Raw genomic sequence first — 72,089 nt, 5'->3', positions numbered from 1 at the left:
GTTCAGTACCAAGGATAAAGCATTAAGGCTTTTTAATGATTTCTAAATTTGATACAGGGTATATCAAATAGTGTATCTACGGGATGACACGTTTAGGAATCACCTATGTAAGTGTGAAGTGTTAGCCGCTTCAAGGAGAATTTTGCAAGGCCAATTCTCTACGCACTTATGAAACCAGGCAGTATTCATGGCTGAAACGAACACAACAATGAGAACCAAAGACGGTTAAGGGATTGATTGTGTAACTTATGGTTGTCTAGGTATACACTAAAGTTCGACGGTTCAAAGATATCAAATCTACCGATTGACTGAGTATATCCGACATAAGTTCACTACAGAAAGTTCAAAGGGAAACCTACTTATCCAGATGCAATTAATTCTTGCTTGCAAATCACACAAGTTTTTCATGCATACTTCCGTGATATAGCCATTCCCCATTCATGTGGGGGATTCTTGAGTTTCTTTTTAATATAGAAAGGTATTAAAAAGAGGGTGAATGGGAAATGGAGGGAAATGAAAATTTTGAGTGAGTAAAATTTTAAGTTTCCCTCTCCTTTTAATGAGACATTGTCCCTCATTGGTAGAGGAAAAGGAGTTTGGTGGGTTTATATGCAAATGCACTTCATATAGCTCTTAAAGAGTTAAGAAGAAGGCAAGCCTCGCGCCGTCGTCGTCGCTCGCTCGCTATGGCTCGGCTTCGGCTACGGTTTCGGCTTCGGCTTTAGATTTGGATTTGGATTTGGATTTGGTCAAATGATCGATTGATTGATTAATTTTTTGGACCAAATTTATTTTGAATATTAACGTAATATTATCCGTGTTTGTAGCAGATGTTTTCCAATCCGTGAATATTAATGAGCAAATGCCAAGTGCTCATTCCACCATGAGTAGTGCTACAGCCACCATTGCCATATTGATTGCTCCATTAGTTAGCAGCCTGGTGCTCCGTCCACCATGGCCAAGTGCTCCACTAAATGAGTGGCAGCGGGTCCGTGTTTAGCAGCTAACTGCACTATAGATAGATGGTGCAAGCAGCTTGTTGAAGACACATCGAAAAAGAATTGAGAGCTATTGATCTTCTCTTCACCGAAAACTCAACGTTGGCTATAATTTGCATTCCTTCCTCTCAGAATTTCCATTCGACTTCTGAGTTTTCCTCCCTTGTTCTGCATTGTTTTAAACTACAAACAAAGCATCCGTAAGTGTGATTTGCTGCCGAACTTTGTATTCGCTGAAACACTGGGGTTTGAAGTACCGCTATACCAGTGTGTAATTCGTTCTATCTTGGGAGGAAATAATCCATAACCTTGGGTACTAGGAGGGGATTAGATTCCTTAAGGAAACACTGTGAATTTAGTGGGCTCAAATTAATTTCTGTTTTATTTATATTTACGTGTATAAGCTAACGTTCTAATTTCTAGAATCATTATTTACAAGTACAAAAGGAACAACAATCAATGCATTTGCATAAAATAACATAATTTACTTCAGAAAAAGGACAACTTAACATGAACCAGTAAATTGCCTAAGCCTGGTGATAGAGTTAGTCGGTACCTATGTTGGTGAGAGGTAGCAGCCTAGCAGGTACTCGGTGAAATAGTTGAGGTGCGCGCAAGCTTCCCCACACAACTTTTAAAAAAACCCGATAAATTCAAATTGGCAAGTTCAAGAATTGAATAAGCTCAAAAGACATAAACCAATTGTTGCAGTCACAACTGTTGCTTTTCTAAGTAAACTCACAGTGACAACTCCAGAGGGTCAATTCCCTTAAGCGCAAAATGATGGAGAAAACAGGAACCATCATACCAGTTTACAAACTAAGAAAACTTGATAAGTATAAGAAAAGATCCCATTTTTTTCTCAAAGATCTAAACTTTACTAAACAAATAGATATTCTTGAGCCTGCTAAGTGAAGTAGTTAAATAAATACTTAAGTTTTTTCAGAAGGGAAAGATGGAGTAGAAAAGAAAAAAAAAAGAGCAGTAACACAAAAGTATGTGATGACAAGAAAAAGGGGTTGAATTTGCTTACCTAGTTTACAAGATTGGAATATGATTATAAAGATGTTTGCTTTTTGGTTTAAACGTAAAATCTTGCAGAAATATACTTTTGTTATAAATATATTATATTATGGATGTTCATTTAGTATTCCGTTATAAATAACCTTCTTGAAGAAGCTTATCTATATGAGACTCCTGTAAATATGTTTATCTATTTAGTACTCTATTGGAAATAAGTTTCCTGAAGAAGCTTATCATTTCGGTACCCGGTTATGGATAAATATTACCCCTAGTAGAAGATTATTCATACAGGGTATAATAAGCTTATCCTTTCAGTACCCAGTTATGGATAAACATTACCCCCGGTAGAAGATTATCCATACGGGGTATAATAAGCTTATCCTTTCAGTACCCAGTTATGGATAAACATTACCCCCGGTAGAAGATTATCCATATCGGGTATAATAAGCTTATCTTTTCAGTACTCCGTTATGGATAAACATTGCTCTCAGTAGAAGATTATCCATATCTGGTATAGTATCAGCTTACACAGCAACTTCCTTTTTTCTATAAATAGAAGAGATTTCAGTTCATTATGTACATCAGTTTGAATTCGAATAATATAACAGTTTCTCTCTATACTTGTCTTTACTTTACAGTCTTTATTTTATAACACGTTATCAGCACGAGACTCTGACATCTCGAGCAAATACTTTGAAAGTATTAGAGGTAAGAACTTTCTTTTCCTAAATAATGTCAAATCTTTCTAAACTTGAATTTGTAGCCCTGGATATATCGGGCAAAAACTACATATCTTGGGTGCTTGATGCTGAAATTCATCTTGATGCGATGGGTCTGGCAGACACCATCAAGGATAAAAATCAGGCATCAAACCAAGACCGTGCCAAAGCAATGATATTCCTACGCCATCACCTTGATGAGGGCCTGAAAATGGAATATCTCACTATTAAAGATCCAGTCATACTGTGGAATAATTTGAAAGATAGATATGACCACCTGAAGATGGTCGTTCTTCCACAGGCACGTTATGATTGGACTCATCTAAGGCTACAAGATTTTAAATCTATCAGTGAGTATAATTCTGCTATGTTCAGAATTATTTCCCAATTGAAATTATGTGGTGATAATATTACTGATCATGATATGTTGGAGAAAACTTTCACCACTTTTCATGCCTCGAATATGCTCCTGCAGCAGCAATATCGAGAGATGGAAGTTAAAAAGTATTCTGAACTTATCTCACATCTTCTTATAGCAGAGCAACATAATGGGCTATTAATGAAAAATCATGAAAGCCGACCTATTGGTTCTTGTCCATTCCCTGATGTGAATGAGACGAACTTCCACCAAGCTAAATGTGGAAGAGGTCGTGGCCATGGTCGTGGTCGGGGAAGAAACTCCAATCATGGTAATAATAATGCACCAAAGAAGCCTCCTCACCACCATCAGTGGAAAAGGAAGGAACAAAAGCATGAAGCGGTGCAAGCGCCAAATGTAGAAAATGCATGTTATAGATGTGGATGAAAAGGGCATTGGTCACGTACATGTCATACGCCAAAGCACCTGGTTGAGATTTATCAAGCTTCCCTGAAGAAGACAGAGAAAAATGCTGAAGCAAATTTTATTTTTGAAGATAATTTAGACTTCATGCATTTGGATGTAGCTGATTACTTTGCACTTCCAGAAGGAGAAACAAGTCATGTAATCGGTAGTGAACCTGTAGAAATATAAATATTTTAATTTTTGTTGTTTGTAATAGATAGTATAGTTATGTAATTGTTGTACATAAATAAAAGTTATGCTTTGATAATGATGTTTACTATAATATATTTTATTTATGTTATTTTGAAGAATATGGATAACCCTCAAATTATGTTTGGATCAAAGAAAAATCATGAAGATATTTGTGTTATTGATAGTGGAACAACTCATGCTATATTCAAGAATCATAAATACTTTTCTAATTTGCATAAGGAAAAAGCAAATGTTTCAACAATTTCTGGTAATATAAGTTTGATTGAAGGCTCCGGAAGAGCCATTATAATTCTCGCTAAGGGAACAAAAATTATTATAGACAATGCATTGTTCTCCTCCAAGTCCCGAAGAAACTTGTTGAGTTTTATATATATCCGCCGAAATGGGTATCATGTTGAGACAATAGATGAAATGAACAGGAAATATCTTTGTATTACAAAGAATATTTCTGGCCAGAAATGCATTGTAGAAAAGTTACCAACTTTATCTTCTGGCTTATACTATTCAAAAATTAGTACAATTGAAGCACACTCTATCATAAACCAGAAGTTTACGGATTCAAATACCTTTGTGCTTTGGCATGGCCGTTTGGGCCATCCCGGATCAATAATGATGAGACGAATTACTGAAAATTCGAGTGGGCATCCATTAAAGAACTTGAATATTCTTACAAATGAAGAATTTTTTTGTGATCCTTGTTATCAAGGAAAAATGATCACTAGACCATCACCAATGAAGGTTGGTATTGAATCCCCTGCCTTTTTAGAGCGTATACATGGGGATATATGTGGACCTATTCACCCACCAAGTGGGTTGTTTAGATATTTTATGGTCCTAATAGATGCATCTTCAAGATGGTCTCATGTGTGCCTACTATCATCTCGCAACCTGGCGTTTGCAAAGCTATTAGCCCAAATAATTCGATTAAGGGCACAATTCCCAGATTATCCTATAAAGGCTATTCGCCTTGATAATGCTGGAGAATTCTCATCTCAAGCTTTTGATGATTATTATCTATCCGTTGGGATAAAAGTTGAACATCCTGTAGCTTATGTTCATACTCAAAATGGCCTTGCAGAGTCATTTATTAAACGCTTGCAATTGATAGCAAGACCACTACTTATGAAAACAAAATTGCCCACTACTGCTTGGCGCCATGCTATCTTGCATGCAACATCACTTATCCGTCTCAGACCGACACATTATAATAAATATTTTCCGTCACAATTAATTTTTGGTCATGAACCAAATATTGCCCATCTACGAATTTTCGGATGTGTTGTATATGTGCCAGTAGCACCACCACAACGTAGTAAGATGGGACCACAAAGAAGGATAGGAATATATGTTGGGTTTGAATCACCCTCTATTATTCGCTATCTTGAACCATTGACATGAGATTTATTTACTGCTCGATTTGCAGATTGTCGGTTTGATGAAATAAATTTTCCACAATTAGGGGGAGAGAAAAAGGAAATCAAAAGAGAAATTGTGTGGAAAATTTCATCATTATCTCACTTTGATCCTCGTACGCCTATATGTAATCAGGAGGTCCAGAAGATCATCCATTTACAGAATATAACAAATCAAATGCCAGACGCATTTACTGATTTGAAAAGGATAACTAAGTCACATATCCCAGCAGAGAATGTGCCTATCCAAATTGATGTCCTAGTAGGACCATATACTAGGATAAGAGATAGTGAACCTAAAGCACGCCTGAAGCGTGGTAGGCCTTTGGGTTCTAAGGATCGAAATCCTCGAAAAAGAAAATCGACAAATGATCAAAACGATACTATGAAGGGATCTCCTGAAGAGACCTAAAATCCTATTAGTTCTGAGATTCCTGAAGAAATCAATGAACCCGAAACTCATGTGAGTGAGGAACTTTTAATAAGTTCGATCGGTGATGGGATCAATTTAAATCGATCTGAAATAGTGGTGGATAATATTTTTGCATATAATGTTGCACTTAATATTATGCAAGATAGTGAGGATCTTGAACCTCGATCTGTCGAAGAATATCGACAAAGATCTGATTGGCCAAAATGGAAAGAGGCAATTCAATCGGAGTTGAAGTTACTTGCTAAAAGAGAGGTCTTTGGACCAGTAGTCCAAACATCTGCTGGTATAAAACCAGTTGGTCATAAATGGGTTTTTATGTGAAAAAGGAATGATAAAAATGATGTTGAAAGATACAAAGCTCGCCTTGTTGCACAAGGATTCTCACAACGACCTGGAGTCAATTTTGATGAAACATATTCACCTGTTATGGATGCCATAACATTTCAATATCTCATCAGTTTAGCACTACATGAAAAGCTTGAAATACATCTAATGGATGTAGTTACAGCTTATCTGTACGGTTCACTTGATAATGAAATTTATATGAAAATCCCTAAAGGATTTAAAATGCCTGAAGCAAAATCTCAGGAAATGTATTCAATCAGATTACAAAGATCTTTGTACGGTTTAAAGTAATCTGGGCGCATGTGGTATAATCGCCTTAGTGAATATTTGCTAAAAGAAGGTTGCATAAATGATGTTATTTGTCCATGTATTTTTATAAAGAAAATGGCATCAGAATTTGTTATACTTGCTGTTTATGTTGATGACATAAATCTTATTGGAACTCCAGAAGAGCTCCAAAAGGGAATTGAATATCTTAAGAAAGAATTTGAGATGAAAGATCTTGGAAAGACAAAACTTTGTCTTGGTCTGCAAATTGAACATTTAGCAGACGGGATCTTTATCCATCAATCTGCCTATACAGAAAGGGTCTTAAAACGCTTTTACATGGACAAAGCGCACCCATTGAGTACACCAATGGTTGTTCGATCACTTGAAGTGAATAAGGATTTGTTCCGACCTCCAGAAAAGAACGAGGAACTCCTTGGTCCCGAAGTACCCTATCTCAGTACAATTGGTGCACTAATGTATCTTGCTAATGCTACAAGGCCTGGCATAGCATTTTCTGTTAATTTACTAGCAAGATATAGTTTTTCTCCTACACGGAGACATTGGAATGGGATTAAACATATATTGTGATATTTAAAGGGAACTCTTGATATGGTTTGTTTTATGCTAACAAAAATAATGCAGACCTTGTTGGTTATGCAGATGCAGGTTATTTATCTGATCCCCATAAAGCTCGATCTCAAACCGGCTACGTATTTACATATGGAGGTACTAGCATATCATGGCGCTCCACAAAACAATCTATTGTTGCTACTTCTTCAAATCACGCTGAGATAATAGCTATTCATGAAGCAAGTAGGGAATGCGTATGGTTAAGATCAATAATTCATTTTATTCGAGAAAAATATGGTTTGGAATGTGAAAAAAGACCCACAATTTTATACGAAGACAATGCTGCATGCATAGCCCAATTGAAGGGAGGATTTACAAAAGGATATAGAACGAAGCACATTTCACCAAAATTATTCTACACACACGATCTTCAGAAAAGTGGTGACATTGATGTGCAACAAATCCGTTCAAGTGATAATCCAACAGATTTATTCACTAAATCTTTGCCAACTTCAACTTTTGAGAACATTGTATACAAGATTGGAATGCGGAGACTCAACTATTTGAAACAAGGTTTTCATCAGGGGGAGTAAAATATGCGATGCACTCTTTTTCCCTTACTAATGTTTTTTCCCATGGGGTTTTCCTTATAAGGGTTTTAATGAGGCACCTAGCAATGCGTCTTACTAAATATGTGTACTCTTTTTCCTTCACTGGGATTTTTTCCCACGTGATTTTTCCTAGTAAGGTTTTAATGAGGCACATTATCTTTTAATGAACATCCAAGGGGGAGTGTTATAAATATATTATATTATGGATGTTCATTTAGTACTCCATTATAAATAAGCTTCTTAAAGAAGCTTATCCATATGGGACTCCCCGTAAATATGTTTATCTATTTAGTACTCTATTGGAAATAAGCTTCCTGAAGAAGCTTATCACTTCAGTACCCGGTTATGGATAAATATTACCCCTGGTAGAAGATTATCCATACTGGGTATAATAAGTTTATCCTTTCAGTACCCAGTTATGGATAAACATTACCCCGGTAGAAGATTATCCATACCGGGTATAATAAGCTTATCCTTTCAGTACCCAGTTATGGATAAACATTACCCCCGGTAGAAGATTATCCATATCGGGTATAATAAGCTTATCCTTTCAGTACTCCGTTATGGATAAACATTGCTCTCAGTAGAAGATTATCCATATCTGGTATAGTAGCAGCTTACACAGCAACTTCCTTTCTTCTATAAATAGAAGAGATTTCAGTTCATTATGTACATCAGTTTGAATTCGAATAATATAACAGTTTCTCTCTATACTTGTCTTTACTTTACAGTCTTTATTTTGTAACAACCTTTGGGTTTCTGAAATTTCTGGGGAAATCTTGAGACTTTGTTCTGCTTTTCAGTGACTCTAGTAGCTGGGGAGTTTATTGTTTACTACTATTAGTACTCGCGCGGATGCGCGGACACTAATCATATCAAATATTTAAGTTATTTGGATTGTATGTAAATAATTTTAAAATTTACACTTTCTCAGTAAATACAGATAATCATTGGATATTAACTACATAAAAAAATTAACCATTTCTTCTATTTTTCTTTTTTGATACCATTCTTGCCGGTGTCATTGGATCCTATAAATAGTCAGGAAGCAAAATAATAACTCATATTTATGGCAAAACAATCAAATGTTGAGACAATGACTCTTTGGATAAGACTTAACTCTTTTACTACTACGTGAACTCTTATTTGGTGTGTTGATATCTCTTAAAAAAATATTTCTTTCTTAAAATTTCAGTTTCTAAAACATTATTTTTTTAATAATGTAATTGAAAATATTATTCTTAGTTCAAAACTCATTTTAGTTGGCTATCTTAAAATATAAAAATTTCTTTAGCTAGTGAATTTTTTTACTCCATTTTGATATTTGACATTAACCATGTTAAATATCTGAGTTATTTGAATTATATGTAAATAACCTTAACATTTAAACCTTCTAAATAATTATAGATAGTCGTCAGATATTAATTAAGAAACGCTACATGAAAAAAGACTAACATTTTCTCAATTCTCGTAGTGATAATTTTATTTTTGTACTATTTACAGGTGTAATTGGAACCTAAAAATAGACGCAAAGTGAAATAATAACTCATATTTATGGCAAAACACAAAGGTTGATACGATATAAACGATTCTTTGATTACGACGTGACTCTTATACAACGATTTGAACTCTTATTTGGTACGATTTTATCTTTCAAAAAATATTTCTATTCTGAAATTTCAATTTCTAAAACTTTATATATATTATAATAATGATTATCTTTATAATGATGCAAATGAAGATATTATCGTTAATTTAAAATTCACTTTAATCGGCTATCTAAAAATTTAAATGTTTCTTTGGCCGGATTTATTTCAGTATGACTCCGCTTTAAATTTATCGATATCTCTAGCCCCAGAATTTGAATTTTTAATGCCCTATATATACAAAAATTTTGTTCTTTGAATCATCAAATATTAAATTAGTTGATTATTATTATAAAATAATGCATATATTGTCTTAAAATTGTCAAGTAATTTATTTTTTGACACCATACTTGGCTTAAGCTCAATGCAAACTACTCAAATTGTATTCCAAATCAAATTCAAATATCATATTAGTTTGTTAGTAATAGTAATTTTTTTAAAAACGACACATAATGTAAATTAAAAAAATATTCTAAGATATCCTTATCTTACAATCTATGTATTTTAGTTGAAAAAAAGAATTTGAAATCAATGAGATTAACTTTCAAAATTTTCATTCCCAACAAAGATGAAACATAAGAAGAAATTTGTTGTCATCTTTTATTTCTCGTTTTTAGATCTTTCTAACATTTTTTTCAATATTTATTTACTTTTATCTTATTTTTTATGTCATTATTTCTTTTGTTACAAAAAATTAATTTATTTCACTATAAAAGGATGAGTTTTAATAAAAATTGTCTACATATGAACTTTAATTATATTTTTAGTCTTTGGTTGAAATTATTTCATATTTTTCTTTTGGCTTTATCTAATCAGCCTAAATAGGTGTTCACCCGACCACTTAAATTTAAAAATTGAATGATGTGTAATTTATATATAATCCATATATAATATGTGTATAATCGTGTGTTATCGGTATATCATATATTTATATTAGCTATAAAAAGTAAACAATAAATATGGCCGGATATTATTGTGAGCACGTGATTTTTGCCCTATGAGAACTACTCCCAAAAGTTCAAAATAAAATGGTTTGGTGGTGTTTGTGATTTATTTGTATTTTTTGTCTGTGCATGCTTTTTTCTACTTTAATTAAGAAAAATACAAAAAATATGTGTTGCATGTGCATTTAGGATTTAATTTTACAATTTAGGAATTAATTAAACAAACAAGTTTGTTTTACAAAATGAAAAATCACAAAAAAAATAATTTACTTTGCATTTTAGCATTTAATGTCAAATTGTGTGATTTTATTTTTAATTGATATTCAATTGTGTGTGATAATTATTATTAAGGGTTGATTATTACTTTGTAGGATAATTTTGGCTTTACAATTTATTTTAGAATTTTGGTTTTGGGAATTAAAAAAGAAAATAGAAGAAAAAGAAGAAAACAAGAGAAAAATCGGGCTGGGCCGATTTTAAAAGAGAGTTCAGGCCCAGTCCAAATACCCTCTTACCCGGTCCAACCCAGCCAGCCTTGAGGGCGGATGGAACGACACCGTTTGGGCATGAAAAATCTGGGCCGTTGATCTCACTCGATCGAACGGTCCAGTCAATCCCCAAATATATCCAAACGACGTCGTATATAGCCGATAGATCCAGGCCACCCATTTCATTTGATCCAACGCCTCAGAACAATCCCCACCACCCGACCCGTTACCCGGATCGACCCCGCCCCAGTACTACTCCAAAACGACACCGTGTCTGTTAAATGAATTAATCCAGGCCGTTGGTCGTGCTTGATCCAACGGCAAGGATTAAACCCCCCCATATATAGCCTTGATTCCTTACCCCCACGCCCCCTAAACCAAACCCCTCCTTCACCTCTTCGTCTCTGAGCTTCAGAGACCAAACATATCCGCCGCCTTCAACCACCGTCCTCCGCCCACCGGAAATCGCCTCACGGCGGTTCCGGTGGTCCAAACGACCGCATCTTCACACCCCTGAACCACAACGCCCTCCTCTTTCCAAATATACCCGCCATTGTCCTCGAATCCCAGCCATGTGCTTCAAATTTTAGATCGAAAATTAGGCCGGAACCCTATCTCGTCCAATAGCCCACACTTTCACACCACCGCTTCCCCAAGACTTCCTCGTTCCAATCCCACACTCAGTTTGCTTCAAATCACCCTCGAGCTCCTCGATTCTTAAATCAAAGGAATCGACCCAAACCCTAATCCGTTCAAATGCCACCAAATTCACCCCCTGTGACTTCCTGTACCCCTCACCATAAATCCCTGATCGACTCTGTTCAAATCATCGTAGGGTAGCTCAGATTCTAGATCGAAGTTAGGCAGGCCAGGTTCCATAAATTTTGAGCCCGGGACTGACTTTAGCCATGCTATTTTCCTTTGAAAACACATGGTTAAAGTCCGTCTCGGCTTGAAAATGGGAAGAGCCTCGAGTTTTTATTGAATTGTGATTCGGGTAAGTCTTTTACACCCAGTTTTGGTTGTTCACTCTTGTAGTTCCATTTGTTTACTTTGTCCTCTCCCCTTCTGTAAATTGGAATGAATTTCCCGTTTGAATTATGATTAGTAGTCTAAGGTCCAAACCTGGGCCAGTTTGCGAGTTTGTGTCTGTTTAGTTTCATTAGTCTAAAGTCCAAACTGGTTGAATTCGTGTCTGTTTAGTTTGTTCGAGTTCAGGCTACCAATTATGTTGTCATTATGATCCCTTAATCAGTAATGTTAGCCTATACAATAGACCTAATGCTTAGGAAATGGTTCATGATTATCTGAGCCTAGACTCGTGTTATTAATCAGGTTTTATTTCATGACACTTGCTTTGCCTCATCTCTAATTGCAGTCACATGTTGATAGTAGTTGGGCTTAGCCAATTGTTGTGAATTAAAACTTATTCTATAGTGTGTGATTCCCTTTGTTTGCAATTCATGTTGTTGATTACTTGTTTAGTTGGTTATCAGGGAGTCTATTGGTTTTTCAATATCTGAAGTTTTGAAATCTGTCTAGTTGAGTTAGTAGTCAGTTGTTAGGAATTTGATAGTTTGAATTGGTTATAGCTGTTTGGGGTTTGTTACCAATTAAAGGGATTAGGCAGGACAGTAGGGCATGACAATAATACATATGGGTTAAAGGGGTATTTTGGGGATTGAAAAGTTCAGAAATTGGCTAGTTTAAGTTGGCTGACAGTAGGGTACTAAAATACCATTAAACTAATACAATTGTTTAGTGCTAATAGGGAACAAGACATAATGGTGGGGGAAGGTTTAAAGAAAATGGATTAAGAAATTGGTGCCCATACCTATTTGAATTTAAATAAAGAAAAGACAAGTGTAGTGGGGAACAAAACATATACTAGTGGAATTAAAAGGAGATGATGGGCAGAATTAGTGGGAAAATTCTGGCCAAAGTGCTTTTAAAAGTTGAGGGGCAGGGTCAGTTGGTTATAAATAGAGTCACTTAAGACAGATTTAGGGGGGATTTTAATTTCTGAAAATTTGAGGAGGGACCTGGAGAGAGGAAAGAGTGAATCTGAGAGGAATATTTTTGAGTCTTGAATCAGTTCTAAGAGAGAGTATAAAGAAAGGGTATTGTTCCATTGAGTTCTAGGCAGAATTTAGATTCCAAGCACTGGTTCTTGCCCCTTTTGATTGTTGAATCTATTTGGTAGTCTATTGATTCTATTTCTGAATTTATCCGAGCTCAGTTTGTTCTGTATTGCTGTTGGTTGACAAACTCATTCCGGGTTGTGGTTGAGTGTTATCCTGGTCTTAAAACTGGTTTTTTTTGAGCTGTTCTAAATCCCATTGCTGCTACATTGTCTGCTGCTTACCTACTACAGACTTCTCCTTCTTCTTGTCCTGTTTTCCAATCTAGGTACACTTTTCAAATCGCCTTGATGTAGCTCATTGAAGTTGAAAAAATGGAAATGTTCACAGATTTGTGTTCATTTATAGGCTTCTTGTTGTTTACAATTGGATGAATTGTTAGTTAATTATATCTAGTCTATATTGATTATGTGTTTAGTATTATGTGAATAGTGGATACACACGGATTGTAATTAAGAGCTACTGAACTGCTATGCTCCTATTGACATGCTGTTAGTTTACAAATTTGAGCTGCTAGGTTGTCAGTTGCTTTACCATAACAATTAGTACTAGATGAATTTATTTGAACTCTTGATTTGTTCTGCTATAAAGGATTCATGTCAAAATGGGCAATTAGTTAGGGACAATAATTTAATTAGAAATAGAAGCATCAGAATATTCGAATGTGCGCTGGTTTGTTTTGGGACTACTTGAATTCATGGTTATCTAGCAACCACTTTAGTATAGATAGTGCTCACTTTAATATAGCACTATTCTGTTAAAAAATCAAATTCAGAAACATGATTGGGTATTATCAGTAACTTATTTAAAATAAGCGGGCACCGTTAGCACTAACTAAACAAATTGGTCATGATAATTGGATATGAATAAGTAGTCAATTTGAACGAGCGTACGTCGTAGTATTTTATTACTATTTGGTAAACACACTCTGGGGAGTTGGAATAATTATGGTGTGCAAATGCTTATCCCGCGATCTTCTCGATCTGATGCTGTTCATTTGAACTAGGCTAGTCCTAGGCCCACTTTGGGGCACTGAAAATTCACGGTTGGCCTGCACGAAGCTCTTTGGGCCCAAGACTGATATGACATGTTATCATTTAAGGATGGACTGGGCTTTTAAGTTAGGTAGTGGATTCAAATTAAAAGGTTCGTCCTTTCGTTTGGATCCGGACTTGAACTCTGAGGCCCGATTTTGTAACGTTAATTAATTAGGACTTTTCCTTTTTTTTAGAGACAAATAAAGTAGAAAATTATAGATTGTTTTAGGTTTGCCCTTTTAAAATAAAAATGAGATGAGCCCCGCCAAATAGAACACATGAGTTGAGGGGCCCTCAATAAATGGATATCATGAATACATAGAATTCGGGATGGGCCGTTTAGCAAATTTCACGGCCTTTCCCAAAGTAATAACGCGTTAGTCACTGTTAGGAGCGTACTTTAATAACCTTACCTTCTTAAACCCGGGTGCACATTTATGTGACCTAAATTCAAATCTCAACGAAGTCGAAATATGTTGACAATCACGGGTACATTAATTGTGACGTGGTTTGAGATGCATTTCCATGACGTTGTAATTCTTTTTTAAATAATGAATTAGACAAGCCTCGATAAACGAAATATATAAGCTGCGGAGCCCTCTATAAGTATTTGTAAAAATTCTTTAGACTTCGGGATGGACCGTTTAGCAAAAGTTCCCGGCCTTTCCTAAAATGATGATACGCTAGTCGCTTTTAGGTGCGCCTTTAATAATTACTCTCTTAAACTCGGGTGCACATTTATGTGACCCAAATCCAAATCTCAACGGAGTCGAAATGTGTCGATAACCACGGATACATTGATGTGACGTGGTTCGAGATACGTTTTCACAACGTCGCAATTCTCTGTTAAAATAATAATGATAATAATAAAAGCGGTTAAAAGTTAAAATTTGCACATAGGTTCATAATTGTATAAAAATCAGATAATTAAGCCAAATATGACAGTTGAGCGACCGTGCTAGAACCACGGGACTCGGGAATGCCTAACACCTTCTCCCGGGTTAACAGAATTCCTTATCTGAATTTCTGGTGCGCAGACTGTTAAACAGATTTAATCTTTTCCTCGATTCGGGATTCAATCGGTGACTTGGGACACCATAAATCTCCCAAGTGGCGACTCTGAATCAAATAATAAATCCCGTTTCGATTGTCATTTTATTGGAAAAACTCCCTTTACGTCCCTTCGCATGGGTGTAGGTAAAAAAGGAGGTGTGACAGCTCTGGCGACTCTACTGGGGAACGAACCCAGAATCTCTGGTTCAGGGTTCAAAATTCGAGCTTAGATAAATTGTTATATTTGGCTTTATCTGATTTTGTTACATGTTTGGGCCTAATGTGCTAAATGATGCTTTTACCGCTTTGATATTATCCGAACTGTATATAAACTGTGTCGAACCCTTCTCTTCTTGCCTCCGGGGATGTGCTTACTGGTTGAGACTCCCTATTCTGTTAGTGTCATACCCTGAAATAAGAAAGAGTCCGGACAAGTTACTAAGCCGGATGGCCTTTTGGTTCCCGGTACGTAGCCCCCTCCTCGACTCGAGTTGTCCGCTCGGCTACACAGTCTAGAACAAATACCCAGGTTATAAACCTAGAATAACTCAGCTTCATGGCGGATCCCTAGTAGGAACGTTTGTTTGCATCACATGCATTTGACTTTGGAGGCTCAACACAGGGGTTGGGTCTGTATAGGACAGATGTACCAAAAAATGACAAAAGACCATCCTGATGCATCTTATTTGCTACTTGTGCATTTGTTTGCTTTGGACTTGCATGTTGACCAGTTTTTGAATATTTTGAGGAAAGAGAGATAGAGGTACGATGGTTAAAGAGAGTTAATCGCCTGTTTTGAAAAGACAAAAAGAGAAAAATAGTCTTATTTGCCAATAAAAAGGAGTTTCGTTTTCAAAAGAAGTTTGTTTTATCGGTCCGAACTACGCCAGTTTGATTCTCACAGGGTGTGAGATACGTAGGCAAACCCCATCGGGTCCAACTCCACTTTTTGCGAAAATAGCCAAAAGAACAAAGTTTTAAAAAATAATTAGGATGGTGCCATTCTTGTTAGGAATAGCCGAATGTCCCTAAAGGGGCGCCGGAAGGCTATTTTTGCAAGAACAGCCGTCTGTGGTCATGTTTTAGGCTTTCACCGGTTAGCCGACACAGCCTCAAAATCTTCGACCCTGAGGTGTTGAAAGGCCGTATTGGCAAGACCAGGTCTTAGTTTAAATGAAAAAAAGGAGAAAAGTGTACATGTTATCTTTGAGTCAATTTTGCTTAACCACCCTAATAAATGTGCAGAATGAGCACAAGTCAGAATTTGCACGTAACAATTATGAACAAGATCCCTTTGGAGTTGCACATGTGGTGGGATGACTTGGGCGAATCAGGGCACGACACAGTCAATCTATACCTGGGAGGCCTCACTGGGTTGCTGAAGATTAATCCTAGAGGGGATATCATAAAGGCCTTGGTCGCATTCTGGGACCCGGCTCGCAACGTATTTCACTTCTCGGATTTTGAACTTACCCCAACATTGGAAGAAATAGCCGGATACATCGAGGGTCCCAAAATTCCTTTGAGACACCAGTACCTGATTTCTCCAAGGGCCGTAGCCGTACACAGGTTCCTAGACTCTTTGAAAATAAGCAGGGGGGTCCACAATCCAGACTTGGCAGCTGGTTTTTGTACTATGCGGTTTATATACAACAGGTATGGCCACATAAGGGGGTTCAACAAGCCGGAAAACAAAATCTGTAGCAAAGGAAACCGCCTTAAGTGGGAAGAACATAGGTGTTTTGCATTCATGGTAGCATTTCTGGGACTCCTAGTGTTTCCTAGAAAAGACGGGAACATTGACATACGAGTATCCGGGGTTGTCAGCACTTTACTCACTCAGGCCAACATCACCCTCGCACCCATGATAGTAGCTGAAATCTTCCGCGCTCTCACAGCCTGCAAAGCCGGGGAAACTTTTTTGAGGGATGCAATGTGTTACTGCAGATGTGGATGATTGAACACCTATGTCGTCGTCCTCAATTTATGAGTTATGGGTCGACAGAGAAAACATGCATAGAGGAATTTTCCACAAGGATTGACGGAATCAGCTTACCACAAGGGGTCACAGAATGGATAGCACGCCTCCGTTCTGTCACTGCGGGCCAAATAGAATGGACATTTGGATGGTTGCCTGCGGATGAAATCATATATATGCCGGCCACTGGACCCCATTTCCTTTTGATGGGACTCCGGAGTATTCAGCCCTATGCCCCGTATCGAGTTTTGAGACAGTTGGGGAGATGCCAAATAGTTCCGAAAGATGAAGATCTTAGTGTCCAGGTAGTCGAGATCAGGCCCAACGGACAGTTTCCTGAAGCGGCCGTCCGACAAATTTGGAGCGAGTGTCAATACTTAACAGCCAATACATGTGTACGTGATCGGTCCAAGGGTGAAGTTTCGCCAGGATACCTTGCTTGGTTTAGGAAAGAAATCGAGTTTGGGAGACCGGCCAAAAGGCCCCATCTCCAGGAGTTCGTCAAGGCATCACAAGAACAGTGGGATTGGTTGGCTAAAGAAGAGAGTTACAGGGCCGAAGTAGGCAAGTTGAGGCAACAGATTAGAGACCTAGAATTTGAAAATAGGCTGCAAGTTGATGCCGATCGGGGAGAAAAGAGCAAATTGGCCCAAGAAAATGAGGCGCTGAAAGCCCAAATCCGACAAATGAGGAGAGATGCTGAGAAACAACAAAGGAGTCGGTCAGATGAGCGGTTAATAAAAGGGTTGAAAAAGGAAATCGGTGAGTGCCGGGAGGATTTGAAGCAATCTGAGGACACCATAGCACAACTCCGGGCACAATGGGAAAAGAGAACGAAAGAGTGTACACAGTGCTTACAGCAAGCAAGGAAAGATCATGAAAAGACCGTGGTCAGTCTAAAAAGTTAGGTGACCACCCTAGAGAGCAAGGTGGCTAAACAAGCCAAGGCTTTTGAAACCGAGAGTAAACACTGTTGTAATCTGATGGCCTCGATAGAAGATGAAATACAACAGTTACGGAAACAACATCTGCATGATTCTCGGGTTTTGAAGGCTAGAGGGGATCAGATAGAATGCCTACTCCTAGAGAAAGACCGAACCAGGAACAAGATTCTGACTATTGCTCGTGCTATCACCAGAAAATGTCGGGAGTGCGAAAACATGACCCGTACTACTTTCTTCTCGGCGGTGATGATATTTGTGAAGCAAATTATGTACGAATTGGAACAGCTGGAAAGGAACCTTACACCTAAACCCGCGGCGAAGCCGAATGACGCCCCACGGGCACCCAAATTTAAAACTTTAATGTGTTCATAGTTTGAATCTGCATTTTCTTTTTCTTAGAGTCTGTTGTCTGTTAGTGTCTATCTTTATTTTGCATCAAAGTATATCAGTAGTAATTGAGTTCGTACTTGGTTTGGTTTCGAGTCTGTTATTTTCCTTTCCAAAAAGCGTCTGGTTTGTAATAGAGTGTTTATTAATGAAAAATCAAAAATTTCCAAAAAAATTATCTTTTTCTTTTCGCACTTATGTGGAAGAACTACGCGCGGTCTGATTCATGCAAGGACATGATACGTAGGCAATCCACATAAGATTCGACCACCACTAAAAAGAAAAAAGAAAAGGCAAAGTGAATAAAAGAAAGGAAAAGAAAGAAATAAAAAGAGAGATAAAGAAAGTTTTAGAGGCACAAACAAAGTAAGCCGGAATGACGCATGCAGTCGAAGCAAAGACATGTTAGAAATGGTTAAACTGCCTAGGAACATTGCATCCCCCAACGTGAAATTGCAATATGTGTTAAACTCTAACGCTAACAAGTTTGTTGTTTATCTAGAGAGAGATTTTGAACCAGTTAGTTTGTTAGAACGTTCTGGCAGATTACCATTACCAAACAAGATCCAAAGGGCCCGTACTAAAAAGCATGACTAGTTCAGACCAAAGTGTCAAGGATGAAAGGACGGAGAATCAAATGCTGAAGGAGGAAATGGATAAGATGAGACAGGAGATGAAAGAAATGCAGCTGGCCTTAGCTAGGGTAAAAAAAGTGCCTAACCATCCTGTTATTCCCACTCTCCCACCAGGAAACACGCCGGAATACCCTCCCCCCGGCCCTTCGACAAGCTTCCCCAGTCACCAATACTATCAGGGAAGAAATGCCTATGATCCCTAAGCTTCACAACCCAATCAGAACCCTTCCCCACCAAATGTCCCTGTTTTCGTGGCACCCCCACCAGCCACACTGCAAAGATCATCCAGCGAGTCGTTGTTTCAGGCTCACGATAACCAGTATTACCCCCTGAACCAACCTTCAAAGCACCCGAGCCTCATACTTATAATACTCACTTCGAGCTCCCGGTAGAGACTAAAAAGCTGGCTAAGAGCCCAGAGCAAGACGAAGTGCTTCGAAAGTTTAAAAGCCTGGAGCAGTCCTTCAGGAATATCCATGGGTTAGGCAACCAAGTCAGTGTGGCCTACAAAGATTTGTGCCCATTCCCCAATGTTCAATTGCCGGCAGGTTTTAAGATGCCAAAGTTCGATCTATATGAGGGACATGGTGATCCCATGGCACATCTACGAGGTTTCTGTAGTAAGATGAGAGGGGCAGGTGGAAAGGATGAGCTACTGATAGCTTATTTTGGTCAAAGTTTAAGCGGGTCCACACTGGAATGGTACACGAGGTAGGATCCTAGCAGGTGGTATACCTGGGACGATCTAGCACAAGCATTTGCAGGTCACTTTCAGTATAACCTTGAGATCGTCCCTAACCGTCTCACATTGCTGAAACTTGAGAAGAAACCTGGGGAAAGCTTTCGAAAATTTGGGTTCCGCTGGAGAGAGCAGGCAGCAAGAGTTGACCCTCCGATGAGAGAGGGGGAGATGGTGGACTACTTTCTGCAGACTCTAGAGCCGACTTACTTTGGTCACTTGGTGACATCAGTTGGAAAATCTTTCAACGAGGTGGTGAAAATGGGCGGTATGATTGAAGAGGGACTTAAGTCCAATAAAATCCTGAGTTATTCGGCGATTAAAGCAACCACTCAGGCCATCCAGATCAGCACGGGAGGTGCGCTCGGAAAGAAGAAAAGGGAAGATGTCGCAACAGTCGAGGCAGGTACTTGGTCCAGATCCAGAGGCCCCCCCCTCACTACCAACCTAGACCCCATCACTCAAATTACCCGCACATTCCATACGGCCCTCCACAGCCCTACTACCCACCACAACAACCATATTTCTCTGTCCATCACACCCAAACCTACACCCAGCCTTCGGCTTGCCCGCAACGGCGTATGCTGGCTCCCTAGAATACATACCCGCCTCCACAAAACACATATCCACCTCCACAAAACACATATCCACCACCAAGGGCCTACAGGAATCCTTCGAGACTAGGTTTCCGTGGGGATCAGACTTTTAGGAATGAAAGGGTGCAGAGGCTGAGAACATTCACTCCATTTGGAGAAACCTATACTACTCTGTTCCACAAATTGAGGCAGTTAGGCCTATTGAGTCCTGTGGAGCCCAAATTGCCAATTCCCTTTCCCAAAAATTTGGATCACTCGATAAGCTGTGAATATTGTTCGGGGGCTCCCGGGCATGATACTGAGAAGTGTTGGAAGTTGAAGACTGTCATACAAGATCTTATTGACACAAATAGGATCGAGGTCCAGGAGCCAGAGGCACCCAACATCAATCAGAACCCTTTGCCAGCACACCATGAAACCCATATGATCAAACTCATGCACGAAGGAGGGGAGCTAAAGAAACCCTCACAGACAGTGATGATGATCCGTGCAAGTCCAAAAGAAAAATCGACAGGTGGAGAAGAGGTGGTACAGTTGGAAAAGGTAGATGCCAAGCCAGTAGTGGTGATGGGGAAGAGTTCGCCTGTTGTTGCAAAGAATCCAGAGCCGGTCAAAATAACGGTGCGAGGGGTACCAAGCAAGCCAGCATGCATAGGGCCAGTTGGCATCAGGCCGATAATGCAGATGCCGATAACCAGTGAGAAAGCCGTACTATGGAGCTACAGTAAAGCGATGGTGATGTACAAAGGGAAGGAGGTTGTGGAAGAAGTATGTGAGGCCCAGGGCTTAACTCATTCGGGAAGGTGTTTTGCTCTCGTAGAGTTAAGAAGGTCCAACCCAGCGGTGGTAAAGAAGCCAGTGACGGAAGAAGAGGTTGAGGAGTTTTTGAAGAAAATGAAGGCACAAGACTACTCCATTGTGGAGCAGTTAAGAAAGACCCCGACACAGATTTCGTTGCTATCCTTGTTAATCCATTCCAGCGATCATTGCCAGGCACTGATGAAAATCCTGAACGAGGCCCATGTTCCGGATAAAATCTCCGTAAACCACTTGGAGAGGATAGTGCACAAAATCTTCGAGGTAAACCGAGTGACATTTTCTAATGATGAATTGCTGACAGAAGGTACAGAACACAACAAAGCCCTCTACTTGACCGTGAAATGCGAAGACTTGGTGGTCACCCGGGTATTGATTGATAATGGGTCAAGCGCCAACATCTCTACTTTGAGTACTCTAAACAAGCTGAAGGTTGATCATGACCGAATTCACAGGAACAACGTCTGCGTCCGAGGTTTTGATGGGGGCGGTACTGACACGGTGGGTGATATCATACTGGAATTAACCATTGGTCCAGTCGAATTCACTATGGAATTCCAAGTGGTAGGCGTGGCAGTATCGTACAATCTTCTATTAGAGTAACCCTGGATCCATGCCGCCAAAGTAGTGCCTTCTACATTGCACCAGATGGTGAAATTTGACTGGGACAGGCAGGAGATAATGGTGCACGGGGATGATGGTACAGGCATTGTGAGTGATGCCGTTGTGCCATTCATAGAAACTGATGACGACAAAGGTCCATGGGTGTTCCAGTTGTTCGGCGCGGTTTCAGTGGATAAAATTTTTGAAGGCGAGGACCTTCCACTTCCCAGGATCGCAGTTGCGACCTTCATGGTAGCCTCAGAAATGCTAAAAAATGGGTTTGAACTAGGAAAAGGTTTGGGGGTTGATCTGCAAGGTATGGTCCAGCCAGTTTCTTTGCCCAAGAACCTGGACACTTTCGGGCTAGGATTCAAGCCTACGGCAGCAGATGTAAGGCGGGCCCGGAAGTTGAAGAAGAAAGTTTGGGTTCTTCCCAAGCCAGTTCCACGTCTTTCCAAATCCTTTGACAGAGCAGGTAGAGGAAGGTTGTCAGTCCCTAAAATTCTCGGACCTCTGATTGGGCCAGACGGAGATTTGAATGAGGGTTTTGAAAGGCTGTTCGCCGATGTCAACATGATAAAAGCTGGAGAAGGGTCCAGTAGGGGAGATATACAGTTTGTGGGACCTAGGGCCAATATCAACAATTGGGAAGTTACTCCTCTTCCTACCCGGAGGGAGTCGTGGTAGTGGGCTATGATTTTTCTTTTTCGTTTTTGGATTATTCCAGGGTTGTAATCCAGTTTTGTTTTGTATTCGGCAAAGTGTGAAACTCTGTTATCCCATATTTTAATAAAGTGAAAGCTTTTCTTTTCTTATTTTGTTCTAATTTTGTTTTCTCCTTTTTTTCTTTCTGAACAGTTCTCTTTATATTGGTTCTAATGACATGGCATGCACAACGGATCTTCAACCCAGTCTAAAAAATCAATCTAATTCCGAACTAATGGTGCAAGAGGTCGATTATGATAATGAATTGGAATACGATGAGGATGAAGCCTTCGAAGAGATAAACAGAGAGTTAATCCAGTTTGAAGAGAAATCCAAGCCCAACTTAAATGACACAGAAGCCATCAATTTGGGGGATGCAGATGATATCCGGGAAACTAAAATAAGCACCCACATTGCACCGAATATCAGGGAAGAACTAATCAAAGCACTTATTGAGTTCAAAATGTTTTTGCATGGTCATATGATGACATGCCAGGCTTAAGCACCGATCTAGTGGTTCACAAATTGCCCACTGACCCGGCGTGCCCTCTCGTCAAGCAGAAATTGAGGAAGTTCAAGACAGATATGAGTGTGAAGATTAAAGAAGAAGTAACCAAGCAGCTTCAAGCAAAGGTTATTCGGGTCACTCGATATCCTGATTGGTTGGCTAATGTGGTGCCAGTGCCGAAGAAAGATGGGAAGATCAGAGTGTGTGTCGATTACCGCAATTTGAATAGGGCAAATCCCAAGGACAACTTTCCATTACCCAACATCCATATCTTGATCGATAATTGTGCCGGGCGTGAGATCGGGTCTTTTGTAGATTGTTATGTTGGGTATCATCAGATTCTGATGGATGAAGAAGATGCGGAAAAGACGGCATTCATTACACCATGGGGGACTTATTGCTACCGGGTAATGCCATTTGGTTTGAAGAACGCTGGGGCAACGTACATGAGAGCAATGACTACGGTGTTTCATGACATGATACACAAAGAGATTGAGGTATACGTGGATGATGTGATCATAAAATCCAAGCATCACGAAGACCACGTAGCTGACTTAAGGAAGTTTTTCCAAAGACTTCGAAGGTACGATATTAAGCTCAACCCGACCAAATGTGCATTTGGTGTTCCATCTAGAAAGCTATTGGGATTCATCGTCAACCAGCGAGGCATTGAGTTGGACCCGTCGAAGATCAAATCCATCCAAGATTTGCCGCCACCAAAAAACAAGACAGAAGTAATGAGTCTGTTGGGAAGGTTGAATTATATCAGCAGGTTTATTGCTTAACTCACAGCAACTTGTGAACCCATTTTTCGGCTATTGAAGAAAGATGCTGCGGTAGAATAGACGGCAGAATGTCAGGAGGCATTTGACCAAATCAAAGGATATTTATCAAATCCACCTATGTTGGTTCCACCTGAGCCGGGGAGACTGTTAACTCTTTATCTAACGGTCCTATAGATTTTGTTTGGCTTCGTACTGGGGCAACACGACATTACAGGAAGGAAGGAGCAAGCCATCTATTATCTCAGCAAGAAGTTTACAGGCTATGAGGTTAAGTTCACTCAACTCGAGAAGACATGTTGCGCCCTAACTTGGGTGGCCCAGAAATTGAAGCATTATCTATCATCATATACTACTTATCTCATTTCCCGCTTGGATCTACTAAAGTATATTTTCCAGAAGCCTATGCCCACAGGGAGATTGGTGAAATTGCAGATATTACTCACAGAATTCGACATCGTCTATGTGACAAGGATGGCCATGAAGGCCCAAGCATTGGCGGATCACTTGGCTGAGAATCCTGTTGATGAAGAATACGAACCCTTGAGGACGTATTTTCCTGATGAAGAAGTGATGCATATAGATGAGTTGGAAATGACCAAGGAACCAGGTTGGAAGCTCTTCTTTGATGGAGCCGCAAATGCGAAGGGAGTTGGAATAGGAGCGGTACTTATTTCTGAAACAGGACATCATTATCCTATTACGGCACAACTATGTTTCTATTGTACCAATAACATGGCTGAATATGAGGCATGCATTCTGGGCTTACGGTTAGCTGCAGACATGGATGTCCAGGACGTCTTGGTCTTAGGAGACTCAGACCTCCTGGTGCATCAGATTCAGGGTGAATGGGAAACACGGGATTTAAAGCTTATACCATATCGACAATGTTTGCACGATCTGAGCAAGCGATTTCGATCAGTGGAGCTCAGACACATCCCAAGAGTTCATAATGAGGTTGCTGATGCTTTGGCCACTTTGGCATCGATGTTGCATCACCCAGACAAAATTCATGTTGACCCATTGCATATTCAGGTTCGTGATCAGCATGTTTATTGCAACATGATATAGGAAGAAATGGATGGCGAACCATGGTTTTATGATGTCAAGGAATACCTCAGGATGGGGATATACCCGGAGCAGGCCACCGGAGATCAAAAGAGAGCCATTCGGCAATTGGCAAATGGATTCTTCCTCAGTGGAGGAGTGTTGTACAAAAAAACCCCAGATTTGGGATTACTGAGATATATAGATGCTAGTCAAGCCACGACAGTTATGACAGAGGTACATGCTAGATTTTATGGGCCACATATGAGCGGATATGTGTTGGCGAAGAAGATTTTTCGAGCGGGGTACTATTGGCTCACTATGGAGCGTGATTGTATCAGTTTCATGCGGAAATTCCATCAGTGTCAGATACACGGAGATTTGATTCATTCTCCGCTGACAGAATTGCATACAATGTCAGAACCATGGTCATTTGTTGCCTGGGGCATGGATGTCATTGGACCTATTGAGCCGGCAGCTACCAACGGTCATAGGTTCATTCTGGTGACCATCAATTATTTCATTAAGTGGGTTGAAGCTAAAACTTTCAAGTCTGTAACCAAGAAGGCAGTGGTAGATTTTGTTCATTCCCATATCATCTGTAGATTTGGGATCCCAAAAGTGATCATCACGGACAATGGTGCTAATCTTAACAGCGGTTTGATGAAAGAGGTATGTCAACAATTCAAGATTACACACTACAATTCCACACCATATCGTCCCAAGGCGAATGAAGCGGTTGAGGAGGCCAACAAGAACATAAAGAAGATACTGAGGAAGATGATAGAAGGATCCAGACAATGGCATGAGAAATTACCATTTGCATTGTTGGGTTATCCCACTACTGTTCGTACTTCAGTAGGGGCAACTCCTTATTTTTTGGTATATGGAACCGAAGCAGTAATACTGGCGGAAGTTGAAATTTCATCCCTTCAGATTGTCGCTGAAGCTGAGATTGATGATGACGAGTGGGTCAAAACCCGTTTGGAGCAGTTGAACTTGATTGATGAAAAGAGATTGGCAGCTGTGTGTCATGGCCAGTTATATCAAAAGAGAATGGCAAGAGCATACAACAAAAAGGTGCGTCCCCGGAAGTTTGAAGTGGGCCAGCAAGTGCTGAAATGCATACTCCCACTTCAGGCTGAGGCAAAGGGAAAGTTCACCCCGAATTGGCAAGGGCCATTCATTGTAACCAGAGTGTTGTCCAATGGCGCTTTATGTTTAACAGATATCGAAGGGAAATGCGTCGACATGGCTATCAATTCTGACGCAGTTAAGAGATATTATGTATGATTTCTTTTAATTGTAATTGTTGTTTGTTTGTACTTGGCATTTATCGGAGAATGAAATGATGGAGGCAATTCTTTCTTCTATCCAAACACTTTAACCTTTGCTTCCCCTTTTGAAATGACGGACCTCTTGATTTCATGTTGTTCTTATTTTTCCATATATATATATATATATATATATATATATATGTATTTATTTCATATTGTTCTGTGGTGTTACTAATATTGTTTCCTTTTGTTCTTTTGCCCTTTTGTCTTATTGAGCCGAGGGTCTTTCGGAAACAGCCTCTCTACTCCTCCGGGGTAGGGGTAAGGTCTGCGTACACACTACCCTCCCCAGACCCCACTAATGGGATTACACTGGGTTGTTGTTGTTGTTATTTTTTCATACCCTTCTTTTGGAATCAGTAATGAAAATGAAAGAAAAAGAGAAGAGAAAAATAATGATAATAAAGACAAAAGAAAAGTAACAAGAAAAACAAAGGAATTGGGAACTACGTTTGACCTGATTCCTCAAAGAAGGATACGTAGACGCCTCACGGCTCGGTCATAGTGTAACAAAAAAAATAAAAATCCCCAAGCAAGAAAAACTGGGGCAGAAGTTGTGTTTGTAATTTTGGAAAGAAAGTTTGATTCCAAGAGTTGTACTGTTTTACCCATCAAAATTATTTTGAACTTTTGATACCCCTTTTCTTTAGCCATACACAAAAACCCATACTGATGTCCAAAAAAGACCTCCCGATCAGTATCCGAGAAGTGCCAAGTCATGCAAACGGAAGTTGGGAATAACACTCTGATCCCCAGCAGAGAATTGGATCATAAACTGGAAATAAATTGATAGCCGAAAGAATCCCCAGTAGAGAGAGTCACATCGGTAACACTCCAATCCCCAGCTGAAAAAATAAAATAAAATGAGAGAGTATTATCGGTGAAAACCTTCACAGACACCATACGGCAACGTAAGTTGAGAGAAATAAAATGAGAGAGTCTTATCGGTGAAAACCTTCACATGCGCCATAAGGCGACGGGAGTTGAGAGAAATGAGAGAGTCTTATTAGTGAAAACCCCTCGAAGGGCACTATGAGGCGACAAGACAAGATTGGCGGAAAGGATCCGTATTTGGCAAAGAGTCAAGTGCCTGTTTATCCCCGGCAAGTTGAGGCCGTCCGAAAGATTGATTGATACAAATATACTGGGTTGATTAATCCGGAATGCACGACATGATCGTTGGGATCGGTTATATCATTCAGATAAGTCCTTTTCTTTCCTTTTCCCCAGCATTTGTTCATAAAAATTTCTTATTTTTTATCTTTTGAAATCATCACTTTTTTATTTCTTGGTTTAAAGACTTTATCCCCCCCCCAGCAGTTTGTTTTTGAAAAAGGATTTTCAGAGCTTACTACCAGTTGCCAAAACGGTGCAAAGCAAAATGCGAATAGGACAGGCCAAAAGTAAGGCGACAAAGCGAAAAGAAGTTTGTCGCAAGACCAAATGATGAATGGGTCTAGATTCCAAGAGGACCAAATTTCCAGGGGATGTTGGAGAAAAACAAAAACAAAAAAAAATAGTTGAGAAGCTAGGGATCAAATTCCAAGAGGATCCCCAGCAGGTTTGCGAGATGCAGGAACAACTCCGACAGATTATCAACCAAGTTCCGCGATGGTCGGACAACACAGAGCGGGGAAGGAAGAGAAAAGAAAAACCATCCCCACCAGGAATATCATCCCCAGTAAATAATGTCATCCCCAGCAAGTTTTGTAATAAAACGCAAAGCAGGGAAAGGAAAAAGGGAAAAACCATCCCCAGCAGAAGTGGCACGACCACTCACCACGTTTTAAACTAACAAATTTTTCTTTGATTTGAAGCAGGGAAAGGAAATATTATTGACAACAGGAAGACATGGCCACAAAGAAGATTATCAAACTGGGGCAGAAAATTTTCTCACATTGAGAAAATTTTCTCGAAAATCAAATAGCCACTTGGGGAGAGGGAAGATAACACAAGTTGTGAAGGAAGTGAAATCCCCTGCAGTATACGAGAGAAGGCGATACAAGTTTTAAAGAAAGTAATCTTGGAAGAAGCAAGACAACCCGAGTTTTAAGGGTAGTGGTCTTTGAATCAATGTCATCCCCACCATTGTTAAAAGGAGGAGAGTAACTAGGCTTAAAGAAGGAAGATAATTCCCCAGCAGTTTTATTCCTGGCACGTTTCAGAGAAGTGAAAACACCAGTCGGAGGGAAGTAATTCCAGTGGAAGGAAAGCGCCAGCTTTAAAGGAAATAGTCTTTGAAGTAGGAAAATGACATATTTTTGAATAAAACACCGGTGTTATTCCCAGCAGTTTTCGGAGGAATAAGACACCAGTTTTGAGGGAAGCAGTTGAAAGAAGATGATTCAAGAGGCAAGAAGGATAAACATCAATAAAACGCATTTTTAAGAAATAGTCAAAGTCAGGAGACCGCCTGGAGAATGGAGGTGTTATATTTTAAGGTTTGTTGAAGTCAGGAGCCCGCCTGGAGAATGGATGTGTTATATTTTTAAGTTGTTGAAGTCAGGAGCCCGCCTGGAGAATGGAGGTGTTATATTTTTTAGTTGTAGTCGAAGTCAGGAGCCCGTCTGGAGAATGGAGGTGTTATATTTTTAAGAAGTAGTTGAAGTCAGGAGCCCGCCTGGAGAATGGAGATGTTATATTTTTAAGAAGTTGTTGAAGTCAGGAGCCCGCCTGGAGAATGGAGGTGTTATATTTTTAAGAAGTTGTTGAAGTTAGGAGCCCGCCTGGAGAATGGAGGTGTTATATTTTTAAGAAGTTGTTGAAGTCAGGAGCCCGCCTGGAGAATGGAGGTGTTATATTTTTAGTTGTAGTCGAAGTCAGGAGCCCGCCTGGAGAATGAAGGTGTTGTATTTTTAAGAAGTAGTTGAAGTCAGGAGCCTGCCTGAAGAATGGAGGTGTTATATTTTTAAGAAGTAGTTGAAGTCAGGAGCCCGCCTGGAGAATGGAGGTGTTATGTTTTAAGAAATAGTTGAAGTCAGGAGCCCGCCTGGAGAATGGAGGTTATTATATTTTCAAGTTGTAGTCGAAGTCAGGAGCCCGCCTGGAGAATGGAGCCGTAGTACAAGTTAGGAGCCCGCCCGGAGAGCGAAGGGTTACGACAAAGATCCCCAACATAAGTTAAAGTTCAGAAGTCGGAAGGAAGGCAACACTAGTCAGAAGAAGGCGGTTCAAGCTTCGAAGGAAAAATAATTCGAAACTCACAAAAAGGAAATAAACAGTTCAAATTCAGCAATCAAAAGAAGACTACGAGTCAAGACAGAAAGAAAGAAACGTCAGAGGAAACACCAATCACCAAGATGTCAAAGCAACAAGAGACACAAGAGCATGACTGAAGATCTAGATAAGATTTTGTAATTCATAGACTATAGTTTAGTCTAGCTTCTTGTTTCCTTTTAGCATGATAAGGAGATCGAAAATCAGTAGCAACAGCATGCAGCAGCAGTAACAGCAAAAGGCAGTCTCATGGTAGTCCCAGCTACCAAAACTTCCCGAACTACATTAACCTGATTCCCTTCTAGCCAGAGATATGTAGGAAACCTTTGAAGCAAAGGTTCGGTTAAATCTTTTCAAAAAAATGCTTCACACGGAGTATTCCAACGGGCAAAAATCGCTCGTATCCGCTCACTTTATCTTTGCACGAAAACCTTCTGTGTTTTTGGACAAAGAGGGGCAGCTGTGAGCACGTGATTTTTGCCCTATGAGAACTACTCCCAAAAATTCAAAATAAAATGGTTTGGTGGTGTTTGTGATTTATTTGTATTTTTTGTCTGTGCATGCTTTTTTCTACTTTAATTAAGAAAAATACAAAAAATATGTGTTGCATGTGCATTTAGGATTTAATTTTACAATTTAGGAATTAATTAAACAAACAAGTTTGTTTTACAAAATGAAAAATCACAAAAAAAAAAATTTACTTTGCATTTTAGCATTTAATGTCAAATTGTGTGATTTTATTTTTAATTGATATTCAATTGTGTGTGATAATTATTATTAAGGGTTGATTATTACTTTGTAGGATAATTTTGGCTTTACAATTTATTTTAGAATTTTGGTTTTGGGAATTAAAAAAGAAAATAGAAGAAAAAAAAGAAAACAAGAGAAAAATCGGACTGGGCCGATTTTAAAAGAGAGTTCAGGCCCAGTCCAAATAGCTTCTTGCCCGGTCCTACCCAGCCAACCTTGAGGGCGGATGGAACGACGCCGTTTGGGCATGAAAAATCTGGGCCGTTGATCTCACTCAATCGAACGGTCCAGTCAATCCCCAGATATATCCAAACGATGTCGTATATAGCCGATAGATCCAAGCCACCCATTTCATTTGATCCAATGCCTCAGAATAATCCCCACCACCCGACCTGTTACCCGGATCGACCCCGCCCCAGTACTACTCCAAAACGACACCGTGTTTGTTAAATGAATTAATCCATGCCGTTGGTCGTGCTTGATCTAACGGCCAGGATTAAAACACCCCCCCCCCCCCCCGTATATAGCCTTGATTCCTTACCCCCACGCCCCCTAAGCCAAACCCCCCTTCACCTCTTCGTCTCTGAGCTTCGGAGACCAAACATATCTGCTGCCTTCAACCACCGTCCTCCGCCCACCGAAAATCGTCTCACGGCGGTTCTGATGGTCCAAACGACCCCATCATCACACCCCTGAACCACCATGCCCTCCTCTTTCCAAATCTACTCGCCATTGTCCTTGAATCCCAGCTATGTGCTTCGAATTTTAGATCGAAAATTAGGCTGAAACCCTATCTCGTCCAATAGCCCCCACTTTCACACCACCGCTTCCCCAAGACTTCCTCGTTCCAGTCCCACACTCAATTTTCTTTGAATCACCCCCGAGCTTCTCGAATCTTAAATCAAAGGAATCGACCCAAACCCTAATCCATTCAAATGCCACCAAATTCACCCCCTGTGACTTCCTGGACCCCCTCACCATGACTCCTTGATCGACTCTGTTCAAATCATCGTGGGGTATCTCAGATTCCAGATCGAAGTTAGGCAGGCCAGGTTCCATAAATTTTGAGCCAGGGACTGACTTTAGCCATGCTATTTTCCTTCGAAAACACATGGTTAAAGTCTGTCTCGGCTTGAAAATAGGAAGAGCCTCGAGTTTTTATTGAATTGTGATTCGGTTCTTTTACACCCAGTTTTGGTTGTTCACTCTTGTAGTTCCATTTGTTTACTTTGCCCTCTCCCCTTCTATAAATTGGTATGAATTTCCCATTTAAATTATGATCAGTAGTCTAAGGTCCAAACCTGGGCCAGTTTGCGAGTTTGTGTCTGTTTAGTTTCATTAGTCTAAAGTCCAAACTGGTTGAATTCGTGTCTGTTTAGTTTGTTCGAGTTCAGGCTACCAATTATGTTGTCATTATGATCCCTTAATCAGTAATGTTAGCCTATACAATAGACCTAATGCTTAGGAAATGGTTCATGATTATCTGAGCCTAGACTCGTGTTATTAATCAGGTTTCATTTCATGACACTTGCTTTGCCTCATCTCTAATTGCAGTAACATGTTGATAGTAGTTGGGCTTAGCCAATTGTTGTGAATTAAAACTTATTCTATAGTGTGTGATTCCCTTTGTTTGCAATTCATGTTGTTGATTACTTGTTTAGTTGGTTATCAGGGAGTCTATTGGTTTTTCAAAATCTGAAGTTTTGAAATCTGTCCAGTTGAGTTAGTAGTCAGTTGTTAGGAATTTGATAGTTTGAATTGGTTATAGCTGTTTGGGGTTTGTTACCAATTAAAGGGATTAGGCAGGACAGTAGGGCATGGCAGTAATACACAGGGGTTAAGAGGGTATTTTGGGGATTGAAAAGTTCAGAAATTGGCTAGTTTAAGTGGGCTGATAGTAGGGTACTAAAATACCATTAAATTAATACAATTGTTTAGTGCTAATGGGGAACAAGACATAATGGTGGGGGGAAGGTTTAAAGAAAATGGATTAAGAAATAGGTGTCCATACCTATTTGAATTTAAATAAAGAAAAGACATGTGTAGTGGGGAACAAAATATATACTAGTGGAATTAAAAAGAGATGATGGGCAGAATTAGTGGGAAAATTCTGCCCAAAGTGCTTTTAAAAGTTGAGGGGCAGGGTCAGTTGGTTATAAATAGAGTCACTTAAGACAGATTTAGGGGGGGATTTTAATTTCTGAAAATCTGAGGAGGGACCTGGAGAGAGGAAAAAGTGAATCTGAGAGGAATATTTTTGAGTCTTGAAACAGTTCTGAGAGAGAGTATAAAGAAAGGGTATTGTTCCATTGAGTTCTAGGCATAATTTAGATTCCAAGCACTGGTTCTTGCCCCTTTTGATTGTTGAATCTATTTGGCAGTCTATTGATTCTATTTCTGAATTTATCTAAGCTCAGTTTGTTCTGTTTTTGGGTGTTTGTATTGCTGTTGGTTGACAAACTCATTCCGGGTTGTGGTTGAGTGTTATCCTGGTCTTAAAACTGGTTTTTTTGGAGCTGTTCTAAATCCCATTGCTGTTGCATTGTCTGCTGCTTACCTGCTGCTGACTTCTCCTTCTTCTTGTCCTGTTTTCCAATCCAGTTACACTTTTCGAATCGCCTTGATGTAGCTCCTTGAAGTTGAAAAATGGAAATGTTCACAGATTTGTGTTCATTTATAGGTTGCTTGTTGTTTACAATTGGATGAATTGTTAGTTAATTATATCTGGTCGATATTGATTATGTGTTCAGTATTATGTGAATAGTGGATACACACGTATTGTAATAATGAGCTACTGAACTGCTATGCTCCTGTTGACATGCTGTTAGTTTACAAATTTGAGCTGCTAGGTTGTCAGTTGCTTTACCATAACAATTAGTACTAGATGAAGTTATTTGAACTCTTGATTCGTTCTGCTATAAGGGATTCATGTTAAAATGGGCAATTAGTTAGGGACAATAATTTAATTAGAAATAGAAGCATCAGAATGTTCGAATGTGCGTTGGTTTGTTTTGGGACTACTTGAATTCATGGTTATCTAGCAACCGCTTTAGTATAGATAGTGCTCACTTTAATATAGCACTATTCTGTTAAAAAATCAAATTCAGAATCATGATTGGGGTTGAAAATGTATGATGGGTCATCAAGTTTGATTTTGAGTTAAACCTCATATCAGTAGGCATCAACAGCTTAGGCTAGTAATATCAGTAGGCATCATCAGTAACTTGTTTAAAATAAGCGGGCACCGTTAGCACTAACTAAACAAATTGGTCATGATAATTGGATATGAATAAGTAGTCAATTTGAACGAGCGTACGTCGTAGTATTTTATTACTATTTGGTAAACATACTCTAGAGAGTTGGAATAATTGTGGTGTGCAAATGCTTATCCCGCGATCTTCTCGGCCTGATCCTGTTCATTTGAACTAGGCTAGTCCTAGGCCCACTTTGGGCCACTGAAAATTCACGGTTGGCCTGTACGAATTTTATGGCTTGGGCTCTTTGGGCCCAAGACTGATATGACATGTTAGCATTTAAGGATGGACTGGGCTTTTAAGTTAGGTAGTGGATTCAAATTAAAAGGTTCGTCCTTTCGTTTGGATCCGGACTTGAACTATGAGGCCCGATTTTGTAACGTTAATTAATTAGGACTTTTCCTCTTTTTTTAGAGACAAATAAAGTAGAAAATTATAGATTGCTTTAGGTTTGCCCTTTTAAAATAAAAATGAGATGAGCCCCGCCAAATAGAACACATGAGTTGTGGGGCCCTCAATAAATGGATGTCATGAATACATAGAATTCGGGATGGGCCGTTTAGCAAATTTCACGGCCTTCCCCAAAGTAATAATGTGTTAGTCACTGTTAGGCGCGTACTTTAATAACCTTACCTTCTTAAACCCGGGTGCACATTTATGTGACCCAAATCCAAATCTCAACGAAGTCGAAATATGTCGACAATCACGGGTACATTGATTGTGACGTGGTTCGAGATGCATTTCCATGACGTTGCAATTCTTTTTTAAATAATGAATTAGACAAGCCTCGACAAACGAAATATATAAGCTGCGGGGCCCTCTATAAGTATTTGTAAAAATTCTTTAGACTTCGGGATGAGCCGTTTAGCAAAAGTTCACGGCCTTCCCCAAAATGATGATACGCTAGTCGCTTTTAGGCGTGCCTTTAATAATTTACTTTCTTAAACTCGGGTGCACATTTATGTGACCTAAATCCAAATCTCAACGGAGTCGAAATGTGTCGATAACCACGGGTACATTGATGTGACGTGGTTCGAGATACGTTTTCACAACGTCGCAATTCTCTATTAAAATAATAATGATAATAATAAAAGTGGTTAAAAGTTAAAATTTGCACATAGGTTCATAATTGTATAAAAATCAGATAATTAAGCCAAATATGACAGTTTAGCGACCGTGCTAGAACCACGGAACTCGGGAATGCCTAACACCTTCTCCCGGGTTAACAGAATTCCTTATCCGGATTTCTGGTGCGCAGACTGTTAAACAGAGTTAATCTTTTCCTCGATTCGGGATTCAACCGGTGACTTGGGACACCATAAATCTCCCAAGTGGCGACTCTGAATCAAATAATAAATCTCGTTTCGATTGTCCTTTAATTGGAAAAACTCCATTTACGTCCCTTCGAAGGGGTGTAGGTGAAAAAGGAGGTGTGACAATTATGTAAATATTCCATAAGATTTCGGTTTTTTGAGTTTATCCATGATATAATTTCTATTATAATAATTTTAAAACTCTCTACTAATGTTAAAAAATATCTTATCTTTTTATTATCTTTGAATTAAAAAAAGTAAAGATTTTTTCCGAAATTATTTGTTTACATTTAAAAAAAAAAAATTCACGTCATACCAATTTTTTCTTTATATATATTCTTTGTTACTTAAAAGTCGCTATAGAAACTATCAATTAGAAATAAATTTCTCTCTTGTTGAGTTTGAAAAAAAACCTTTCACATAATCTAATGATTCAAAACTAATATTTTTCAACGAAAAAAATATTATGCCCTTGCAATATTGGCCTGACTATAGCTAAATGAAGGGATTTCAGCCTATACCCTTCAATTCCTTGAATGTGCTAAACTGAAATTAATGATAGCAATTGTATAGCTAAATTTTGTTATTTGTTTGATGTCCATTTATGCAAATTGACTCTTGAAACAAATATTCTTCAACAAGAAAAAAGAAACAACTTTTTTTTTAAATATTGACTGATTTTGTGATGTTTCTTTCTCTGGCATGTACGTTTACTTTATTATATATGTAAATAAATTTTTATTTGGTTTTGTAAACTCTTTTTTGTTATTTAGATAAACATGGACGTATACCCTATATATTACATTTATTTTAAAAGAATTTCTTTTTATTCAAATCTAGCTATAGTGTTTTAAAGAACTATACTTATAGGATTTTAAATGTGAAAGAGTTTTATAGTTATATGGAGTAGTTTTTTTTGTTGCTAGAGGCGAAGTAGTATTTAAATAATTAGAAAAAATAACAAAAGTTCCTAACATGATTGCATATGATAACATGATAAAAAAAGATAAATTTTATTTTTAATTTAAATTCGAATTTTAGAACTTTATCTATAAATTCGAAATTATCTTTTAATTCAAATTTTGTATATATATATATATATTATATTTGTATTTAACTAAAATAGTCAAATATAGAATAAAATTATCATATACTATTGATATTTATTAGCTTGTCACTTGGCTTAACCATAATGTCAATTATATATGGTAACTTTCTTGCTTTAATATATATATATATATATATATATATATATATATATATATATATAGAGAGAGAGAGAGAGAGAGAGAGAGATTATATTTGTCTAAGATTAACCGTGAAACCCACGCAAATTGGCCAGAGGACACGTATAACCATTTAGTACTTTCCATATGCAATAATTTTGCGGTTTTGGTGTCAATAAATAATACTCCTACTGAAAACATTAGAAGTATGAATTAAGGAGAATTACATCAATGTCGCCAATTGGCAAATCTTGTTATGGACCATACAATTGTTTCCGGTGTCTTCTTGACAAGCTATTAATTTTTTTTTTTTTTTTTGGCTTACATAGTTTGGTGAAATTTGAGAAAAAAGGAGGATTCTTTTTTTGTTTATGACTTTATATTTTGGGTATGCAATTGGTCATTTGATAAACCAATTATGTGTTGGCTAGTGGTAGGGAACGAAGGTGGTGGAAGGATTAAAAAAGAGGGGTAGGTGGTGGGGGTGTTTATAAGTCTCATGGCAGTTTATAATGGTTTTCTTTTCTTCTTTTTTTCTGTTTATTTTTTTTCCATTTCTATCAAACTAATTTATAATATATGATACTTATATGCATTTACACGAATATTACTTACTCCATTATTTTACATAAGTAGATGTAATATTGTTTTACAAACTAAATTTTCGACCATTGTTTTAATATTTTCTGTTATTAAGATATATATAACTAAATTTAGTAGTGTGTTTCATGTAAAACATAATCATATAAATAAAAAGTAAAAGTATCTTATTAAAGTGTCATATTAGTCGAGGAAGAAATGTAATATACTCATACCTAGGTGCTATTTATACATTATGCCCTTTTTCAATTTTAGATCTTTTATGTGTAAAAGATAGATTTCTTAGGTGTAAAAGTAAATCTCTAATGTGTGAAAAAAGAGGTAACGTCAAAAAACTAAAAACAAGTTTGTAAAGAGCCACAAAATCAATTGACTATGATAATCCATTATTCTCATACATATATATAACTAGATGATCTTGCCCATGCTTCGCATGGGCCCAACAATTTGCGGTCTAAAGTTCTCTTCATTTGTAGTAAAGATTATAACCACATGTGTAAGCACGTGATTTTTGCCCTATGAAAGAATTACTCCCAAAAAAAAATTTAAAATAAAACAATTTTCCTTTGTGTGCAATTTTTGTTATTTTGTGGTATTTTTGTATAATTATTTGTATTTTTATGAGTGCATGTTTATTTGTTTTAATTAATAAAAACATAAAATATATCACATTTTCATTTAGTATTTAATTAAGTTTGTTTTACAAAAAAATGAAAGTCACAAAAATAGGAATATTTTTGCATTGTTTGCATTTAATGTCAAATTATGCAATTTTGTTTTAATTGGTGTTTAATTGTGTATGATAATTTTTGTTAGGAGTTTAATTAGTATTTTTGGAGTCAATTTAGTTTGTAGCTCAATTTAGAATTTTAGTTTTATCAAAAAAAAAAAGAAAGAAAGAAAAGAGGGCTACAAGACGTTAATATTTGAATTGAGTCTAATATAGCTATTTTGACTATTTTATCTTATTTCGCCGCAAAAGAAGACTACAAAAATATATATATAAATTTTAGTTTGTGTATTTCTCATAAACTTGAAAAAATACAAAAAAATGTACCTTACTTTTGTACTTTATATAATTTCGAAAATTACCAAAAAAATATATATATATATATAGTTCTATTAATGTTTTGTAGTCATTTTAATTTTGAAAAAATACAAAAATATTATTTTATATTTTATCTTTATATAAAAACGAAAATTACAAAAATAGTTTTATTAATATTTTGTAGCTATTTTAATCTTGAAAAAATATTTAAAAAGATATAGTTTTGTCTTAAATATTAGTCTTTTGGTAGTTATTTTGCTTACATAATTAGTTGAGCAACGTCGTGTTCTTATTTCTCGGGTCCGGGCAAAAGAATAATATTCGGGTTCAAACTACCCGTTTTTAGGCCTAATTTTCGGGCCTAACCCATAATAATCCGAGTCCACCACGTGTGGGGAACACGGACGGAACACGACACACGGGGAACCCCACCACGCGTGGGGGACACAAGTCTTGAACCCCACCACGCATGGGGGTCCATTTTTCTTTGCAAAAGGGTACAAATGCACGGGCAAAGGGGTTGGACTGGAGGGGGGACTTTGAAAATTTTTGGGGGGAACGGACACTATTCATCTTCTTCTTCCTCAAAGAAGAAGAAGAAAACCCTAGCGGAACCCTACCCAAACACCACCACCAAACAGACCCTGCATCGTCCAACAACCCCCCGTCAAGCAGCAGCTATTGCTGCTGCTACGTCACCTTCCCTCACGTCCAAAACCACCAAACACCACCACCAAACGACCCTTCCGGCGAGCACCTCCATAACCCTCGACCCCACTGTCGCTACCTGCTGCCCAGCTCGTCGTCGTTGCCCGTCATCAACACCACCCTAAACGACGACCATGGACGCCTGAAACCTGCGACCACCATCCAGCGACGCCAGTCCGTCACCTTCCCCATCGCCACCCCTTCGAAACTGCCACCTCACTGCCGCAGCTGCTCCTTACCACCTCCTGCTGCGTCGTCGACCACCTCCACTGCCCAACACCCACCTGCCGCTGCTGCTCCCCGTCGACCATGGCAGCAACGAGTCCAGTGCTGCCGCTGCTACTCCTCGACGCCACGACACCCTCGTCCCTCCATGCTTATCCGCCATAGTCCAAACGTCCAGCTGCTGCTTCGTCCTTTTTCAACGTCCACAAAACAGTCCGTTCAACCTCCAATAGTTCAACTCCGAGCTCGACTTGGGTTCGTTCAAGTTTTAGGATTTTCTTTCAAGATTATTTAGTTCATTTTTATTTATTTTCTGTTATGGTTTTGGTTTTAAATGTTGTTCCTAATCTTGTTTTTTTTTATTATTCTATTTTTTGGATTATTGATTCTTTATTTAAAGTGTTATTTTGTAATCTTGTTTTGTTCATTAGTTCTCCTTCTTCTTCAAGACCTTTTTATTTGGTCAAGATTTTTCTTCTGTTTGTTTAAGTGTGCGTTATAAGCTACATTCGATTTGAACAACTTCGTCGAATAGTTAGTTTATGACTGCTTTGTTTGGACGAATACAACATGAATCACTTCGTTAGTATGTTTTGATGCTCGAATCATTTTGTGTGAATTTGACTTAAGGATTGGTTGTAGATGTGTAGTGATTTGGTGTAGAGAGAGGTTTAAATACATATTGCTAAGAGTGAGGACAAGGCAATAATAATAGGGGATTTTTCAGGGGTATTTTTGGGTGTTAAAAGATTTAAAATGATTAGTGTTAGTAGCCTGCCAGTTAATATTCAGTGTATAATTAATGAATTATTTAATGAAAAGGGAATTAGTAGTGCAGAATACACCCTGTCTGGTATCTTTAAGGGTGGAAAATCAGAAAATAAGCATGAGATTAATGATAAAAGTGTATAGATGCACATGAGAGGGAATATACAGGCTGAAAGTGAAAAGCTTTGAATAAATAATGTTTAGTTCTAGCCTATAAATAAGGGGAGTTGATATAGAGAAGGGGACTGGAAAAAAAAGGATTGAGACTGGAAGTTGAGAGAACAGAAATTTTCAGAACTTAAAAGTGAGAGATAGGCTAATTTTTCAGAACTGTCTCAAAAACTGAAAGTGAGGTTCTTTTCTTTACTGCTGAAATCAAAACTTTGTTACTGCCATTTGTTGGATTGCGTTTAGTACTACTGATTTTCAGTCAAGCTTTCTGGGGTTTTCAGTTTGGTTCTGACCATTGTTACATTGGTTATTGCTGTTTTGTTGCTGTTATTTGCTGTGGGATTCTGTTGTTGTGCTACTGCTGTACATTGTTGCTCCTGACCTCTTTTCTCTATTTGTAGTTCGAATTCCAGGTACACATTCGAATCTTGTAGTGATAAAGCTTTGAAGTTGAAATGCAGCAATAAAATCGAACCGCTTCAATAAAGCAGATAGTAGACAATCTGGTCTATTTAGTTTTTTTATGAACTGTTTTATTTTTTATTTTTTTATTTTTTTTGTATAATTGGATTGAAAAGAGAAGAAATCGTATAAATGGTCATGCGCTGATATAACATGAACCTTTCAATTTTATTAGATTAATGGGGTAAATCATGATAAGTAGCATATCTCTAGTTAGTTGTTTGTTTCCATGCATATATTCAAGTAGTCCATAAATGAGATAGAGTACTTAGTCAAAACCCAATTAGTATTTCGTTTAGATGGTTAAAACTAATTTCCATTAGTCCTCTTAAGTGATTATACTCTCATCAGTATTGGCATTAATTCATGTTACAAATAATCTCACATAGATAGATTGTGGACTTGATAAAAATGTAAAAATAAGGTGGTTGGATAGTGTCAACATTATAGCTCCAATAATAATAATAAAAGTAAATAAATAAATAAATAAAGGTCGTAGTCGATAATTTTATGTATTAATAATTAAGTATACTTACACTAATGTAGAGTAGTTTCAATAAAGTATAGTTAAATTGCGAATCCATTAGGGTTAATGAATTAGTCTATAGCTTTGATCATTTAGTTAACCTCACCACAGTTAAAAATGGCTAATTGTAGTAACGTTAGTCAATCTTGTACGTTTTTTATATACATAATTCCATTTTTAGTAATATTAGCTTATGGAATAAGGCGCGAAACAGTTTTTCATTTTTACAAGTTCAAGTGTAATTTTCGTTAGCATTTGTTGTAATATATTAATTAAATAAGTTACGGTTTTTTTAGCATGTAATTAACTAGGATTTTTCTTTATTTAGAGACAAATAAAAATATAAATGTAGTTACTTTCCTTTTAAAAATAAATAAATAAATAAGTGAGACGAACTTCGTCAAATAAAAAAAAATAAAACAAAATTTGCAGGACCCTCAGTAAAGGTTTAAGAATTTTATTTTTAGTCGGGAAGGGCTGTTTAAATCCAAATCTCAACAAAATCCCAAATCTCAACGAAATCGAAATGTGTCTCTAATCACGGGTACATTGATTGTGACGTGGTCTGAGATGCATTTCCATGACGTTGCAAATTCTTTTTAAAAATGAATGAGACGAGCCTCGACAAACAAAAAGTGCACAAGCTGTGGGGCCCTCTAAATGTATATATTAAAATACTTAGAATTCGAGGACAGGCCGTTTAACGAATTTTACGGCCTTCCCCAAAATAACAAGACGCTAGTTGCTTTAGGCGCGCCTTTAATAATTTATTTTCCTTAACTCGGGTGCACATTTATGTGACCCAAATCCAAATCTCAACCGAGTCGAGATATGCCAAACAACTACGGGTGCATTGATGTAACGCGGTTCGAGATATGTTTCCACGACGTTGCAATTCTCGTAAAATAATAACAATAAGTAAGAAAGCGGTAAAAAGATAAAATTTTGCACATAAGTTCATATTTGTATAAAATCAGATAATCAAGCCGAATATAACAGTTGAGCGACCGTGCTAGAACCACGGAACTCGGGAATGCCTAACACCTTCTCCCGGGTTAACAGAATTCCTTATCCGGATTTCTGGTGCGCAGACTGTAATATGGAGTCATTCTTTTCCTCGATTCGGGATTAAAATTGGTGACTTGGGACACCCTAAATCTCCCAAGTGGCGACTCTGAAATAAATAAACAAATCCCGTTTCGATTGTCCTTTAATTGGAAAAAACTCCCTTGCACCCTCGCGGGGGCGGAAAAAGGAGGTGTGACAGCTCTGGCGACTCTGCTGGGGACCTCCTGACCCAGAACCACTGGTTCAGGGTTAGAAATTCGAGCTTGGAATAATTGTTCTATTTGGCTTTGTCTATTATCGGATATTCTTATATGTGATTCATGTGCAAAATGATGTGTGTTACCGCTTTGATATTATTTGACTATATATATAAATTGTGCCGAAACCCTTCTCTTCTTACCTCCGGGGAGAAGCTCGCTGGTCGAGACTCCCTATTCTGTTAGTGTCATACCCAAGTAGAAAGAGACTCGGATAAGTTACAAAGCCGGACGACCCCGCGGGTCCCCGGTACGTAGCCCCTTCCTCAACTCGAGTTGTCCGCTCGTGTAAGCCAGGTCTAGAACAAAGCCCAGTTTGAAGCTTAGTAAAACATAACTTCATGCCGGATCCCTAGTAGGAAAGCGCTTATTTGCATCACGTTGTATTTGACTTAGGGGGCTCAACACAGGGGTTGGGCCCGTCTAGAAATAGCAACCTTGAACAAAAAAAAGACCATCATGTGGCATTTTATCTGTTATCACATTAATTTGCTTCAAATTTGCATGTTGACCAGCAAGTGGTAACGGGAATTTTGAAAAATAAGTAAATAAATAAATAAAAAATATGAAAAAAGGAATTTCAAAATTTCTCGCTTAAAAGGCAGTGTTCAAATATTTTTGAAAAACCGTGATAAATTTCTTACCCGAACTACGTCGGTTTGATTCCCACCGGATGTGGGATACGTAGGCAACCCTTATCGGGTCCAACTCCCCGATTTTGTTTTACCAATAATTATATATATATATATATACCCATGTATGTATATACACATATTATTTCTTTCAAAAAAAATGAAAATAAAAAAAATAAAAAAAATTCCTTGTCTAAAATCACCTTAATAAATGTGCAGAATGAGCACAAGTAGGAGTTCATCTGAGGCCATTATAAACAAAGTTTCTCTGGGCTTACGCATGTGGTGGAACAACTTGGGAGGATCAGGGCAAGATACAGTCAAAATATACTTGGGAAATTTGGTTGGATTGCTGGACATCGATCCACGAGGGGACGTTATCAGGGCTCTAATTTCATTTTGGGACTCGGCTCACAACGTATTTCACTTCTCAGATTTCGAACTTACCCCGACATTGGAGGAGTTGCCAGGGTACATTGGATGTCCTAACATCCCTATGAAAGAGCAGTATCTCATTGCACCAAGGACCGTAACCATACACAAATTCCTGGACATCGTAAAGATCCGCAGAACGGTACATAACCCAGAGTTATCAAAAGGGTTTTGTAGTTTTGCATTTCTGTACGACAGGTACGGTCATCTGGGAGGGTTCAACAATCCCGAGAATAAGATTTGCAGTGGGGAAAGCCGTTTGAAATGGGAATGGCATAGATGTATTGCTTTCATGATAGCCTTTCTAGGTTTTCTGGTGTTCCCTAGAAAGGATGGGAAAATTAACATACAAATCGCTGGGGTCGTCAGCACTTTGCTCAAGCAAGAAAACAGCACTCTAGCACCAATGATAATAGCAGATATTTTCCGCGCACTCACTATTTGCAAAACCGGAGGGGTTTTCTTCGAAGGATGTAACATACTACTGCAAATGTGGATGATAGAGCATCTATGTCATCGCCCTCAATTGCTGAAATATGGGTCATTACAAAAGACTTGTATAGAAGAGTTTCCCACCAGGATCGACGGTTTCAGATTGCCGGAAGAGGTCGCCGAATGGGTCACGCTACTGTGCTCTATTTCAGCAAACCAAATAGAGTGGGCATTCGAATGGCTACCCATAGAGGAAGTCATACACATGTCAGCCACCAAATCTTATTTATTGTTGATGGGTCTCCAAAGTATCCAGCCCTACGCACCATGCAGAGTATTGAGACAGTTGGGACGATACCAAATAATCCCAAAAGAAGAGGATCTCAGTAGTTAGGTGATCGAAATCGGGCCTGGTGGGCAGTTCCCTGAGGCGGTTGTTCGGCGAATCTGGAATGAATGTCAAACCCTGAAGATAGATACTTGTGTAAGAGACAGGGCCAAGGGCGATGTGTCGCCAAAATACCTCACGTGGTACCAAAGAGAGCTTGAGCACCAGAGACCAACTAAGAGAGCTCACATCCAAGACTTTGAGGAATCATCACATGCACAATGGGGCTGGTTAAAAAGAGAGTAAGGTTATCGGGCTGAAATCGGGAAGCTAAAACAAGAAGTTGAAAAGCTTGTATTTGAGAACAACGTGCAAATCGCCTCCGAGCGGGTTGAGAAGAACAAGTTAGCCCAAGAAAACCAGACACTAAAGGCCCGTATTCGCCAAGCCAGTAAGAGTAACATCGACCGACAAAAGCGTCACTCCGACAAAAGATTGATAGCAAGTTTGAGAAATCAGGTCATCCAAAGCCAAGGAAAATTAGAACAATCAGAAGCTTGCGTAGCAAGGATGAAGGTCAGATGGGCAAAATGCACAATGGCCCAGAGGCAGCGTCTGCAACAGGTCATAAGGGATTATGAAATGAGCATTGGGATATTAAGGAAAACGAACTCCACTCTTCATGATCGGATCATCAAACAAGCACGAGATGCCCAGGCCGACAGAAGACATTGTTACGATGCAATGGCCTGCATGGAAAGACAAATGGAGTTGTTCCAGGATCGACTTGCCGACAATGCTCAGGCACTGGGATTGAAGAACCGACGAATCAGGCAATTGTTCGTTGAAAGGGACAACATTCGAGGAAGGATCGACGAAATTGGGCATTACATCTACATGAAATGCTAGCATGTGAGCAAATACCTCGGAAGACCCTCCTTATTTCCGTCATGGGCTGCGTCCACCGGATTATAAACGAGTTGAAAAGCTTGCAGAGAGACCTCACACCAAGGGCCGCGGAAAGGCCGAATGATGCCTCGCGGGCCCCTAAGTTGGAAAATTAATCTTTGGTCGAGTCCTGTTTATTTGACTTTGTTGCTTTCCCATATGTTGTTTTCTTTTCTTTTAGTCAAATCGGGTTAAGAACTGTGGAGTCTGTACCATTGCTGTTCCTTGTTTGAAGTAATTTGTAATAGCAAAAATTTGAGAATGAATTTAATGATTCCAAAAGAATTTTGTGTTTCTTTACTTTATGGCAGAACTACGCCTGGTCTGATTCGCGCGGGGACGTGATACGTAGGCAATCCCCATAAGATTCGACCGCCTTTAATAAAGAAAGAAAGGAAGAAAAAAGAGAAGAAAATACATAAATAAAATAAAATACTGGGTTTCCCAAAATACTTTAAAAGGACAAATGAGCAAGCTGGGATGACGCATGTTTGAAGTAAAGCATGTAGAAATGGTTAACTGCCTAGGAGCATGGCATCCTCAATGTGTTGTTGTTATCAAATCTGTTAAACTCTAACGCTGACAAAGTTTGTTGTTGTCTGAATCCAGACAGTTAGTTGTTAAAGAATTCTGGCAACACACCCTTACCAAACCAGATCCAAAGGACCAGTAGCAACAAGCATGACTACTTCAGAGAATAGTACCGAGGGAGAAAGGCCGATGAGCCAGTTGTTAAAAGAAGCGATGGAAAAGATTGAAAGGATGGGACTAGAGATGAATGCAATGCAGCTAGCTTTAGCCAAAGCACAAAAGAACCCTGAGCCACTGGGGCACATGCCGGAATACCATCACTCCGGCCCTTCAACAAGCCTCACAAATCCCTGTTATCATCAAGAAAGAAGCCCCCACGATTCCCAAGCTCCACCACCGCATCAACCTCTCCCAACACCAAATGTTCCCACTTTTACGGGAACCACATTAGCCACCCTGCAGAGAACTGTCAGTGAGCCATTGTTTCAGGCTCCCGATATGCAATACTATCCCCCTGAGCCTACATTCCATGCCCCCGAACCACATGCCTACAATCCACATTTGGAGGTACCGGCAGAAATTGAAAAGCCGGTTAAAGCCCCAGAACAAGATGAGGTATTGAGGAAATTCGAAAGCCTAGAGCAGTCCTTCAGGAACCTGCACGGATTGGGCAACCAGGTCAGCGTGGCCTACAAAGATCTATGCCCTTTCCCGGATGTCCAACTCCTGGCTGGGTTCAAGATGCCTAAGTTTGATTTATATGTAGAGCACGGTGATCCCATGACGCATTTGCGGGGATTCTGTAGCAAAATGAGAGGGGCAGGTGGCAAAGATGAGATGCTGATAGCTTATTTCGGCCAAAGTCTGAGCGGATCGGCACTAGAATGGTATACTAGGCAGGATTCCAGCAGATGGTACACTTGGGATGATCTGGCACAGGCTTTCGCATGTCATTTCCAATACAATCTCGAGATAGTCCCTGACCGTCTCACATTATTGAGGACCGGGAAGAAGCCCGGGGAAAGTTTTCGCGAGTACGGGTTCCGCTGGAGAGAACAAGCAGCTAGAGTGGATCCTCCCATGAGAGAGGGAGAAATGGTGGACTACTTCTTGCAAACATTGGATCCAACCTACTTTGGTCACTTGGTGACGACGGTTGGAAAATCCTTCAATGAGGTAGTAAAGATAGGGGTCATAATAGAGGAGGGTTTGAGGTCTGACAAAATCCTGAATTACTCGGCACTCAAGGCCACAACCCAGGCTATTCAGAGCGGCACGGGAGGTGCGCTGGGAAGAAGGAAGAAAGAAGAAATTGCCACGATTGAGGCAAGCAGTTGGCCCAGGTCTGGCAAACCCCACTACAACCAACCCAGGCCCCACAGGCCAAACTACCCATACAGCCTAACACAACACTATTACCCACATCGAGAACCACATTTCTCCATACACCAAGCCCAGACATACACTCAGCCTCCGGTTCGCCCGCAATGGCGTGCACCGGCTCCCCAGAACACATATGCACCACCACAAAACACCTATCCTCCACCGAGGGCATATAGAAACCCTCCAGGGGCAGGCTTTCGGGGAAATCCGGATGCTAGGAATGACAGGCTGCGGAAACACAGAACTTTCACCGAGTTGGGAGAAACCTACACCGCTTTGTTCCACAAATTGAGGCAATTGGGTTTGGTTAGTCATGTCCAGACTCGAGAACCAAATCCCCCACCCCAGAATTTGGACCGATCAATAAGTTGTGAGTACTGCTCAGGGATGCTAGGGAATGATACCGACAAGTGTTGGAAGTTGAGGCATGCCATACAGGATCTTATTAATACTAATAAGATCGAGGTCCAAACACCGGAGGCTCCTAACATCAACCAGAACCCACTGCCAGCGCACCACGAGACTCACATGATTGAGTTGGTGTATGAGGGAGGAGAGTTGATAAAACCCTCACAAACAGTGATGATGATCCAGGCCGCTCTGAAAGAAGGACCGACCAGTGGAGGAACGGGTGTACAGTCCCAGGGAGAAGGCATCAAGCCGGTAGTGATATTGGGAAAGAGCCCGTCCGCCATAACATGCAAACCCGAGCCAAACAAGTTGGTAATATCAGGGGCTCCTCCCACACCTGCAGTTGTGTTGAAAGGGGTATACAGGGAACTGGTCACCATAAAGCCTGTAGTTCAGCTGCCGATGATTGATAGCAAGGCTGTGCCTTGGAAATACGAGAAGGCAGTGGTGATGTACAAAGGAAAACAAGTGGAGGAAGTTAGTTGTGAAGCGCAAGGGCTGACTCGATCAGGTCGGTGTTTTGCTCCGGTAGAGCTGAGAAGAACCAACCCCGCTACAACCAAGAAACATGTGTCCGAAGAAGAGGCTGAGGAGTTCTTGAGGAAGATGAAATTACAGGACTACTCCGTGGTCGAACAGCTGAGGAAAACACCGGCCCAGATCTCGCTGCTGTCATTACTAATCCATTCTGAGGAGCATCATCGGGCCCTGATGAAAATATTAAACGAAGCTCATGTACCCAACGAGATTTCTGTAAACCACCTGGAAACCATTGCCAACAAGATTTTCGAGGTGAACAGGGTAACATTCTCAGATGATGATCTGCCAGTGGAAGGTACGGAGCACAATAAAGCTCTCTACCTAACTGTCAAATGCGAAAACTCGGTAGTTGCTCGGGTATTGGTGGATAACGGTTCGAGTGCCAATATTTGTCCATTATCCACTCTGAACCAGTTAAAGATCGACCACGGAAGAATCCACAAGAATAGCATCTGTGTCCGGGGATTTGACGGAAATGGAACAGCCACTGTGGGGGATGTTGTGCTTGAATTGACCATTGGTCCGGTCCAGTTTACCATGGAATTCCAGGTATTAGAAGCCACAGTATCTTATAACATGCTGCTAGGACGACCATGGATCTACGCAGCCAAAGCAGTGCCTTCCACCCTACATCATATGGTCAAGTTCGAGTGGGATAGACAAGAGGTCATACTACACGGCGAGGACACGTCATGCACCATGGGTGGCGCCATTGTGCCATTCATAGAGACCGATGATGACAAAGGTCCTTGGGTCTACCAGATTTTCGATACAATGTCGGCAAACAAGATTTCTGAGGGTGAGATCCTTCAGTACCCTAGGGTAGCTTCCGCAACAATCATGATGGTCTCGGAAATGCTGGGCAACGGGTTCGTGCCGGGAAAAGGCCTGGGAGTTGAGCTTCAGGGGATTGTCCAACCTGTCTCCCTGCCCAAGAACTTGGAAAACTTCGGTTTGGGGTTCAAACCAACCGCGGCAGATAGGAAGCAAGCGCGAAAAATGAAGAAGAGAGTTTGGTTTCTGCCCAAGCCGGTGCCACGTCTCTCAAGGTCTTTTGTCAGAGCAAGCGCCAAGGGGCCGCCAGTCCCAAATATTCTAGGACCATTGATTGATGGATGGGGACCTGAATCAGAGTTTCGAGAGGCTATTCGCTGATGTCAGTATGGTAGAAGCTGGAGAGAGTTCCAGAAGGGCGGAGATACAATTTGTGGGGCCTGAGGCCAAGACCAACAATTGGACGGTTACTCCTCTTCCTGTCTGAGGGGAGTCTTGGTAGTAGGCTTTGATTTATGTTTTTTGTTTGTTTTGTTTTGTTCGGATTATTCCAGGGTGTAATCCAAATTTTACTTTTGTTTTGTAAAAGTGTGAACCCTTTTACCCGCAAGTTTAATAAAGTTCTCTTCTTTTGTCTCATTTTAATTTTGTCTTGTTCTTTTTCTTTCTGAACAATTCTCTTTTTACTAGTTCTAATGACATGGCATACACAGCGGGTCTTCGACCTAGACTAATAAATCAATCTGCATCCGACTTAATGATACAAGAGGTCGTTTGTCACGACGAATCTGAATATGACGAAGATAAAGCCTTCGAAGAGATAAACCGAGAACTGTGCCAATTTGAAGAAAAACCCAAACCTAACCTAAATGACACTGAGGCTGTGAATCTAGGAGACGCTGATAATGTCCGAGAAACCAAGATCAGCATCCATATTGAGCCGAATGTCAGGGAGGAATTGATCAAAACCCTCGTGGAATTCAAAGATGTTTTTGCATGGTCATATGATGATATACCGGGATTAAGCACCAATTTAGTGGTTCACAAATTGCCAATTGACCCGGCATACCCTCCGGTCAAGCAAAAGCTAAGGAAATTTAAAACAGAAATGAGTGTAAAGATTAAAGAAGAGGTGATTAAGCAGTTGCAGGCGAAGGTCATTCGGGTCACTCGATATCCCGAGTGGTTGGCCAATGTGGTACCAGTTCCGAAGAAGGATGGGAAAATCAGGGTGTGCGTCGACTACCGCAACCTCAACAAAGCAAGTCCCAAGGACAATTTTCCATTGCCCAACATCCATATCTTGATCGATAATTGCGCTGGGCGCGAGATCGGATCCTTTGTGGATTGATATGCGGGTTATCATCAGATCCTAATGGACGAGGAAGATGCGGAAAAGACAGCATTTATCACGCCATGGGGAACTTACTGCTATCGGGTAATGCCGTTCGGACTGAAGAATGTCGGGGCAACGTACATGCGAGCAATGACTGCTGTGTTTCACGACATGATACACAAAGAAATTGAGGTGTACGTAGATGATGTGATCATAAAGTCTTGGCGTCAGGAAGACCATGAGCAGACCTAAGGAGATTCTTCCAAAGACTCCGAAGGTATGATATCAAGCTTAACCCGGCCAAATGCGCATTCGGGGTTCGATTAGGAAAGTTGTTAGGATTCATCATCAGTCGACGGGGTATTGAGCTGGACCCATCTAAGATCGAATCCATCCGAGATTTGCCACCGCCAAAGAACAAAACAGAGGTAATGAGTCTGTTGGGTAGACTCAATTACATCAGCAGGTTCATCGCTCAACTCACAGCAACTTGTGAGCCCATATTTCGGCTGCTGAAAAAGGATGCTGCGGTAAGTTGGACGGCAGAGTGTCAAGAGGCTTTCGACCAAATCAAAGGGTATCTGTCTAATCCACCCGTGTTGGTCCCGCCTAAGCTAGGGAAGCCCTTAATTCTTTATCTGACGGTCCTGGAAAATTCATTTGGTTGTGTACTGGGGCAACACGATGACACAGGAAGGAAGGAGCAGGCCATTTACTATCTTAGCAAGAAATTCACAGTATATGAGGTCAAGTACACTCAACTCGAGAAAACATGCTGTGCCCTAACTTGGGTAGCTCAGAAGTTGAAACACTACCTGTCCTCGTATACTACTTATCTCATATCCAGTTTGGACCCATTGAAGTATATCTTTCAGAAACCTATACCCACATGGAGGTTGGCAAAATGGCAAATTCTGCTCACAGAGTTCAATATCGTCTATGTGACGAGGACAGCCATGAAAGCCCAAGCGCTGGCCGACCATTTGGCAGAGAACCCCGTTGATGAAAAATACGAGCCTTTAAGAACGTATTTTCCTGACGAAGAAGTGATGCATACAAGTGAGTTGGCGTTACCCGAGGAACTGGGTTGGAAGTTTTTCTTCGATGGAGCTGCAAACGCGAAAGGGGTTGGAATACGAGAAGTACTCATTTCTGAAACAGGACGCCATTATCCTGTTATGGCTCAACTACGCTTCTATTGCACGAATAATATGGCCGAGTATGAAGCTTGCATTTTGGGTCTGCAATTGGCTGCGGACATGGATGTCCAAGACGTTTTGGTCTTGGAAGACTCGGACCTCTTGGTACATCATATTCAGGGCGAATGGGAAACACGAGACTTGAAACTCATACCTTATCGACAATGCTTGCACGATCTGAGCAAGCAATTTCGATCGGTGAAATTCAAACATATCCCGAGAGTTCATAACGAGGTTGCAGATGTATTGACCACCTTAGCATCAATGTTGCACCACCCTGACAAAATGTATGTTGACCCTCTGCACATCTAGGTTCGTGATTAGCACGCTTATTGCAACGCGGTGGAAGAGGAAGCAGATGGCGAGCCCTGGTTTCATGATATCAAAGGGTACCTCAGAATGGGGATATATTCGGAACAGGCCACTGAAGACCAAAAAAGAGCCCTTCGGCGTTTGTCGAATGGTTTTTTCCTCAGCGGAGGAGTTTTGTACAGAAGAACCCCGGATATGGGATTGTTAAGATGTATAGACGCCGGTCAAGCCACGACGGTCATGGAAGAGGTACATGCTGGAGTTTGTGGGCCACATATGAGCGGATATGTGTTAGCAAGGAAGATCCTTCGAGCAGGGTATTATTGGCTCGCTATGGAGCATGACTGTATCACTTTCGTGAGGAAATGTCATCAGTGTCAGATACATGGAGATCTGATTCATTCTCCGCCAACAGAGTTACATACGATGTCAGCACCCTGACCGTTTGTTGCATGGGGCATGGATGTCATTGGGCCTATCGAGCCGGCAACATCCAACGGCCATAGGTTCATTCTGGTAACCATTGACTACTTCACCAAATGGGTTGAAGCTAAAACCTTCAAGTCGGTAACTAAAAAGGGAGTGGTGGATTTTGTGCACTCCCATATCATCTGCAGATTTGGGATCCCAAAAGTAATCATTACGGATAACAGTGCAAATCTTAACAGCAGCCTGATGAGAGAGGTATGCCAACAATTCAAGATTACACACCGCAATTCCACCCCATATCGTCCCAAGGCGAATGGAGCGGTCGAAGCAGCCAATAAGAACATCAAGAAGATACTGCGGAAGATGGTGGAAGGGTCCAGACAATGGCACGAGAGATTACCCTTTGCTTTGTTGGGTTATCGCACTACCGTCCGGACTTCCATATGTGCAACTCCTTATTTGTTGGTGTACAGAACTGAGGCCGTAATACCAGCGGAGGTCGAAATTCTATCCCTCCGGATTGTCAATGATGAATGGGTCAAAGCTCGACTAGAACAGTTGAGCTTGATAGACGAGAAAAGATTGGCAGCAGTGTGCCATGGTCAGCTATATCAGAAGAGAATGGCAAGGGCATACAATAAGAAGGTACGCCCCAGGAAGTTTGAAATAGGGCAGCAGGTATTGAAGAAGATCCTCCCACATCAGGTCGAGGCAAAAGGCAAGTTCGCCCCAAATTGGCAAGGGCCTTATATCGTGACCAGAGTATTGTCCAACGGTGCTTTGTGTTTGACGGATATCGAGGGAAGATGTGTTGACATGGATATCAATTCGGATGCAGTCAAGAGATATTATGCGTAATTTCTTTGATTATGGCAATTATTGGTTCGTTTGTTTGTACTTGGTACTTATTGGATAATGAAATGACGGAGGCAATTCTTTCTTCTATCCAAACACTTTTTACCCTTGTTTCCCCCTTTTGAGCCTTAAGTTATTCTTTCATATCCCTCTTTTGGAATCACTAATGAAAAAAAAAATAATAAATATAAAAAAAAAGAAGGATAAAGAAGAAAAAAAAAGAAGGAAAAAGAAAATTGTAAAAGAAAATGAAAAAGAAGAAGATAAAATCACAAGAAAAACAAAACCATGGGAACTACGTTTGACCTGATTCCTCAAAGAGGATACGTAGGCGCCTCACGGCTCGGTCATAGTGTGCATAGTGTACATAGTGTGCATAATAGGCACAGTGTGCGTAACGCACGTAGCTCAACATAGTGTAAAAAATAAAATCCCCCAAGCAAGAAAACTGGGGCAGAGGTTGTGTTTTAAAGTTCCAACAAAGGTTTGATTCCAAAAGTTGTAGCGGATCACCCATCAAAGTTATTTCATTTTTTGATAGCCTTTCTTTTAGCCCCACACCAAAACCAACATCGACGTCCAAAAGACCTCCCGATCAATATCTAAGAGGTGCCAAGTCAGGCAAATAAAGCTGAGAATAATACACTGATCCCCGGCGAAGAAGAGGATCATAAAACTGGAAATGAATTGATAGTCCAAAGGAATCTCCAAAAGAGAGGGTCATATCGACAGCACTCCAATTCTCCGTTGAAGAAATAAAATGAGAGAGTCTTGGCGGTGAAAACCTTCGCAGGCACCACAAGGCGACGAAAGATGAGAGATATAAAACGAGAGAGTCTTATCGGTGAAAACCTTCACAGGCACCATAAGGCGCCGGGAGCTGAGAGAAAAGAGAGAGTCTCATTAGTGAAAACCCCTCGAAGGGCACTATGAGGCGACAAGACAGATCAGCAAAAGGGTCCGCGTTCGCAAAGAAATGGACACCCATTTATCCCCAGCAAGTAAGGTCATTAGGCGAGTTGATTGATACAAATATACTGGGTCAGGAATCTACGGTGCATGTCATGATCACAAGGACCAGTCATGTCTTCCAGATAAGTTCTTCTCTTTTCCTTTTTTCCACCAAGTATTGGTTCAGAGAGATTTTCCTCCTTTTCTATCTTTTTCATTTTTCTTGCTAAGAATTCGTTTTGAAAAAGATTTTTCAAAGTTTACTACTAGAGGCCGAAGGGGTACAAAAGCAAAATACGAAAGGATAGGCCAAGAGCCGAGGCAATAAGACAAAAGGCATCGGCTGCAAAACCAAAGGACGAATTGTGTAGAAAGAAGGGTGACGTAAAGAGAAGGGAAAATGACGGGTGAAGGACTTGTGGACCAAGTTCCGAGAAGGTTTCGGGAGGGAAGCGGACTCCCACAGTTTGATTCTGTAAAGAGAAAAGCAGAAAAGGGGGAAAACCATCCCCATCAGACAGGTCACCCCCAGCAAGCAACTTTGTCCCCCAACCAGTGGTGGGGGCACAGAGCAAGAAAAGAAAACCGGAAAATTAACACTAGGATTAAAACTAACAAAGTCCTTTTGTCTGCTGCAAGAAAATAAAGGTTGATGATGGCAGAAGGACACGATGCCAGAAAGGTCACCAAAACCGGGGCAGAAAATTTTCTGTCGTTATCAAAAAAAAAATCTCGGAGGAACGAGGAAACAAATACATTTCTGTTCTAGGTCTCCCACCAGTATAATGCGGGAATACATTTCTGTTCTAGGTCGCCACCAGTATAATGCGGGAATATATTTCTGTCTTTTTATTTCTATTCTAGGTCACCCACCAGTATAATGCGGGAATACATTTTTGTTCTAGGTCGCCCACCAGTATAATGCGGGAATACATTTCTGTTCTAGGTCGCCAACCAGTATAATGCGGGAATATATTTCTGTTCTAGGTCGCCCACCAGTATAATGCGGGAATACATTTCTGTTCTAGGTCGCCCACCAGTATAATGCGGGAATACATTTCTGTTCTAGGTCGCCCACCAGTATAATGCGGGAATACATTTCTGTTCTAGGTCGCCCACCAGTATAATGCGGGAATACATTTCTGTTCTAGGTCGCCCACCAGTATAATGCGGGAATACATTTCTGTTCTAGGTCGCCCACCAGTATAATGCGGGAATACATTTCTGTTCTAGGTCGCCCACCAGTATAATGCGGGAATACATTTTTGTTCTAGGTCGCCCACCAGTATAATGCGGGAATACATTTTCTGTCTCTTCATTTCTATTCTAGGTCGCCCACCAGTATAATGCGGGAATACATTTCTGTCTTTTCATTTCTATTCTAGGTCGCCCACCAGTATAATGCGGGAATACATTACTGTTCTAGGTCACCCACCAGTATAATGCGGGAATACATTTCTGTCTTTTCATTTCATGTTCTAGGTCGCCCACCAGTATAATGCGGGAATACATTTTTGTTCTAGGTCGCCCACCAGTATAATGCGGGAATACATTTTCTGTCTTTTCATTTCTGTTCTAGGTCGCCCACCAGTATAATGCGGGGATACATTTCTGTCTTTTCATTTCTGTTCTAGGTCGCCCACCAGTCTAATGCGGGCATACATTTCATATTTTTGCATTCAGGCGCCCACCTGTATAACGAGAGGAATACTTTTGAGTCTTATACTGCAGATCTTGAAATCAGCAACCCACCGGAAGGTAGAAGGTTACAACAGGAATCCCCAGCAGGAAACAATAAAAATCCCCAGCACCAGAAAGCGGAAGGTTGCAACAAGAGGTCCCAGCACAAGTTCAAGCGCATGAGTCAAAAGGAATAAAAGACGCGTCTTGAAAGAAGCGTCCTGTGAACATTAAAATTATGCCCAGCATAACAGATCTGATGAAGAGAGCCGTATCCCCAGAGGAACCGCTGAAAAGCTTAATGAAGGAAGCCATATCCCCAGCGGACCGAGCAAAATGATGAAAATTGGTATTCAGAAAAGCAAAGGGCCAGAAATTCACGGAAGAAAGGCACCGGAAGAAACACAATCCGACAAGAAAGCAAGGCAGCAAAGACAAGTTGAAAATAGATAAGATCTTGTGATCCATAGGCTAGCCTAGCTTTTGATGTTCTTGTTTTCTTTTTGGATACGGTGTACTAAGGAGATCAGTAAGGAAGTGGTAACAATATACAACAGCAGTAACAGCAGAACCACAGTTCCCCGGTAGTCCCAGCTACCAAGACTTCCCGAACTACATTGACCTGATTCCTGTTTAGCCCAGGATATGTAGGAAACCTCTAGAGCAAAGGTTCGGTCAAATCTTTCAAAAATGCTTCACGTGGAGTACTCGGATGGGCAAAAATCGCTCACTTTATCTTTGCACGAAAACCCTTCGTGTTTTCGGGCAAAGAGGGGCAGTTGTAAGCACATGATTTTTGCCCTATGAAAGAATTACTCCCAAAAAAAATTCAAAATAAAACAATTTTCCTTTGTGTGCAATTTTTGTTATTTTTGTGGTATTTTTGTATAATTATTTGTATTTTTATGAGTGCATGTTTATTTGTTTTAATTAATAAAAATATAAAATATATCACATTTTCATTTAGTATTTAATTAAGTTTGTTTTACAAAAAAATGAAAGTCACAAAAATAGGAATATTTTTGCATTGTTAGCATTTAATGTCAAATTATGCAATTTTGTTTTAATTGGTATTTAATTGTGTATGATAATTTTTGTTAGGAGTTTAATTAGTATTTTTGGAGTCAATTCAGTTTGTAGCTCAATTTAGAATTTTAGTTTTATCAAAAATAAAAAAAAAATAAAAAAAAAAGAAAGAAAAGAGGGCTACAAGACGTTAATATTTGAATTGAGTCTAATATAGCTATTTTGACTATTTTATCTTATTTCGCCGCAAAAGAAGACTACAAAAATATATATATAAATTTTAGTTTGTGTATTTCTCATAAACTTGAAAAAATACAAAAAAATGTACCTTACTTTTGTACTTTATATAATTTCGAAAATTACCAAAAAAAAAATATATATAGTTCTATTAATATTTTGTAGTCATTTTAATTTTGAAAAAATACAAAAATATTATTTTATATTTTATCTTTATATAAAAACGAAAATTACAAAAATAGTTTTATTAATATTTTGTAGCTATTTTAATCTTGAAAAAATATTTAAAAAGATATAGTTTTGTCTTAAATATTAGTCTTTTGGTAGTTATTTTGCTTACATAATTAGTTGAGCAACGTCGTGTTCTTATGGTCCGGGCAAAAGAATAATATTCGGGTTCAAACTACCCGTTTTTAGGCCTAATTTTCGGGCCTAGCCTATAATAATCCGAGTCCACCACGCGTGGGGAACACGGACGGAACACGACACACGGGGAACCCCACCACGCGTGGGGGACACAAGTCTTGAACCCCACCACGCATGGGGGTCCATTTTTCTTTGCAAAAGGGTACAAATGCACGGGCAAAGGGGTTGGACTGGAGGGGGGACTTTGAAAAATTTTGGGGGAACGGACACTATTCATCTTCTTCTTCCTCAAAGAAGAAGAAGAAAACCCTAGAGGAACCCTACCCAAACACCACCACCAAACAGACCCTACATCGTCCAGCAACCCCCCGTCAAGCAGCAGCTATTGCTGCTGCTGCGTCACCTTCCCTCACGTCCAAAACCACCAAACACCACCACCAAACGACCCTTCCGGCGAGCACCTCCATAACCCTCGACCCCACTGTCGCTACCTGCTGCCCAGCTCGTCGTCGTTGCCCGTCATCAACACCACCCTAAACGACGACCATGGCCGCCTGAAACCTGCGACCACCATCCAGCGACGCCAGTCCGTCACCTTCCCCATCGCCACCCCTTCGAAACTGCCACCTCACTGCCGCAGCTGCTCCTTACCACCTCCAGCTGCGTCGTCGACCACCTCCACTGCCCAACACCCACCTGCCGCTGCTGCTCCCCGTCGACCATGGCAGCAACGAGTCCAGTGCTGCCGCTGCTACTCCTCGACGCCACGACACCCTCGTCCCTCCATGCTAATCCGCCATAGTCCAAACGTCCAGCTGCTGCTTCGTCCTTTTTCAACGTCCACAAAACAGTCCGTTCAACCTCCAATAGTTCAACTCCGAGCTCGACTTGGGTTCGTTCAAGTTTTAGGATTTTCTTTCAAGATTATTTAGTTCATTTTTATTTATTTTCTGTTATGGCTTTGGTTTTAAATGTTGTTCCTAATCTTGTTTTTTTTTATTATTCTATTTTTCGTATTATTGATTCTTTGTTTAAAGTGTTATTTTGTAATCTTGTTTTGTTCATTAGTTCTCCTTCTTCTTCAAGACCTTTTTATTTGGTCAAGATTTTTCTTCTGTTTGTTTGAGTGTGCGTTATAAGCTACATTCGATTTGAACAACTTCGTCGAATAGTTAGTTTATGACTGCTTTGTTTGGACGAATACAGCATGAATCACTTCGTTGGTATGTTTTGATGCTCGAATCATTTTGTGTGAATTTGACTTAAGGATTGGTTGTAGCTGTGTAGTGATTTGGTGTAGTTGTAAATCAGAAAGGTTTAAATACATATTGCTAAGAGTGAGGGCAAGGCAATAATAATAGGGGATTTTCAGGGGTATTTTTGGGTGTTAAAAGATTTAAAATGATTAGTGTTAGTAGCCTGCCAGTTAATATTCAGTGTATAATTAGTAAATTATTTAATGAAAAGGGAATTAGTAGTGCAGGATACACCCTGTCTGGTATCTTTAAGGGTGGAAAATCAGAAAATAAGCATGAGATTAATGATAAAAGTGTATAGATGCACATGAGAGGGAATATACAGGCTGAAAGTGAAAAGCTTTGAATAAATAATGTTTAGTTCTAGCCTATAAATAAGGGGAGTTGATATAGAGAAGGGGACTGGAAAAAAAAAGGATTGAGACTGGAAGTTGAGAGAACAGAAATTTTCAGAACTTAAAAGGGAGAGATAGGCTAATTTTTCATAACTAAAAAATCAGTTTTTGAGAGCTAAAAACTGAAAGTGAGGTTCTTTTCTTTACTGCTGAAATCAGAACTTTGTTACTGCCATTTGTTGGATTGCGTTTAGTACTACTGATTTTCAGTCAAGCTTTCTGGGGTTTTCAGTTTGGTTCTGACCATTGTTACATTGGTTATTGCTGTTTTGTTGCTGTTATTTGCTGTGGGATTCTGTTGCTGTGCTACTGCTGTACATTGTTGCTCCTGACCTCTTTTCTCTATTTGTAGTTCGAATTCCAGGTACACATTCAAATCTTGTAGTGATAAAGCTTTGAAGTTGAAATGCAGCAATAAAATCGAACCGCTTCAATAAAGCAGATAGTAGACAATCTGGTCTTTTTAGTTTTTTTTATGAACTATTTTATTTTTATTTTTTATTTTTTTTTTGTATAATTGGATTGAAAAGAGAAGAAATCGTATAAATGGTCATGCGCTGATATAACATGAACCTTTCAATTTTATTAGATTAATGGGGTAAATCATGATAAGTAGCATATCTCTAGTTAGTTGTTTGTTTCCATGCATATATTCAAGTAGTCCATAAATGAGATAGAGTACTTAGTCAAAACCCAATTAGTATTTCGTTTAGATGGTTAAAACTAATTTCCATTAGTCCTCTTAAGTGATTATACTCTCATCAGTATTGGCATTAATTCATGTTACAAATAATCTCACATAGATAGATTGTGGACTTGATAAAAATATAAAAATAAGGTGGTTGGGTAGTGTCAACATTATAGCTCCAATAATAATAATAAAAGTAAATAAATAAATAAATAAATAAATAAAGGTCGTAGTCGATAATTTTATGTATTAATAATTAAGTATACTTACACTAATGTAGAGTAGTTTCAATAAAGTATAGTTAAATTGTGAATCCATTAGGGTTAATGAATTAGTCTATAGCTTTGATCATTTAGTTAACCTCACCACAGTTAAAAATGGCTAATTGTAGTAACGTTAGTCAATCTTGTACGTTTTTTATATACATAATTCCATTTTTAGTAATATTAGCTTATGGAATAAGGCGCGAAACAATTTTTTATTTTTACAAGTTCAAGTATAATTTTCGTTAGCATCTGTTGTAATATATTAATTAAATAAGTTACGGTTTTTTTAGCATGTAATTAACTAGGATTTTTCTTTATTTAGAGACAAATAAAAATATAAATGTAGTTACTTTCCTTTTAAAAATAAATAAATAAATAAGTGAGACGGACTTCGTCAAAATAAAAAAAATAATAAAAAATTTGCAGGACCCTCAGTAAAGGTTTAAGAATTTTTTTTAGTCGGGAAGGGCCGTTTAGCAAATTTCACGGCCCTACCCAAAATAATAATACGCTAGTCGCTTTAGGCGATTGTAACGTGGTATGAGATGCATTTCCATGACGTTGCAAATTCTTTTTAATAATGAATGAGACGAGCCTCGACAAACAAAAAATGCACAAGTTGCGGGGCCCTCTAAATGTATATATTAAAATACTTAGAATTCGAGGACAAACCGTTTAGCAAATTTTACGGCCTTCCCCAAAATAACAAGACGCTGGTTGCTTTAGGCGCGCCTTTAATAATTTATTTTCCTTAACTCGGGTGCACATTTATGTGACCCAAATCCAAATCTCAACCGAGTCGAGATATGCCAAACAACTACGGGTGCATTGATGTAACGTGGTTCGAGATATGTTTCCATGACGTTGCAATTCTCGTAAAATAATAACAATAAGTAAGAAAGCGGTAAAAAGATAAAATTTTGCACATAAGTTCATATTTGTATAAAATCAGATAATCAAGCCGAATATAACAGTTGAGCGACCGTGCTAGAACCACAGAACTCGGGAATGCCTAACACCTTCTCCCGGGTTAACAGAATTCCTTATCCGGATTTCTGGTGCGCAGACTGTAATATGGAGTCATTCTTTTCCTCGATTCGGGATTAAAATTGGTGACTTGGGACACCCTAAATCTCCTAAGTGGCGACTCTGAAATAAATATAAACAAATCCCGTTTCGATTGTCCTTTAATTGGAAAAACTCCCTTGCACCCTCGCGGGGCGGAAAAAGAAGGTGTGACAACATGATCTTGCTTATGCTCTAACAATTTAAAGTCTAAAGTAATGGTCAATTCACTGTCAAATTTTCTCCTAAGTTGAAACTGCAATCTTGAAGCTTTGAAATAATTGAGGCAAAAATAGCACAAGTGTCTAGCCTTGTATACTGAACCATAAATGTAAACCAATAAAACAGAAAATAGAAGATAAAAGAGGATACAACATGATTTGTTTTATTAATTTGATCATGTCTACAAAAATAGGGCTCTAGCTTTTGAATAAGATAAAGCAATCCTATTCTGTTTCCCAAGAATTAAAAATCTATCTCATCTCTCAACGGCGCTGCATCAACTTCCGAGCACATCTGCACCCAATGCAAATTAAAATTCCCATTACACCCATTTATATGTATTGATATTTTATTTTATGCACAAAGTTTTGTAAGCTTACATAAAATGTTGTCGCAACACCAACAGAATCACAAACCACAATCTATATACCAAGAATGTGAATATTCAAATGTTAAGAAAAGAAAAAAAATGTAAGAAATAAAAACATTTGGGTTTTAATCACCTAATACTTGGTCTAAGGTGAGATAGCAGATATGTCTATGTGAGAAGTCTTGAAATGAGTACCAGTTTTCCTGAAGTTGTTTTCACCTCCCATGAGAGGGCACCAACATGACAATAGCCAATTCCACACAGAAACTTCAATTGAAGAGCATTATATTCACCCGGTCCCTATCAATAGATGAGCAAAAGCAGAAAAGCATGTGACTTTTAAAAAGAATGGGGATATTAGAGAGTTCAGTCCGATTATATTATAACACTCTTACTTGCTGATGTCATCAAGGTGGTCATCGAGATCCAAACATACTTCAATTTGTCTGATGAGATGTAATCTAGAAGGGCCATATTTACTAATGGTTATATGGTCGAAACCAAACCTTGTTTTTAACAAAATTATTAGTTCAAGGGAAGAACAGAGAAAAATTCCTCGTTTAAACTAATGAAGAAATTATAACCCTCTCAAAAGTTAGAAAGCATGAGTATACAATTCTAACTTCTAACAGGGACACTTACCTTCATGGTTGTGTTGTTGAACTGATGGATATCTCGACTCCAATTGATAATTTATGTTGTGCCATAGATGAAACTGTTTAAGCACCTTTAGATTGGCGAGTTAGCATAATCATCTTCAGCAGCAAATACTGAAAGGAGGGATAAAACATAGGAAAAAAATCAAAAGTGGTGTGGATGGCACTGGAGCAATACGTCAGAAGAAACATAAATGAGAACAATCCGCTACCAATAATGTGAGCAACAAAGGATATAATAGTAGGGTAGGGCAGAGCTAACTAATAACTCTAGACATCAGAGAAACCATAATTCATTTTTTCACAGGCTTTCTTATTTCACGAAGAACCAAGTAGTTTTCTATGTAGAAAATTATCGAATTGACCAAAATCATCGTTCTTTCAGTTGTTTCCTCTTAGAGTTCTTACTTGAGTACTTTTGCTACAAACATCACAAATTCTCCATCAAATAGTGCACCTAAACCATCAGCAGTAACAATTACTGTAACAAAAAGTGCCAAATAGGTATAAATGACTTTAGAATTAGCATGTTAAATTATTTGGTTCAGGGAAAAGATGTATTTTATTAGAGCAGCTGATGAACTACTGGTAAATTGTCTAAAACATGCTGCTGAACCCTTTTTATTCTAAAATTTAATCGGCAAAAGCACAATCTTTTTAAAAGGAATTATCATTATGCTATGAGGTTTTAAAGTATAAAACTTCACTATTACATAATCAAACGCAGCAGAAAACCAAAAGGAAAATATATGGAATCGAATTAGTATGAACTAAACTCACCCCGGAAGCACAATTCATTCTCTCCCAATAAATATGAATGAGCTAATAACCTGAGGACGATTTGAAACAGGGTAAAATAGAGTGAAGAGAGAATCCATAATAACCACAAAAGCAGAGGGATGGCTAAGCATACCTGAGAAAAGGTGGGACACGCGGCGCTGTTTTAAGATATATATCGATGCAGCGTTGTATCCTAATAGTGTGCCCAGCCATAAATTCCACTTAAACCCTTTAGTCAACCAATAGAAATTCTTTGTTTTATTGTTGTTACAAATGTACCCTTCTTAACCCTAAAATATCCGGATGCAACTCTATATCCAACCGGAGGCATCTTTCCACGTTATAAATTAATCATCTAAACTCACCCGGCAATCTCTAAACTCTCATAAGAATCTATTGTTCTTAACGGTATAGCCTCACTGTAACACAAAGTAATAATCTTTCCATGAGCTTTTACTTCCATAGAAAAGTCACTTAAACTGGAATTTATTTCTACATGCTTAGTTGAACAGATAAAATGTTGGTGCTTTCTTAAAAAGAAGCTGGTCACTCTTTTTCAAAAGAATGTCATTCATCTTGTGATACAACTTCTACAATTCTCTTGGAGAAATCTAACCAATGAAGTTCCTTTTGTAGTCTTAAGAGGAAACAATAACACAGTTGTGCCTATGAATTAGCATCGAGGTTCATAGAAGTATGTATTGTTTCTTTCTTTAAGCAACAAGCGACATATAAAGGAGAAGTGGACCAACAAAGTAAATATGTTAAAGAAAGGAATAGAGCAAAATATCAGAAATAAAGTTCTCCAGAAATAGCCTGCACTACACCACTCCCATCAGGTATAAAGTTTTAAAGTTTACAGTTTAATTAACAAACCACAACTAAAAAACTATGAGACAACTAAAAGCTATGTGAAAATTTAAACCAATTAACTCAAGATGACAACAGGTCTATTGTTATATTACTGATTTACTGGTAGTAGCAATTCTTCAGTTTACTCATGAATTTTTGTAAAGTAATTCTTCGAGCTTTAATTAATCCACTTCAGATTATTTCCTACTTCTGCCCTTCCTCTCCTTATTCCTTTTACTTTACTGAACGTGATGAATAGGCATTGCTTTATAATTCTCTGTCTTTCTTCAATGTCACTCAAAACAATTTCTAGAGATCAACGTCAAGAGAAATGTTAAGCACAAGAGCATTTTTTTCAATTACAAATGATCTAAAAATAGAGCACTTTATTCAATTATATAAGAAGAAGTATCACAGAGTTCAAATGTAGCAACTTATCCAAAGAAAAGAATTATATGTGGAACAACTTACCCATCACTTCTAGTTTCTGAATCTGATATTTTAGTTGGTCAGGATCCTTCTTCAATATACCCACTTCTGTCACTTTCTTCCTCTCTTTCTTGTTCTAGGAAAGAGGTCGTCCTTAGAACCATCCCTCAATTTTCCTTATGTCTCCAATAGATGTCCCATAAGACTCAAAGCTTGTCTGTGCGTACATAAAAATGTAGAATATGCAAGTAAAAACAATAGGCTTCAAGGTTATGTCCACAAAGCATATAAGCAAAATAATTAATCTGAACCAATCTCTTTTCCTAATTTTCTGTCGTATCACATTATATATGGTATAAACATATAGCCATTGCTAGATAATAGATGTTTCCTATCAAAGAGTTAATCTCACAACTTCAGACGAATCCTATAATAAGGATGAAGTATATGAAGCCACTCAACATTTAAGACATTTAGAATGAGGATACATGAGCATATAGCTATAACAGTACAAGTGCAAGAAAAAGGTCAACTAACATAAACTTATAGCTACTTCTATTTCTCAAATTTCTCATCAGTAGTAAAATGTAAGAAAAATCACATGAACTGTTTTTAGGGAAAAAAACTCAATATTTAAGAAAGGGGGGTTAAAGGCGACATTCAAATCAGGGGCCTCTTCAGGACACAATTAACTAAAGTTCCTTTTCAATTCCTGTTTGATACAATAATGCTTAAAAAGCTTTCACCACTTTTTTATTTTTTATTATTTCTTTCCAAGTAATATAATTCTATACTATTTATATGTGACAACAAAATTACCTAACCTGTTTCACAACAAAGCAATGAGCCCTCTTATAATAGGAGAATCCTGCTTCGTAAAAATACTGCTAGCCCTAGAAGATGATGCATTAACTGAGTTACGAATAACTAAATTGTCAAGCAAACAACATTTTTTCAATTCAATTTAATTCAGCTCTGTAATTTCGTTTTCATGCAATTCTCTCAACTTTGAATTACTCTTTTCTTTTCCCTTTGTGACATGCAATTTCACAAACACATAACAGGCAAACTGAAAGTGAAGCTGCCAAAGAAAAACAATTAAAACCTAGCAAGCAATTGGTGATTCCTTAGACTTATTTAAACCCAGAAGCAACACAGAAAAAAAGAGAAGTAATTACTTCCAAAACGCAGGGATCAAATCTTAAGAAGTAGAGTAAGGAAAAACCAAATAGAGAGACACAAATTGAGAAAGATGGAAATTTTTAAAAAGAAGAAATATGACCATCAGATATAGAAGAGACAGAGTCAAAGGAATCAGTAGAAAAACAGAAGAGAAATGCTCATTTTGTGACAGAATCGTGCACTCTATATGATTTTGTCGAGTGAATAAGCACATGACTTTGTTAAAGCTAATTTCGTGCACTTTAAATGATTTTCGCTCGACAAAATCAAGATTGTAGCTGTCTGAAATCAACCTGTGCTACACATAAGCGAAGTAAAATTAAAAATTCACCTTAATTACTGAAGCCAGTCTATATGAATATCCCACCTACAAGCTACAACTCAATAGAGAAGAATATTACCAAACCATGTAGCATGATCAGACAGTTCAAGAACAAAGAGAGTAAGTACCATAAAACAAATGATACCTATTTTGTTTTATAAGGTGAAATTTGGAGATGAATGACTTGTGAAAAACATAGAAATTTTCTCTAGAAAGATGCAGTCATTTGAAGACCAATGAAAGATGGCAAGAAATTCAAAGCTATTTGACTTATGGGGTGCCAATGCAAGAAGTTCATCAGAAAGGCATAGATTATTTGACGGCTGGACAAAAGCAGTGTTGTCTATCTTCGTTAGTTAGAGGTGCTTACGGAAAACTGATTTGCGATTCTACTACCATAATATAATCACCCACAAGAGAACATACTTGTTATTATTCACACCAAGGTCGAAGAGGACTATGATTTCAATTTCTTGAGCAATCAAAATTAGCACAGACGTTTCAGGAGAAAGAGGAAACCTGAGGGTTGTTTAAATCCATAACAGCCCCCTGCAGCAGCTATGTAAATATTTTCAAAAGCATATCCTTTGCTGCCAGACCAATTCGACAGTTGTGCATTAACTCGTGTATTATGACGCAACAAATAATACTGGGTCATTTAGTTTCTGTCAAATATATATGATGTTAATTATTTGTATGTATTCATAATAGTTGAATGAATATAATAAAGACATTAAAGAAGATTAATTGGACAACTTTCAGTAGTAAAACTAATCACATCATTGAAATATGCAAAGATATCCATATAAAATCAAATAATGAAACAATCTCTAAGGTAGAAAATGAAATTACTATATCAAAATTTGGTTAGTGTGACAGTACCTTTTAGTACCAACTTGTGAAAATATTTTACTTTAGAAGATCTCTTTAAAATACCTGCAACACAGATTATACGTGTTAGTAAGCAGTAAAGGAATATAAAGACATCAAAATAGAAGATGAATAAATTTTTAATTTATTTCTCATTTTGTTTCTTAAACGAACAACAAATTTTTTCGCCAACATATTGAATAGTGATGTATAAAAATTTATAAGAGGAAATCAGTAAGTACATTCAAATGAAGAAATAAGATACAATTGTTATTACCAATATACAATAGACCGTCCTCCTTTATCCGGGCTTGGGACCGGCTGTGTTACAATATAATTTGAACACAGGCGGAGTTAACAATATATTTTTTTTGATGTAAATGTCAGTCAGGTCAGCTTCACAGAGTTGGAAAAAAATCACATAAATATGCAAGTAGCTTTTGTATTTATAGATTTGCAAAGATGAATGCTTTGACTTATTGGTCTTGGAAAGTTTCACAATGTAAATATTCTGATTTGTATATTGTGCATCCAAAAACTATATCAGATGAGTAAAAGTTTGGAAAGGATTTGCAGATACACAAGCCAACTCTTATTTAGCACATAGTAAATTGCAGAGAAACTATCTCAAGTCTCAAGAAAATTATTGAAATAAAGAATATAAGGTTAAACCAGGTATATAAAGAAGAAAGCTACAGACTTATAGAAGTGCTTTTTGAATGATTTTGTCATACACTATGTTATATGTAGAATGGTCATCATCGTTATCTACGGTTGGTGGTCGGATTAATATTTTAATACAACTTGAACTCTTTGCTCTGGATAAAGCAACATATAGCTGGCCATGAGAAAATACTGGCTCACGCAAATTAATACCAACATAATTTAATGTTTGCCCTTGTGCTTTATTTATCGTCATTGCAAAACACAGGCGTATTGGAAATTGAGTTCTTTTAAATGGGATTGGTAGCTTCTCATCATCTGAAGATAACAATGGTATTCTGGGAATAAATACATGCGTATCTTTAAAATCACCACTCGCAATTTTAGCACTTATAACAGACTCTTAAAATCACAGCATATCAGTCGTGTACCATTGCATAAACCCTCACATGGATTTAAATTTCGCAGCAACATAACAGGACAATTTTCCTTCAAGATTAATTTGCAAGGAGGCAAACCAGCAGGGTTCAATGAATATAAAAAATCCTCAAACTGGCTCTGATCATTTGGTTCAACAGTTTCATCCATTGCAATAAATGTTTTAGCTTCTTTAGGGAATTGAGCTATAAGCCTATCATTTATTTCATCAACAAAGTCATTTTTCGTTGTCAAAATAACGCGCAAAGTTAAAAAAGAAGAATTGTGAAGAGACATGTGCAAATTAGGATATATTATGTTGAATAAAAGATCCAAAGATTCTTTTTCAGTAATATAAGGAACAATGAAAGACTTTGGAATTTCTATTTTATTATCCATATTTGTTTTTTCTTTTCCATTTCCAATTCGCATCAAATATTCACAAAAAGAGGGATCAGTTTTGGCACGCATATTCTCTGATAACTGCAATTTTTCATGTTCGTTCCATATTTCGGAGTCAATATGCTTTCTCGAATGAAATCTTCCTTTTTTCCACTTCGAACCACATGAAGAGTTTGTCTAAAATCCCCTCCAAACACAACAACTTTTCCACCGAAAAGCACATTTGTGTTCATTATATCTTTCACGAGAGAATCTAAAGCTTCAATCATGTTCTTTTTTGCCATTGATACTTCATCCCACACAATCAATTTTGCATCACGAATCAAAGATGCCAATGAGCTTTGCTTGCTAATATTGCAAGAAAATTTTTCATCGATATTAATCGGAAATTTAAAACGTGAATGAACTGTTCGTCCTCCTGGAAGGATCGAAGCTGCAACTCCAGAAGTTGTTGTTGTTAATGCTACAAATCCTTTAGATCTCACAGTTGCTAATAAGGCACAGTATAAAAACGTCTTACCACTTCCTCCTGGACCATCAATGAAAAATGCTCCTGATTCATTGGCAAATACTCTTTGCAAGATTATGTCGTATGCTATTTTCTGTTCTGTATTAAATTTTCTATGTAACAACAAATCTTCGTTACCCACAATGATGTTTCTTTCGAAATATGCTTCCTTCGCTTCATTTGCCATTTTCGAAGATGTAATATTTTCTGAAACAAGATTGAATTCATTAATATCACGACCCATAGAATGTAGTATATCATTGATGTGATTCAGACCAGCGAGGTGGATATCTTTTGCTGCTATATTGGCTAGGATTTTAAAATCTTCGGCATTGAATCTTCAAACTGTTCCCATAGTTCTCTTGGATTGTCAGGGCTACAGTATACTAATATTGTAGCAAATAAACGTCTTAAACTATAAGGCATTTGATAACATGCAGCCTCTAACATACATTCAATCAAGCTGTTATCACAATGTAACAACCCTCTTTTTTCTGCAGATTCTCTAAATGTGTCGCAACATATTTCATTTACCGTTATAAGATCTTTGTATGATTTTGGTGCTCTCACATTCATTAGTAATAATCTAAGGTAATATCTTTCTCCCTCTGTTGGATGACATGTTACAACCCGGCCAATAACGTGACCTTGTTGTCGTTGAGTCCACATTTTATAGCTAGATGACCATACGAAGTGTTGTGGAAAATCTTTATACAATAATTTAAGCTCTTTAGTATCTTTGTTTGTTTCATTCATCAAAAAGAATTCTGTCAGCATCGTCTTCTTGATCATAGGATTTTTCACGATACTATCTATTGTGTTGGTTTTTTTAAAAGAGACAAATTGTAGTCCATCAAGATGTAATGGGAGGTGGTAAACACTCGGAGTCATTTCACTAATAGGAAACGCAAATAAGCGCCACATAGCTTCTGGAGGTGACACCCATCTAGCAGATTGATACTCTTTTATCTCATCTATTTGTATATTTGCGTTATCTTCGTGTAAGCCAAATGATATCTTATCATGTCCTTTATAGATATATTTGTATATATATTTCACAACTTTAATATCGGAGCAAACTTCTACATTTATATGGCAATTGTATTTACATAGCAGATAGGGGTTGTAAGGAACAACCCATGAGTTATCAAGAAATTGTTTTCTAACTTTCACAGATTTACCAGTATTTCGTCTTCTATAAATTGGGTATGAGTTCTTTCCTTTCGTCGTCTCATCAGCGAAACTCTTGGGGTACTTAAATTTGCACTCATTTCTTTTCATACATAAATTTGTGGGATTTAAATGACCACAAGTCCCATGCATCATGTGTTTAACGACAAGCTTATGTAAGTATGAGTATGTATCAGGGCCAGGCAACTCAGCACAAACAAATTTGTCATAAGCCTCGGGCGTTAATAATTTGTAGTCATCAGTAAGTATAACAAGAAAATGGGCATGTGGAAGACCGCATTTTTGAAATTCTATACTGTACATAAAGGCGGCAACTTTTCCAAATATGCTTCTTTTTAATATATCTGTTTTCATCTCTTCTACCTTTGCTCTGAATACTCGACTAATTAAATCAGGCCTATTTTGAGTTTCGTCTGTTGGGAGCAAATGTTCCTTTATTTCAGGCCAAGAGGGATTACATGTTATGGTCATAAATATATCAGGCTTTCCAAAATGCCGGACTAACGCAATAGCATCCATATAACGTTGACGCATATCTCTCGGACCACCCGTAAAACTTGTTGGAAGAAAGTTTTGTTTTCCTATCTTAGAAGCTTCTCTTTTGCCAAGTCTCAAGATATCTAAAAGTCCTTGTAGTACATCAATCCAAAATAAATCTTGGTTAAATGAGGCAAAATCTAATCTTTGAGTTTCTACTTTTATGAATTCATCAACTGAATATTATTGAAATAATCTACCAGAATGTAAAACTCCGTTTTCCTCATTGTCTCTCATCTGGAGTTTGTAACAGTAGTATTCACGACAAGAAACATTATTTCTTTTTCGTTTCCCCTTTGCAGAACATCCGCTTCCATATCAAGTAGTCCATCAATTGAACACATGTTAGAGACACTCGGAAGCTGCTCAGTCTCATAGTAAGCTCACTTTCTCAATTTATTTCTAGGTTGTACAATTTTTGGAATACCACAATGCCAGCCGTTTTGACCATAAGGAAATAAAAGTGGATATTGCAAAGGATCATAGCAACCATAATAGTAATTTACTAATTGGCTTTTGTTACTGTGAATATAAATTCAAATATGGGGTGTAAAACTATTATTGCTCATTTCTTGTTCTAGCCATAATGCTGCTACTTCTGACACAGTTGGCAGGTTATATACTCGTTGATCTAAGCCAGAGCCACATCTCAATGCAATATAAAAGTTTGATAATTCTGGAATATGTATTAGAGATTTCAAGAAGATACAATAAGGATTTATCTTTAGTATGTTCATTAGCTTATGAACAATTGATTGTCGAAGTATATCCGACAAAGCCATTCAGTTTAATATTTCTGCATTCTCATCGTAAAAATACAACTGTAAATTTCTTGGTCGCCGATTTGTTGGAATTAAATCATTTATAAAGTGATACATTTGACCTTGTACTCTAAATGTATAAATTCCTTGGTTTTTTTTTTGCTAGTACTTTGTCATAGTGCACCCCAAGGGAAGTAAATGCAAACATATTGTTGTATAATCTAAGGTAGGTACGGAAGTGTTCAGATTCTTCGGTATTGCCTAAATATAAATTCAAGAGTTCATTAGGCATTTCATGTGACGTCAACTTAACTGAACCATTGCTACAACAAAATGCCGGCGGCTCATATTCAAATCTTTTTGCTCCACAATATTTACAATCTGGTACAGTTTTTGAAATGGTTGCATCAGTGGGTAGTTCTCTAATGTTCCAGTTCCAACTTATTATTTTTGATTTAGAACCTGTGTATATTAGTTGCAACAATATATCCTATTAGTGTTGAGAAGAGAGAGGCAGCAGGTGGTGTTATAAGATTAAATTGAGATAAACCTAGATTAAATTGAGACAAACCTTTGTTTATGACAGTAGATGTCTCTACATGATGTCGGTCACAAGGTGCACCAGAGGTTGAACCTAACATACAAATAATTCTAATTAGTATATTAAAAGGGAGTTCAGTCAAGCTACAAAAAAATATATTTTTACTCACGTACCATGTTCAAAAATGGAGAAGTGATCAGTAATATTTTTTCCTTTGTGACAATCAACTACTTCCCCCACAGCTGAAGATATACCTGCTAATATGGAAATCTAAATATGTTTAGTAAGAGCAAATTGAATTTAAGTACAATCACGACGAAGAACACATATATACATGCATATATTTATGTCTACAAATAGTGTATATGTAGATGTGTCTTTTGTTCGAATAGATCTTTTTCGGTTTCTAACCTTTCCCAGCAATGCATGGTGCCTCAACTATCGTCAGAGTTTTTTCTGTATGCAGCTCAAACCCAGCAGCTTGTTTGGTATATTCAAGCAGCACAGTCGAACCCTTTTTTAATTCAAGTTTTTTTGATCGCCGGCGTGTTAAAAGCAATTCTTTTTTATCAACTGATAACTGCTTGTATAGATCACGTCTCCTACGGTTAATTTTAGAGACGATTAGTGTTGAGCACTGTTGCTTCCTTTTCTGCACACAACAAGCTGACGGTAAATGCTTTTTAACAGTTGACATTTGCAGTTCAAGTAATCTATAAAACTTTAACATCAAATCTGCAGTAACAACGATTTTTATATATGAAATGTTCTACAAACAGATACAGAGAGTTACAGTTCAAAGTGTGTATTTGTTATTCTAGGCAAATAAGATGGTGACCAATACAAAGAATTCAATAGTGGTAACGCTGGAAAGCAAACGAATTAATACTATAATTGTTTCTTATTATAGAATTAGTTTTTGTATATGGCAGAAACTTTGAACATTGACTATGGTTTTAGTGTACAATAGAAAGAAGAGCACAACGATAGACGAAGCTTCTAAATATTTATTGGTAACTTATAAAAAAATAGTCAAATTACTAAACGTATTAAAGCTGTTACACCACTGGAAGAAATACAAACTATTGTCAAATTTCAAATAGTTTTAAGTTGATTAGAGGAAATTATTGAAAACATGAAAAAGAATCTCTGTTGTAGCTGCACTATTAGTTGCCTCAAGAGAATGAAAAGAAGAAACTTCATTCTTTCTCATTTTCTTTTGTAGACCTTTCAACTGCTAACTCAGGAATTAACTTTTAACAATTATTTCACTGCCTTGGAAAATTTGGATTCTCAAGATACATATATTTGGGGCACAGAGCACAGAGCAATGGTAAACTAATATAACCAATATTTTGTCAAATACAGCCTTTGAAAATACAAGTTCCAAAATAGATATAGGTCTATCCCTCCAAATCTTCATTACAAACATACACAAGATCATTAGTTTATCATTCCAAACTAAATCCAAATAAAAAATTAGAAACCACAATCTCGAAAATAAATCATGAATCAACAA

At 38.5% G+C, this 72,089-nt stretch overlaps 2 protein-coding genes and 1 long non-coding RNA gene across 17 annotated transcripts; all 3 read right to left on the bottom strand.

Annotated features, from left to right (window-relative positions):
* Positions 1-60,233: 60,233 nt before the first annotated feature.
* Positions 60,234-65,618, bottom strand: LOC107768640 (uncharacterized). 15 transcript variants are annotated; one of them, XR_012702260.1, is made up of 9 exons: positions 65,563-65,618; positions 65,107-65,345; positions 63,219-63,393; positions 61,896-62,532; positions 61,102-61,229; positions 60,855-60,920; positions 60,655-60,759; positions 60,470-60,511; positions 60,234-60,383 (listed from the first exon to the last, which is right to left on the bottom strand). It is a non-coding gene; the product is annotated as an uncharacterized LOC107768640 (long non-coding RNA). The 15 variants fall into 15 exon arrangements; XR_012702256.1 differs by having other exon boundaries at positions 60,593-60,759; positions 60,855-61,229; XR_012702250.1 differs by having other exon boundaries at positions 60,855-61,229.
* Positions 65,619-66,603: 985 nt separating this feature from the next.
* Positions 66,604-67,727, bottom strand: LOC142172657 (uncharacterized). Its single transcript, XM_075236324.1, has 2 exons — positions 67,197-67,727; positions 66,604-67,113 (listed from the first exon to the last, which is right to left on the bottom strand). The coding sequence occupies exons 1-2, from the start codon at positions 67,725-67,727 to the stop codon at positions 66,604-66,606; spliced, it is 1,041 nt and encodes a 346-aa protein (XP_075092425.1).
* Positions 67,728-67,849: 122 nt separating this feature from the next.
* On the bottom strand, positions 67,850-69,250 carry LOC142172656 (uncharacterized). Its single transcript, XM_075236323.1, has one exon. It carries the CDS (start codon positions 69,248-69,250, stop codon positions 67,850-67,852), a length of 1,401 nt encoding a protein of 466 aa, XP_075092424.1.
* Between the last annotated feature and the right edge of the window lie 2,839 nt (positions 69,251-72,089).

The sequence above is a fragment of the Nicotiana tabacum genome, chromosome 18 (genome assembly GCF_000715075.1).
Source record: "Nicotiana tabacum cultivar K326 chromosome 18, ASM71507v2, whole genome shotgun sequence".
Classification (NCBI taxonomy): Eukaryota; Viridiplantae; Streptophyta; class Magnoliopsida; order Solanales; family Solanaceae; genus Nicotiana; species Nicotiana tabacum.
The sequence above is the reverse complement of the archived record's forward strand: the minus strand, read 5'-3'. Positions and strand labels throughout refer to the sequence as shown.

Coding starts and splice junctions, on each gene's coding strand:
- LOC142172657 (XM_075236324.1), bottom strand. CDS start 67,727: ATGGCAAATGAAGCGAAGGAAGCATATTTCGAAAGAAACATCATTGTG. Junction 67,114..67,196: donor ATTTTAGACAAACTCTTCAT/GTGGTTCGAAGT, acceptor GAAAAATTGCAG/TTATCAGAGAATATGCGTGC.
- LOC142172656 (XM_075236323.1), bottom strand. CDS start 69,250: ATGGATGCTATTGCGTTAGTCCGGCATTTTGGAAAGCCTGATATATTT.